Here is a 72,089-nt window from a genome sequence, read left to right as displayed (position 1 = left end):
GGATTGGTATCTTGCGCACATACCTACAGCAAACAATATATCAGGTCGGCTTGCAGTTAGGTACAGTAAACTACCTATTACACTTCTATAATATTTTGGGTCTACTGGTTTTCCTACTGGGTCAGAGTCATTGTTGATGTTGGTTGCCATTGGAGTATTTATTATTTTTGAATTTTCCATACAGAATTTTTTAATTAATTCCTTAGCATATTTAGTTTGATAAATGTAAATTCCATCTTTAGTTTGTTTTATTTGTAAGCCTAAGAAAAAATTAAGTTCACCAACCATACTCATTTCAAATTCATTTTCCATTAATCTAATAAATTCTTTTAGAAATTTAGAGTTAGTGGATCCAAAAATTATATCATCAACATAGATTTGGGCTATGAAGATGTCTTTTTCTACAGTTTTTACAAATAGAGTTGGATCTATTTGACCTTGATTGAAGCCTTTGGATATTAAGTGATTGGATAACCGTTCATACCATGCCCTAGGGGCTTGTTTAAGTCCATACAAGGCCTTTTTTAACTTAAATACATGATTAGGATTGTTTAAGTCTTCAAATCCTGGGGGTTGACTTACATAGACCTCTTCTTTGATGAAACCATTTAAAAAGACTGACTTAACATCCATTTGGTATAATTTAAACCCTTTATTTGCTGCATAAGCTAATAGCATTCGAATGGATTCGAGTCTAGCTACCGGTGCATAGGTTTCATCATAGTCTAATCCTTCAACTTGACTAAACCCTTTGGCTACTAGTCTGGCTTTGTTTCTTATGATATCACCCTGATCATCCAACTTATTTCTAAAAACCCATTTGGTGTCTATTATTGATTTATCTATGGGTTTAGGTACAAGGTCCCAAACTTGGTTTCTCTCAAATTGGGCTAATTCCTCCTGCATAGCTATGATCCAGTCCGGGTCAGGTAGTGCTTCTTCTATTGTTTTAGGTTCGATTTTAGAAATTAGGACAATCTGACTATGGATTCTATAGGAAGATCTAGTTCTGACTCCTAGGTTTGGATCACCCAAAATTTGATCAGGTGGGTGAGAAGTACTGGCCCTAGTTGGTCTTATAATTGGGTCAGGGGCTGGTTCCTCTGGTTTATTAAGATTTGGTTGAATTTCATCATCTTCTATATTTCTTGGATCAACATTCTCATTTATATTTGGTAAATTATTTTCTTCATCAAATATTATATTAGTTGTTTCTTCAACTTTTAGAGTGTTTTGATTGTAGACTCTATAGGCTCTACTATTTGAGGAGTATCCTAAAAATATTCCTGGGTTAGATTTGGGTGTGAATTTTCCTAAATAATCTTTAGTGTTTAAAATGTGAACTTTACACCCAAATATTTTTAAATAATTTAAGTTAGGAATTTTATGATAATATAGTTCATAAGGGGTTTTCTTGTGAAATTTGTTGATTAAAATTCTGTTTTGAATATGATTTGCAGTATTTATTGCTTCAGCCCAAAATTAGTGATTTAAATTATATTCATTTAACATAGTTCTAGCGGCTTCTTGTAGTGTTCTATTTTTACGTTCCACTAGACCATTTTGCTGAGGGGTTCTAGGACATGAAAATTCATGTAGGTATCCATTTATTTTACAAAATTGAGTAAATCTATGATTTTCAAATTCTCCCCCGTGATCACTTCTTATTCTTTTAATTTTAGTATCTTTTTCATTTTCTATTAATTTGTAAAAATTACTAAATATTTCATAGGTTTCATCTTTTGTTTTTAGGAATCTTACCCATGTAAACCTAGAGTAGTCATCAATTATTACTAAGCAATACTGGTCCTTGCTTAGTGACTTGGCTCCATGTGAATCAAATAGGTCAAGGTGAAGGAGCTCAAGTAACGAGTTGGTTCTTTCTAGATTTGTTGATCTGTGTGTTGACTTAGTTTGTTTTCCTTGTTGACAAGCATTACAGATTGAGTTTTCAATGAATTTTAGTTTGGGCAAACCTCTAACTAGACCATTATGACTCATTTTTGAAATGAGTCTAGTGTGAGTGTGACCCAGTCTTCTGTGCCACAAGTCAGTTTCCTCTTCCTGTGTTATAAAACACTTTATTGAGGATGTGGGTAGATTAATTGAGTACATATTGTTTTTCCTAAGTCCCTTAAGTGTGATTTCAGGATTTTCAATATTTTTGACTAAACACCTAGCTTTGTCAAAAGTGACTAAGTATCCGCTATCACACAATTGGCTTATACTTAGTAAGTTGAAATTGAAATTTTCAACTAACAAAACTTTTCTAATAATAAAATCGGAGTTGAGTTCGATATTACCTCTTCCCATTACCTTAAGTTGACCATTGTTGCCGAATGCAACTGATCCTAAATTTTTTAGTTTGAGCTTTGAAAACTTCAATTTATCTCCAGTCATATGTCTGGAACATCCATTGATCCAACTCCTACACATAAAGTGAATGAATTGGTTTCTTGTTAATGGATAGAAAGATAGTTTGACTGAAGTAGACTCCTTAGAATTTTATCTTACCCAGGCTAAGTTAACAATAATTAGTCATATTGTTATAATTGTTTTGAAAAGTGTTTTAAAGTTTAATTTAAAAGATTTTTGAAAGATGAGTTTTAAAATAATTTTGAAATTGGGTTTAAAATAATTTTGAAATTGAATTTAAAATAATTTTGAAATTGGGTTTAAAATAATTTTGAAATTGGGTTTAAAATAATTTTGAAATTGGGTTTAAAATAGAGTTTAAAATAATTTTGAGTTTAAAATAATTTTGAGTTTTAAAATAATTTTGAAATTGAGTTTTAAAATAATTTTTGAAATTGAGTTTAAAATTAATTTTGAAATTGAGTTTAAAATAATTTTGAAATAATTTTGTTGAATTAACTTGATTTAAGTCAATTTTAATTTAGTGATCTCACCCGATCTAAATTTTCAATCAGGGAACCCTATAATTGTTGTGAGATGAATTGAGGTTCAGTTTAAGGAGTTGGTTTAACTTTGTGTTAGATTCAGGTTTAGCTTTGGGTTTAACAAGTAAGCATTCTTTGGATAAACTTCTGGGCTATGGTGAGTCACAAGGAACTCATTAAAGTAACCATGCCTTCGATGTTTTCCAAATAGTCCTACCCATTGAGCTTAATACTTAACCTTGGTCTAACTAGTTAGGATCCATTTAAGGGTAGCTTCAGTCAGTTCCACTTGGCCAAATGCACCAGGTCAAAGCCATATCTTCCTAGACATGCGATGTCCAAGCTTCCCTAACGTACTATCATCCAAAAACTTCACCAGTACCGTGGGTCAAGTTAAACCTAGCCCATTTTATCTAACCTTAATTACCCTGCCGGGTAGTCTGCTCTTGGTTACCCTTATCGGGTGGATTAAGTTTGGAGGTGCCAGATAATCTGGAGCCTTCCTTTGGATTTTTGATTTAATTAAATTCGATTTTAACTTGATTTTAATTTAATTTTGATATTTTAATCTTGAATTTTGAATTTAATTTTCGAATTTATAATTTAATTTCGAATTTTGAATTTAATTTTTGAATTTAAAATTTAATTTCAAATTTTGAATTTCTGAATTTAATATTTAATTTTAAATTTTTGAATTTATTTTCGAATTTTGAATTTAATTTTTGAATTTAAAATTTAATTTCAAATTTTGAATTTCTGAATTTAATATTTAATTTTGAATTTTTGAATTTATTTTCGAATTTTGAATTTAATTTTTGAATTTAAAATTTAATTTCGAATTTTGAATTTTTGAATTTATTTTCAAATTTTGAAATTTTGAATTTATTATTTAATTTTGAATTTTGAATTTCATTTTTGAATTTAAAATTTAATTCCGAATTTTGAATTTAATTTTTGAATTTAAAATTTAATTTTGAATTTTGAATTTCTGAATTTAATATTTAATTTCGAATTTTGAAGGTTAATTTTGAATAATTTTTTTTTAATTTAAATTTTTTATATCGTTTTTCTTTTTGCTCCCCCTGGATCATGGCCTCGATATAGTCTATCGAGGTAGTGTATTTGATCCTTCGGGACCCAGTATTGACTAAGTCCAACTTGATTGATCAATTTGGACTTGGGGACGCATGCTTGGACTGAGTTACTACTTTGTTTGTATATTAAGGATAAGTAAGATTTATATTTACTTTTATATCTCAGCCCAGTTCTATTGTAAATGGCCCTTTGTGTCCCAAGAATTAAGTCCAAGTTCTTGGAGCCCAAAGAAAACCGTTCTAAGGTAGTTTTTAAATCTTTAACATGATTTTTTAGACTTGAATTTTCTTCCTCAAGTTTTTGAACTTGAGTTGGAAATTCAGTCTGACTCTGGTCAGGTAAGGGTTTAGTGTCAGCCACTTCTTTAAGGACAGTTATTTCCTTTATAAGTGACTTAACTTTCAGGTTTGACTTAGCTAATTTGCGCAATAAATAACTAACTAAAATGTTTAACCGGGAGATACTTACAGCGGGGTCTGGTCCTTCGGAAATGGATACGGATCCGTGGCTTTGCTCGGACTCCGCCTCAGACTCGCTCTCGCTTCCGGATTCGACGATTTGGTCCTGGGCCATTAATGCGAGTAGACTCGTCTGTTCGAGCTCGTCGTCGTCGTCCTCCGATGAAGATTCGTCCCATGTTGCCTTAAGGACCTTTTTCTTTCTTTGCTTTTTGACCTCCTTCAGGTTAGGGCAGTTGGATTTGATGTACCCTTTTTGGTTGCACCCGTAGCATGTAACTTCAAACTTCATCTTTGAGTTCTGTGACCCTTCCTTCATTTTCACTGCCTTCTTTAGATCTCTTTTGTTGAAGCCCTTCATCTTGTAGAGCTTCTTTACGAGGTTTATCAGCTCGGTTGTAATTTCAATGTCTTCATCGTCTGAGTCTGGTTCATCTTCCGACTCCGGTTCCGTTCTTCGTCGTGATCTCGGTTCCCGTGTTCGACTTGTACCTGCAACCAACGCAATACCTTTCTCGGTTGGCTGTGTATTAGTCTGCTCATGAAGTTCAAATTCACAAAATAGTTCATCTAATTTTAATGAAGACAAGTCCTTGGAAACTTTGTAGGCATCTAGCATTGATGCCCACAATGTGTTCCTTGGAAATGAGTTTAAAGCATACCTTATGACGTCCCGATTCTCTATCTTCTGCCCGATTCCGTGAAGAGAATTGAGGATGTCTTGGATTCTCGCATGTAGGGAATTCGCCGTCTCGCCTTCCTGCATCTTTAGATTATATAATTTATTAAGTAAAAGATCTCTTTTACTTACCTTGGCGTCGTTAGTGCCTTCGTGGAGTTCGACTAGCTTTTCCCAGAGCTCCTTTGCGGAAGAGAACGGGCCGACCCTGTTGAGTTCTTCTTTGGAAAGGCCGCACTGGAGGGTGCAGGTAGCTTTGGCGTCGGCTTCCAACTTTTTGATTAGAGGGGCGTCCCACTTCTCGCAGGGAGTTGGTTTGCCGTCGTCATCGGAAGGTAGCTGAAGTCCCGTCTTAATGATCATCCATGTTTCGAACTGGATCTTCAGATACGTCTCCATTCTTCCCTTCCAGTAGCCGAAATCATCTCCGGAGAACAATGGGGGACGAACAGTACTGAACCCCTCTTGTTGAGCCATTTGTAATATGCAACAAGAACAACAAAAATATATGTTCCAAGACTAAGTCTTGGATTAGTAGTGCGGGAATAGTAATAATAACGAGCTCGAGTGGTGTTGTACCAACTTCAAGCAAAAGCCGATTCGATAAAAGAATTAGAATAAAGCTATAAGGCTAGATTCTAATTGACTCCGAAAAATATAAAATACCACGAAAAATTTGTTTTGAAAGGTGGTTGCACCAATTCAAAACAACCCCGCTCTGATACCAATTGTTGGATCGAGACCACGCTAGAGGGGGGGTGAATAGCGTTCGTGGCTATTTCTTTCGATTCGTAAAACAAATGAGTAAAAGCGCAGCGGAATGAAGAAGTAACAAACACAGAGAGACAAGGAGATTTACTTCGTTCGGAGCCTAAGGCGACTCCTACTCGAAGGCCCGCGATCCTTGATCACTTTCCGTGGGCAACAACTATAATCACGATAAAAATATTACAGACTAATTACAATTTAGAGCAGTAAGCAGATTATACCGACAACAAAAACTAAATCTGAAGCTCCGAGTTGTCGGGGTGTCGTTGCAGCACTTTCTGGATCGAGTCGTTAGTTGCAGAGAGATTGCTTAGAAGATTGTTGTTTTTGAAGCTGCACCTTGACCCTTCTTTTATATGAAGTTCCGGGTGCCTGGATCCCTTCCGGGCGCCTGGAGTGTGACGTGGCCAACCAACCAGGATGCTCCACGTGGCGAAGTCGCGGCAAGGATAAAGTTTGGTCCCGGGCGCCTGGACCTGTTCCTGGCGCCCGGACCTCCGGGCGCCCGGATCCATCCTGGGCGCCCAGACAGCCTTTTTCCAGCAGGTTCCTCACCTGCAAACAAAGGTTAGTCTGAGCAAAATCCCCTGCAAGATAGTGTTAGAATAAGATAAAACATTGTAAAGAAGAATTGGCAGTCTTCGGATTGTCCGAGTCTGACTTCGGATTTCCAACCGGAAATCCTAGGTCGACCCGACGCCTACTGTTCCCTCTACGGGGAACCCGTCCTCACCTACTCCACTCAGGAGATTTACCTGTTTCCAGTCGATCCTCCAGATCTACTGGACTTTTGCTCAGCACTCGATGCTTCCGGACTTTCTGCTGGACATCCGCTTCCCGGCTAGTCCAGACTTTCACCTGGTTCGCGACACCAGGACTTTCCACCTAGGGTTACCACCCCCTAGGATTTTTGCCTGAAGCCATCGACCTGCCAAGACTTTCCGCATAGGGTTACCACCCCCTAGGGTTTTCCGCCTGCCTAACCGCAGCTAGGACTTTCCTGAAATACTCATTCAAACATGTTAGATCACACACTAACTTAACTTTGAATCCTTTGCCATTATCAAACTAAGGTTTGATCATCGGATGCCTCTGCACCAACAAATACTACGTACCTAAAGCAAAAATAGTTTATATAAACTCGAACAAATCAAGTCAAAGACCAAAATACAAACCTAAACAAAAAAATTTAAAATCTAAACATAGTAAAACTCAACAAAATGTAAACTATCACCAAGTAAAATATAATTACAAAAGAAATAGACATAAACCAAGAACAAAGCTAAATTAAATGGTCATTAATTCAGGGGGAGGCTCCAGAATAGCTGGCACCTCCAAAACTAACCTACCCGGCAGGGTAACCCTAACCAACCTACCCGACAGGGTAATTAGGATTAGTTAAAAAGGGTTCAAGTTTAACTTGAAAATTGGTACTGGTGAAATATTGGATGATAGTACGTTAGGGAAGCTTAGTCTATGCATGTCTAGGAAGATATGGCTTCCACCTGGTGCATTTGGCTAAGAGGAACTGACCGAAGCTACCTTTTATGAATCCTAACCAGTTAGACCAAGGTTTTGTACTAAGTTCAGTAGATAGGACTATTTGGAAAACCTCGAAGGCGTGGTTACTTTAATAATGTCCGAATAACTCACCATAGCCCAGAAGTTTATCCAGAGAACGCCTATCTGTTGAACCCAAAGCTAAACCTGAATCTAACGCAAGTTAAAAACAAACCCTAAAACTGAATCTAATTCATCTCACAAAATTATAAGATTCCCTGATTGAAAACATAGATCGGGTGAGATGACTAAGGACATTAAAATATAAAATTAAAATTTTAAATTAAAATTAAATTAAGTCAAAATTAAACTAAAATTAATTTAAAATTAAATTTAAAATTAAATTTTTTTTACTTAAAAATTTATTTTAAAAATTAAAACTTATTTTTTTAACTTAAAAATTTATTTTAAAATTTAAAATTTTTTTTACTTAAAAATTTATTTTAACAATTAAAACTTATTTTTTTAACTTAAAAATTTATCTTAAAAATTAAAACTTATTTTTTTAACTTAAAAATTTATCTTAAAAATTAAAACTTATTTTTTTAACTTAAAAATTTATCTTAAAAATTAAAACTTATTTCTTTTTAACTTTTTATTTTAAAAATTAAAACTTATTTTTTTTAACTTAAAAAATTATTTTAAAAATTAATTTTTTTTAAAAATTTATTTTAAAAATTAAAACTTATTTTTTTTAACTTAAAAATTTATCTTAAAAATTAAAACTAATTTTTTTAACTTAAAATTTATTTTAAAAATTAAAAATTATTTTTTTTTAACTTGAAAAATTATTTTAAAAATTAAAACTTATTTTTTTATCTTAAAAATTAAAACTTATTTTTTTTTAACTTGAAAAATTATTTTAAAAATTAAAACTTATTTTTTATCTTAAAAATTAAAACTTATTTTTTTTAACTTAAAAATTTATCTTAAAACTTAAAACTTATTTTTTTAACTTAAAAATTTATTTTGAAAATTAAAACTTACTTTGTTAACTTAAAAACTTATTTTAAAACTTATCTTTTTAACTTAAAAATTTATTTTAAAAATTAAAACCTATTTTTTTAACTTAAAAATTTATCTTAAAAATTAAAAGTTATTTTTTTTTAACTTAAAAATTTATCTTAAAAATTAAAAATTATTTTTTTAACTTAAAAATTTATCTTAAAAATTAAAACTTATGTTTTTTAACTTAAAAATTTATCTTAAAAATTAAAACTTATTTTTTTAACTTAAAAATTTATTTTAAAAATTAAAACTTATTTTTTTAACTAAAATTTTTTTAAAAAATTAAATTTTTTTTACTTAAAAATTTATTTTAAAAATTAAAACTTATTTTTTAACTTAAAAATTTATCTTAAAAATTAAAGCTTATTTTTTTAACTTAAAATTTTATTTTAAAAATTAAAACTTAATTTTTTTTAACATAAAAATTTATTTTAAATTAAAACTTAATTTTTTTTAACTTAAAAATTTCTTTTTTTAAAAAAAAAATCAATACCGGAGTCAAAAACCAGGGGCGGGCGCCCCTGGTGGGGCAGGGGCGCCCCCTACCCTTGCACCTCCTCTCCAAGCTCTCGTTCAAGCTTATTCCAAGATTCACTACGAAAGCATTCAAAGTTCAAATTTTCTCTCGTTCTACGGTTAATACGCTGACGCGAATCAACCGAGGGCGTCAGTTCTAAAATTATTTTCACAATGGCTCCTCGGTAAAATTCTTGTCTTCTATTTAAAGTATAAGAATATTATTGCATGTTTATTTTCTTTAATTAGTATAATTTTGTTATATAATTTAGGAAACGCTCTAAATCTGGTGTTGGACCCTCTACTCCCAGTGTTGATCATAGGTTTCCCACTGATGAGCTTAGGATTAAGTTTGAGTCAACCATCTACATGGCCATTAGGACCAAATGTATAGATAAAGCGTTCTTTTTACGCTCTTGCATTCCAGCTATAGAGGCCATAAACCACTACAAACTTCAAAACCTTGTTGAATGTACTAGCCCAGTAAACATAAGTTTGTGTGCAGAATTTTATAACAACCTAGTGAAAGTAGACGACTTTACCTATACTACTAGGGCAGCTGGGATTGATATCACGTTGTCCCCTACTGTCATCCGAGAGTTTTTGGAGTTACGAGAGTCTACCTGTCCCTTTCAGTGCTATCTTCCCAGGGAGCTACCCTTTGGAGATCCCTACTCGCATATCACTCTTAATACGATTTATTCATATTTTTTCGGGGGCGAGCGAGTACCCACAGTGACCCAGTTTAGGTCAGTTACCCTTCGAGTCCAGGACTACTCCCTTTATAGGGTCTTAGTCTTTTGCATTCTACCACTGAGCACTCGCGACATCGCGATGATACGCTCATTCCATTCCTTTCTCCTCTATGTTCTGTGTCAGGCTAGATATTGACATTAGCCTGCATATCTTTTCCACCATTAGTTACTCGGCCGGATATGTGATGAGTGGGCGAGTTCATATGCCCTACTGTCACATTCTGACAGCATATATGTCCTCTTTGGGCATTGATGTCACCAGAGGTGACATCCGCTGACCGAGTTTGGCGTTATAGGATCTAGGAATTTTTCCCTAGCTAGCATTCATATAGATGATGAGGGTATCATGACTTGGCAGAGGGGGGCACAACACCAGCCTAACCCAGATGCACAACAGGAGGAGGTCGATGAGTTTTTTCTCGCACACTTTCCTAACGAGGCCGCTCCTGCCCCAGCGCCAACTCGAGCCCCACGTCCCGCTCCTCGCACTCTAACCGATCGAGTATCCGGGCTAGAGAGAGCTATGTCGAGCCTCCAGCAGGAGTCCTCCAAGTTTCACCGAGACATATGACGAGAGATCTCCAATTTCTGACGAGAGGTGCGACAGGAGGTCTCTGATTTACGGCGAGATGTGCGGCAGGTGATCTCCGACCTACGACGAGATCTACGAGAGGATGACCGGGCTCGTCACACTGAGATATTGTCACTGCTTCGGTCGATGAGTTCCGGACCACCTCCGTCATCATCTCAGTAGTCATGGTTACTACATAGCATTGTTATGACACTATTACAACTTTTTGTAGTACATATTATGCTATTGATCTTCATTTTCAGATCTGATTGATTATACTTGAATTTAATAGACTAGGATTTTCAAAATTCTAAATTGTTTTAAATCCTAGGTCAAAATTATTTTATTGTTAAACTTTTAGAATTTCAAAACAACTTTAGCCTTAGACTAGAAAAATCCCTTTAGAAATCATATTCCCCTAGGACTAGTATTTGAGCATCTCACCAACACCTAGGTTTACTTTGCTTGTGATTAACAAACATAGAAAGGGGTGAGATGTATAGGCCAATTGTCTGGACTCAAGATGCTTATGTCAGTGCATCGATATAAGTCTGGGCGTTAAATACAAAACATACATTGATCAAGTTAAGTTATTCAGTTCAGTCAATCGCTAACTGATCACAATGAACTTAACTTGACTAACCAAGTGAAAGTTGCTATCTTCTGATAGTCAATAAGTACCTAATTGGTTAGACAGCTACCTTAGATGTCCGATTTAGGGGGAGGATTAACTCAACACTTAACACCAACATTATTTTCTCCAATTTAAACATAATATTTTTTTAATATTTGTTTCAATATTCAAATTGATTTTTTTAAACTTTTACAAATTTAATAAGTCTTGAAAAGAAAAGTTTTTCAAACTTAGTTTTTGAAATCTTAATTTTCAAATATTTTCTTAAAACTAGCTTTTATAAAAGTAAATTCTTCAATTAAATTTTTATAAACTCAGATTTTTTTTAACTCATTTTTGAAAAGTAAACACATTTTAAAACTCACTTTTGAAATTATTTTTCAAATTTAAAAAATGTTGTTTAGAAAATCTAGCTTTGAAAACTTAGCCTTAAAATTTTGATTGTCAAACCTTATGTTTAAAAATACTTCAAAATTGAAACATATTTTGAAAATTTAAAACTCGATCCTAAAATTTGAAACGTATACACTTATACTAGAAGCTTAGCTTTTTCAAATTTCTGATTAAAAAATTCTCTTTGAGTTTGCAAAGTCATTTTTGAAATTTTAATTAATTTTGTAAAAATGATCTTTAAAAATTAGCTACTTTATCAAAACTTAGTTATTTTCTAAAAACTAAAGCTAATGCTTTAAACAAATCTTCGAAAGCTCAAACTCCCCCAAGTTAACTTGACATCATTTCCTACATATTTTTTATGTATTCTATATTTTTGAATGTTCAAAATATATCCTTGTTTGATGAATGTCAAAGGGGGAGGGATAGGTGGTTAAATTAGAAAAATAAAATACAATTAAAAACTAACTTAAACCTCATGCTAGAACAAAATGCTTAATTTTTTTTCCCGCATATTTTTACTAACTTAACCAGGTTGTCATTCCATCAAAAAGGAGGAGATTGTTGGTGCGGTTAGCACTAACAGTCTAACTCAGGTTTTGATGAATGACAAATCGGGTTAAGTTAGGTTTGTCGTGATCTAACACTCTGACCGAGTGTGTAGACGAAGTCCAGACAGGTCGACGGGCTGACCGGATGTCTGTCACGAAGTCCAAGCGGGTCGACGAGCTGACCGGATGCTTGGCGAGAAGTCCAACTAGGTCGACGGCCTGACCGGATAGCTGGCGAGAAGTCCAAGCGAGTCGATGGGCTGACCGGACGCTTGGCGAGAAGTCCAACTAGGTCGACGGGCTGACGGATAGTTGGCGAAAAGTCCAGATGGGTCGAAGGGCTGACTGGACGTCTGACAGGTGAGTAAAGGTAAGTCACTGGAAGGGAGTGACTGTGAGGACGCGTTCTCAGGAAGGGAACATTAAGCGTCGATCCGGCTTAGATCCATTTTAGATCTCTAAGTTGAGATCGTGACTAGATTCCGGTCTCGGAAAGACAGAATCTAAGTCATACTTTTTATGTCAAACTTATAAACTGTGCTAACACTCTATTTTGCAGGATGTACATTATTTATTTGCCTCGGACTAACCTTGTCTTGCAGGAAAGTTGGTTTCTGGAGAAAGGTGGTCCGGGCGCCCGGAGGGGATCCGGGCGCCCGGAGGGGATCCGGGCGCTCGGGAGGTAATTTTTATCCAGATCGCGCGTCCCCACGTGGAGCTCGTTGGTTGGACTTGCCACGTCTCACCAGGGCGCTCGGAAGGGATCCGGGGTGCCCCGAGCCTCATATAAAAGGAGGGTCAGGGGGAGCTTCAAAAACAACTGAAAGAAGAGATCTTCTACTGCTTTCTCTATTGCTCTGCGCTCCTGCAACGCTAACAAAGCTCCGACATCACTCTCCTTCTTCTTTGGTTAATTCTCTTGTCGGTTTCGCTTTAATTTTCATTAGCATTTCAGCACTTAGTTTGTAATAATTTTTCGAACTGCTAGTGATTGCCCACCGAAAGCACCCTTGTGTGCGGGCCTTGGAGTAGGAGTCGATACAGGCTCCGAACCAAGTAAAACAAGTTTATGTTAGCATTGTCTTTCTACTTCCGCTACGTGTAACTCTGTTCGAATGAATTTTTTTTAATCGATATTCACCCCCCCTCCTCTATCGAACGTCTACGATCCAACAAAATGCATTGGACTGGACGGAGTCCATTACATTCTGCAAGAAATTCATCAAGGTTGTTGTGGCAACCACATCGGAGGAAGGGTGTTAGCTCGCAAGGTGCTACTAGCCAGTTATTTTTAGCCTATTTTGTAGGTAGATGCCATCCAGTTGATAGCTATCTGTGTATCTTGCCAGAAGCACCAAAATATACCCCATCGCCCGACTGAACCGCTAAAGACGTCAATAATTTTGTGCCCTTTTGACCAGTGGGGAATGAACATTGTGGATCCTTTCCCCATCGCCCCTCCTCAAAGAAGGTTCTTACTCATTGTAGTAGATTATTTCTTCAAATAGATAGAAGGTGAGGCTCTGGCCAAAATCACTAAGCGGGCCAAAATCAAATTCTTGTGGACTAACATCTTGTGTCAATTCAAGATCCCTCATAAGATGGTCTTTGACAACAATCGACAATTCTAGGGGTGCAAAATTCACAAATGGTGTCAAGGGTATGGTATTACCTAAGTCTTCACCTTTGTAGTAAATTCTTAAAGTAATAGTGAGACCAAAGCCACAAACAAAGAGATTGTCAGGGGACTCAAAGTTAAACTTGATCATGTGGGAGGGGACTGGGTCGAAAAGCTATCAAGCATCCTATGGGCTTACAACACGACTTCCCGAGAAAACACAGGACTAACTCCTTTCCACCTAGTCTATGACAGTGAAGCAGTTGTCCCCATCGAGGTTGGCAAAGAATCCACTCGATTATTGTATGACCAAGATAATGTTGATCAGTGCCTCCTCAAGTTGGACCTTATCAGTGAAACTAGGGAGAAAATTGCTGCTCAAATAACATCTTACAGACAACGAATGTGATAGAGCTACGATCGACAGGTAATTCCTTGCTTCTTCTAAGAAGGTGATTTAGTCTGGAAGAGGACAAAGTCGGTCTGAGATGTGGGCAAGCTGGCACCCCAATGGAATAAACCTTATAAAGTCAACAAGAAACTCGTATCCAGTGCCTACTATCTTCAAGATGTCAATGGTAAGGTGTTGGATCGTCCATGGAGCGCGAATTACCTCCAACCTTACTGCACTTGAAAGCATTTTTGTACCAACCTCTATCTAATGAAAATGTCCCAGACTCTCGCTACAACTGTAAGTTATAGGCATACATGGCTCACGCGCCCAATGACCATTCGGTCGGTTGTTCCAAACTCTCACCACAATTGCGAGTTATAAGCGTGCATGGCTCACACACCCAATGACCATCTGTTCGGTTGTTCTAAACTCTTGCTACAGTTGAGAGTTATAAGCATGCATAACCCACGTGTTGAACGACCAACTGATTTGTTGTTCCAGACTCTCGCTATAGTTGCAAGTTATAAGTGTGCATGATTCACGTGCCCAACGACTATCCAGCCAGCTATTCCAAACACTCGCTACAACTGCAAGTTATAAACATGCATGGCCCACGCACTCAACAACCATCCGGTCGGTTGTTCTTGACTCTCGGCACATCTGCGAGTTATAAGAGTGCATAGCTCATGCACCTAATGACCATCCTAGAAATAACGTTTTTAAGGGCACACATAAATGTCCTTATAATATACTTTTAGTGACACTAAAATTATGGTGGCATCACTAAAAATGTATTGAAATATGATGTTGGCATAGGTCCTTTGATATTCCTGAAATTTGTATAATATCATTATAAAATATCTATGCTAACTTTAAAAGTATCTTAAATATAAAAATATAAGGACAATAAAAAATATCACGAAAATAATATTTCATAGACATTTATATATGTCATATTATTATCTTAATAAGGACAAATACAAATATCACCTAAACTAATTTATATTGATAATTATAAATGTTTTAAATTTTTATAAAGGATAATAAAATATGTGAGTAATGATAATTTATAAGTATATTTTAGAATGTCATCTTAACTGATCTATACTAATATTATTAAATGTCAATTATAATATTTTATAAAGATATTAAATATTGTTACTGATACTTATTAAGAATACAAAACATTTATCATATAGTAGAAAAAATTACACATCCTCATAATTTACCCATTATCACAATGCATCTACTATACAGAATAGAAAAATTTTACATCAAAAATATCCAATTCAATCACTACATCATCACAATTTATCCATCATCACAATTTACCCACTATATAGAATAGAAAAGTTTCCCAACCAAAATATCCAATTCATTCATTACATTATCACAATTCATCCCATCATTATAAAAGTAGAAATGCAATACTAATGTACAAGTATTGAATCTAACACTAACTAAATACTAATAAAACATTGAGATTTAGAGCTAACAAAGTCTTAAAAAATAAAAACTCGACTAATTTACTATCAACCATCTTCAATCATCATATTATAAGTAAAATCCAAGTACCTGTCACCTACAAATACAATCCATAAATTTGTATAAGTAAATTAAACAATGAAAATATAAACCTAATAAAAATTGTTAAGAGAAAATATTAGACACCACGGAATTATTGACTTATATAAAGAATGATATGCATCATAATTATAATAGTACCTCTATTTATTATCTTTACAATATTCTAACACTCCCCCTCAAGCCGGAGAATATAGATCATATGCACCCAGCTTGTTACATATGTAGTCAATTCGGGAACCTCTCAGTGACTTAGTAAATATATCTACTAGTTGATCATGTGAGTTGACAAAATTAGTAGATATTTCTCTTAATATGACTTTCTCTCTAACAAAGTAACAGTCAACTTCAATATGCTTTGTCCTCTCATGAAAAACTAGGTTCGAGACAATATGTATGGCAGTCTGGTTGTCACATATAAGTGACATTTTGTGTAACCTCCCTAAACTTGAGTTCCTGAAGCAACCGTTTTAGCCATATAAGCTCTTGACTAGTTATGGTCATAGCCTGATACTCTGCCTCTGCACTGGATCTTACCACAACATTCTACTCTTTGCTTTTCCAAGAAACAAGATTACCTCCAACAAATATACAAAACCCAGAAGTGGACCTTCTATAGTGGGAGATCCTGCCCAATCTGTATTAAAGTACCCTATGACTTGAGTATGTCCTTTGTCTGCATACAAAAGACCCTTTCCTGGTGCGCCTCTAATATATCGAATAATGCGAGTCACAACATTCCAATGTTCTTTGCATGAAGAGCTGAGAAATTGACTTACTACACTTACCGCAAATGAGATATCCGAATGAATAACAGTAAGGTAGCTTAGTTTCCCTACTAATCGTCTGTACCGTTCAGGATCTGGAAGAGGCTATTAGAGTGTATGCTAAAAGCCTAGCCTTTTGTAAACATTTATTTTTGAAATAAGAATCATATTGGTCAAATGTCTACATTTATATGCTAAGTGTAGTTGTTCAATTAATTTATATTGTAGATAACATGGTGTGTGGTGTCACACACAGAAGATCATGTTATCAATTCCTTATAAATTATAAACAGTAGCTCACGACTAAGATGGAAAGGAACAAACCATTGGAATAGTCATAGTGTAATTTGGTATTAGTTTATCTTAACTATAAAATTACACTAGTACACTCAGAGTGTATTGAGCTGGACTATTTAAGGTAAGTTCTTTTTACACTGACTGTATAAAAGAACAAGATTTTTGTTATTATGGAAGTGTGTGCTCTTAATCCTGATATAAAACAAGCGCATATATCTAATATTTATTTCTTTGACTTATCATAGGGTGCAATTTAGTTCGATAAATCAATAGGCCCGATAAGTTGGGAAATAATATTATTTATAGTGTGTGTTGTTGATTATATAAGGAAACTGTGTCCTAGTAATCTAGGTTGATGATGTCCCCAAGAGGAGCTCATAAGGATTGTCATGTAAACCTTGCAGGTGGACTTAGTCCGACATGACGATAAGGTTGAGTGGTATTACTCTTGGAGCTAGATATTAAGTGAGTTGTCAGTGACTCATTTAATTAGTGGGCATTCTATATCTTAAACACAGGGAGACTAACACACTCATGATAAGAAGGAGCCCAAAATGTAATTTGAGATTGGTGCAGTAGTTTAATAATAATTTTTTAGTGGTATGAATTATTATTGATGAAATTAAGTTGGGTGTTCGGGGCGAACACGGGAAGCTTAATTTCATCGGGAGACCAAAACCAATTCCTCCTCTCGGTCCCTATCATAGCCTCTTATTTATAAAGTATTATACTCACTCATACCCACCTTCTTAGCCACCTTAAGGTGGTTGGCCAAGCCTAGCTTGGAGCCCAAGCTAGGGCCGACCAAACCAAGGTGAGTTGGTTTCATTAGGTGGCCGACCCTAGCTTGAACCCAAGCTTAGTGTGGCCGACCACAATAAATTAAAAGGTTTTTATTTTTTAAAATCTTTCTTATGTGAAAGTCATGGTTTTAAAAGAGAGTTTAAAATTTAAATCTTTCCTTATATAGTTTTCTACAAAAGATTAAGAGAAAGGTTTGATATCTTTCCTTATTTGTAGTTAAAAGGAAGATTTTAATTTTTGATAAAACTTTCCTTTTTTGTAACCATCCTCATGATTTTAAAAGAGAGTTTTAAAATTAAATATTTCCTTTTATAGTTTCTACAAAAGATTAAGAAAAGATTTGATATCTTTCCTTATTTGTAAATTGAAAGAAAGATTTTAATTTTAGAGAAAACTTTCCTTTTTGTAAATCATCCACATGTTTTAATAGAGAGATTTTAATTTATAAAAGTTTCCTTTTATGACCAACTATGAAGGGAATTTTCAAAAGAAAAATTTTTATTTTAAAATTTTTAGAAACAAATTAGGAAGTTTTAATTTTGTGTTTAAAACTTTCCTTGTTTGGAGGGATTAAGGTGGTCGGCCATATATAGTTTGAAAGGGAAATTTTATTAAACTTTCCTTTTCATTGGCAAAGAGAATAAGGAGTTTTAATAAAATTTTCCTTATTTGCCAAGACCAAGGAATATAAAAGAGAGGGTAGAGGTGTCTCACCTCATAACAATATCTCTTCTATTAGTTCCTCTCTTCCTTGGTTGGTGGTCGACCCCTCTCTTCCTCTCCCTCTCCTATTCTTCTTCCTTGGCCGGCGGCATCTTCATCTCAAGGAGCTTGGTTGGTGACTGGATCTTGCTAAAGGAAGAAGGAGAGATAGGAGACTTTGTTTCTTAGCATCCCTTGGAGCATGGTGGTGGTCGAACCTCATCTTCTCTTGGAGTTCTTGTGGTGGCCGAAACTTGCTTGGAGAAGAAGGAAGCTTGGGTGGTTCTCGTCTGTGTAGATCATCGCCAACATGACGTCTGAGATAAGAAGAGGAATACGATAGAAGATCAAGCGATTGTTGTTTACAAAGAAAGGTATAACTAGTAATTCTATTCCGCATCATAATAGTTGTCTTTGTATGGATTTTGAAATACCAAACACAAAAGACATATGATTCTAGGTTTTGAATTTGTGATTCGAGTTTGTGTTCTTTTGTTTTTTTTTTTTTTTTTGATCTTGTGATTCGATTGTTCCTTTTGGTTAAACCTAGGGTTACTATAAGGAAATTAAATATTAAATTTTGTTGAAAGGCTTTGTCTAGGAAGTGGTGGATGCTCCCATACCCAAGAAGGCCTAGTGCCTCGCCATGTTTAACCTGGAAGTCAATCTCTGAAATTAATATTTAATTGAATTTATAACATGGGTAGATTTGGATCAATAATGTTAAGTATCATTTGCGATCCAAGTCTAAACATCTAAGAACAGATAAGTTAAATTTAGAATCAATAATGTTAAGTTCCGTTTGCAATTCCTAATTTAATTTTTAAAGAACACAATAGGTTGTTAGGAATGGTTCAGGACTTGTACAAAATTTTTGTACAGGGGAACCGGTACGATATTCCGAGTATCAACCAATAGAGGCTCCCCCTGATTTGGCAGGAGCTTGACATTAGGATCCATAGGGTTGTCGACTGTCTTTGAGTTTAACATTCCTGTTTAAACTGCGCTACTTCTATCCCCAAGAAATATTTGAGTTTATCGAGGTCCTTTGTATGGAAATGTTTAAAAAGATGTTGTTTCACCTATAAAATCCCAAGATGATCACTACCTGTGATGATAATATCATCAACATAAACCACTATGTAGATGCAACTTGTAGATGAGTGGCGATAAAAGACAGAATGGTCAACCTCGCTCCGAGTCATGCCAAACTGTTGAATTACAATACTAAATCTACCGAACCATATTCTGGGTGATTGCTTAAGGCCATATAAAGATTTCCACAGGCGACATACAGGACCAGAAGACTCCCCCTAAGTGACAAAATACGGAGGTTGCTCCATGTAGACTTCCTCGAGCAAATCACCATATAAGAATGCATTTTTGATGTCCAACTGATAAAGAGGCCAATGACAAATCGTAGTAATTGATAGGAATATGCGTACAGAAGACATGTTTGCAACAGGAGAAAAAATATCCTCATAATCCAATCTGAAGATCTGAGTATAGCCTTTAGCGACGAGACGCATCTTAAGTCTGTCAACCATACCATCTGGACCAACCTTCATCGTATACACCCATCGACAACCAACAATTGACTTCCCAGGTGGTAGAGGAACGAGATCCCAAGTCTCACTACTCTGTAAAGCACAAATTTCATCGAGCATAGCCTGTTTCCATCCTGGATGGGCAAAGGTAGCACTTGCAGTCTTAGGAAGAGAAACAAACGATAAGGAAGAAAGATAAGAATAATAGGAAGGAGAAAGACAATGATAACTCAAAGAAACATAGTAAGGAGAAAGATTACGAGTGGAATGCATACCCTTTCGAAGTGCAATAGGAATATCAGAGTCAGGACATCGGACCGGAGGAAACGGCGAAGGACTTGGCTCCAAAGATATGTCCATGGCAGTGTTAGGGTCGGTCGGCGGCAAAGCAGGACAAGGACGACGCTAATAAACCTGCAAAGGAGGAGACGAGGTTGGGGATGATAGAGGCACCTCCGGAGGATAAAAGATAGTCAATGGTGCAGGTGGAGAGGGAGTAACCTCTGACTGGGAAGCAGGAGGCCCAAAAAATGAAACCAAATCAAAGAATGTGACATCAGCAGAGATGAAATACCGATGAAGAGTAGGGGAATAACACTTGTACCCTTTCTAAGACCGTGGGTACCCAAGGAAAACACACTTATGAGACCAGGGAGAGAGTTTATCAATGCTAGGATCAAGATCATGACCAAAATATACAAAACCAAAGACCCAATGTGGTAAAGGATGAAGAGGATGATGAGAGTAGAGGATATGATGAGGTATTTTACCCTAGAGAGTGGAGGAAGGCATACGATTGATGAGATAACATGTAGTAAGTACGACATCACCCCAAAACTAATGAGGAACATGAGAATGAAGAAGAAGAGTCCGAATGGTCTCAAGAAGATGACGATTCTTGTGTTTTGCAACCTCATTCTGTTGAGGAGTATGAGGGCAAGACGTGCGATACAGTACACCATGAGATGCCAAGAAGGAACGAAATTGAGTAGAAAGATACTTGCGTGCATTATCACTTTGCAAAGTTTGAAACGAAATACCAAGCTGAGTTTTGATTTCATGAAAAAAAAAGATTGAAAAATAGAAAATAATTCTAAACGTTCTTTCATCATATATAACCATGTACAATGGAAAAAATCATCTATAAAAGTAACAAAATATCGTGATCCCAATGTAGAAGAAACATGACTCGGACCCCAAACATCATAATGAACCAAAGCAAAGGGGCACGTAGCCCGACATACGAACATGCTTACCTAACTGACATGACTCACAAGACAAAGACTCTAAGTGAGAAAAACTAGGATGTAATTATTTTAACTTATCAAGACATGGATGTCCCAACTGAGCATGAATAAGAAGTGGAGATGCTACCGCCGAACCAATAAGAGAGGGTTGTTGAAGATGATAAAGTCCATGAGACTCACATCCGAAGCCAATCATCCTCCCTGTACTCCGGTCCTGTAAGGAAACAAATGTTTTAGTAAAAGAAATAACACAATCAAGAGATCGAGTAAGTTGACTTATTGAAAATAAATTAAAGGGAGCTCCGGGAATATAAAGAACATTATGAATGGAAAGAGACGAAGAAGGATGAACAATACCAATACCCTTGGACTAAGTTTGGGAACCATTGGCCATGGTGACAATTAGTAAATAACCAGAAGTATTGAGAGAAGAAAATAGATATTTATTACCAGTGATATGATTAGTGGCCCAAGAATCAAGAATCCAAGGACCAAAAGAGCGAGATATGCCAGCAAAGGGATTACCAGTGTGTACAACAACAGCAGTGGAATAAGAAGCCTGACAATCCTCAAACCATTTCATAAAGTCATTATAGGAAGGTTGTGGGGTCGGATCCAGTGGCGACTATGCAGCAAAAGCTGAAGAAGCGACAAAACTCTGAACAACCTGAGCAGCATGAGGAGGTCAACCATGTAGACTCCAACACTTATCAATTGTGTGTCCTGGTCGGTGGCAGTGATCACACCAAGGACATCCTTTGCCACCCTTACGAGGTGGAGGTCTATTGTTGTTTCGAGAGACCAAAGCCGACGAGTCACTAGGAATGGAAGGAGACAACGTCAAGACTTTGGCAGGGACATCGAGGAGAGTCGCCCAGGTACTGTCCATGATAGCTTCTGTGGGGATGCCCAGGATCTGATCACGAACATGAGAATAATTAGAGGACAGACCATATAAAGCCAAATACATAAAAAAACATCTTTCGATTTTCAAGCTCTGCAACAGGAGTGGCTGCAGGTGGAAGTAGTTCATTGAAGTCACATAGAAGGCTAGAGACCGACCCCAGATAAGTTGACATTGAATCATTAATTTGATGGGCACTGAGGATGGTCACGAGATCTTCACAAACTTGATAGAGTCATCAAGAGGTGTTTGTAAAGAATTGTTGAGCTTGTGTCCAAACATCTTTACAGGTTTTGTGAGTGCGGAAGACATCTTTAAGAGATGGATGGCTGGTGGCTCGGATAATGCAACACAACTGGGTGTCAACCTTTTTCCACATAGAACAATCGGTGACTTGGACATCCTCTTTAGTTTGAGAGAGATGTGTCTTATAACTCTGTCCAACAAGCCAAAACTCAATGTGAGAGACCCAAGAGGAGTAGTTCTTACCATCCAACTGCTCGGAGGAGAGTGGTGCAGTGATGTGGTTGGTAAAGATCGAAATATCTGGCTTTGGAGTGTTGGAGATAGCCATTGATCAGCTCGGTGAAAGAGGGCAGCAGTCCGACCCTTCGACGATGTCGCAGCACCTCGGAGACAGACACAGAGTTTCTCTCCGTTGTCGGGCTGCAGGAGAATTAAGGGTTTGCTGCGGCGCTGGAAAATTTAGGGTTTACTGTGGCACAAGGATGCTGCAACACAAGGATATTCCACGCAGAAGGAAGAGCAACAACGGCTTGTGCTAATGATCGGGAAAGAGATGCCTCTGCTGGCGCGCAAGGAATGGAGGCGGCGGCTTGTGCTCGCGGGCGATGCGAGAGGGAGAAGCAGATGACACGCGAGGGAGAAGCAGCGGCTTGTGCTTGTGGACAACATGAGAGGGAGCGGCTTTCTCGAGACCGAGGAGCAAATCGTGGTTGCGAAGGCCGACGTCGACGTCAACGGCAACCACGGAGGAAGTGGGCGACGCGAGAGGGAGAAGAGAGATCGAGAGAGATTTTCTCCCGTCCAGGCTTGACTAATGGCGGCAGGAATTGGTGGCGGCGGCGAAAAAATTAGGATTTGGCTCTGATACCATGTTAAGAGAAAACCTTGTATTAGATACCACAAAATTATTGACTTATATAAAGAAGGATATACATCATAATTACAATAATACCCCTAGTTATTATGTTTACAATATTCTAATAAAAATAATTTAAAAGATACCAAACAAGAAATAGATAAAGTATCATTCCATATGCACTAATAAAAATCTTCGCTTATTGCCATCCAAGAAGAAATGTGCCATTAATAACAACAAAAATCTCAAATTCCAAAACTAACATGCTTACAAGTTTTTTTTTTTTTTTTTTTGGTACCATATTCTCCAATGTTTGTCTATCATAAAGTAGCTTGAATTCTCTATTTGAGGGGTTACTTAAATTGTAACGTCAACTCAAAAATAAGATAGATAGGAGAGGCAAATGATTGGAAGAGTTGAGTATCAAAATAATGAAAAGTTGAGAAGTTAGCATTTGTAGTTTTGTATCATTCTTCTTTGGTTGGAAAATAAAAATTATCCCTGAATCTTTATCTAATAATAAGACACGAGTTAAAGATAAATGAAATACAAATTTTCTTAAAACATTGTCTTGTAAGTATTCTCTTTAATTATTTAAAGAAATATGAACGTCAATTTACTTGAGGCTTGAGTTTGCCATGATGACTGGAGGAAAGAATTCCTACATGGAATCCAAATAAAATCTTTCTGTGTAAGAATTATGCTCCATAGAGATTGTTTTTACTTGTCTTTTGGCATTACTGATAATGTTTTGAGTAATAGAAAGAAAAGTTGGATCAAGAAAGTAGTTGAATTGCAAAAATACACCACCTCAAAGAGTCCAAATGGTTATTTGACTTGCCTAAGGAAACAAATTTAGCATGAGTCAACAAAAAATTATATTGACAAAGATTTTTATCAACTAAGTTTCTTGAGATATTTCTCAAAATGATGGTGACACCTAAATTGAAGTAAAGAACTATGTTTAATACATAATATGTGTAAAAATGACCAACTTGGGATCATGGTAAGATCAAATATTTTGTGAAACTCTATAGTTTCACTATTTTTAAAAATAAAGATTGACTACATTAGAAAGTACCCAAATTATTCTTCAAACAATTACAATTTAAGCTATCTTAGACAGCCTTCACCATAATATAATCATTCTACCTTTGAGTGAGTAGTAACTAGTCAAAGACAAAAACAATTCTAACTTCTTCCATGGTGCATTAGATATTGGCAAGGGTGATTAAGGATAAAGATTTGGAATGTCCTTTAGCAACATGGCAAGTTTGATATCTTTAGGTAAAAAGGGCATATAAAAATATTTCTGCAACAAAGTCAATTTTATCTATCCAAAAATTTCATTAAGCCTTTCTTCACATGTTTATTGATAACAATTATTAAATCACATCAATTATTAAACCTAAGAGAAGGCAATTAAGGGGCAAGTACTGGTAGCAATGCAAATATTCCTTCAGGGCAGGTTTACTTGGGCTTGGGGCATCCGGATCTATCATAATCTGCAAAATAAGCATGCATGAACACTAACACACTGGAAACTAAATGGTATTTAATTAATCAGTGGTCATAAAAAAAATGATAATCTCAGTTAACCTCATTAATTATTTTTGGGGTGACCGGTTCGGTCCCACGGAAGTTTTCCATCGACCATCAGGGTAAATCGGGAAGCGCACGCGACGACCAATCCAGAAGCCCAGCATCCTTTGATTACGCCCCCCATTTGGAGGAAAAATTCTTGCAAATACGCCGTAGCTGGGGTTCGAACCGCGAATGTCTGGGAGACAATCTGGATGTCCTATCGCGACACCATGACCTCGGGGATAAATGATAATCCCAGTTAGCCTCATTGACTATCTCTGGGGTGATTGGCCTGGTCCCACAAAAGTTTTCCACCGACCACCAGGGTAAATCTGGAAGCGCACGCGGCGGCCAACCCAGAAGCCCAACATCCTTTGATTACGCCCTCCATTTGGAGGAAAAAATCCTACAAATATACCGTAGCTGGGATTCGAACCGTGGGTATATGAGAGACAATCTGAATATCCTACCGCGGCACCATGAACCCGGGACTAATCAGTGGTCATAAAGTACCATGACTTGATGTAGATCAAGAATAAGAAATGTCCCCATAAATTCTCCATAGAGCCAAAAGAAAATCATTACAAGAAGAAATAAAATTTATAAAAACAATTAACATTGCCAAATATTCATGTCTCCATAATCTAACTAAATGTAGACGATGAAGTGTTGGTCTACGGAAGCATCATTATGATCAAAATATAGCTCAATATAGAGAAACAAAGAAATAAGACAAATTTCCAATGAGAGCATCTAACTTTTACTATTTTTTACAAATCACACACCATACTTAATTTTTTCCCCAAATTCATGTTATGGTATCTCATAATTTATCTCACCTAAGAAAAAACAACAGCAGAAAAAAAAACAAAAGGTAACACGGAAATACCTTCCATCGTATGCTTCCTAGCTTCAGTCCCTTTTGCCTCTACCGTTCCTGCAATTGAAGAGGTTTTAAGGTTGCGGAGGAATCGCGGTGGATGCAGTACTGCGGAGGAATCATGGAGGAGAAGCGCAATGGAGGCCGGCGGAGGTTGTTCTCTCATTGGTCGAGATAGGAAGGTGTCGGCCGACAGTTGGCAGCGCAGGCGACAGGGATGCGTGGGTGATGAAGATTAGGAACGATGGCGATGAGTGCAAGTTAGGGATCGAGGAGAAAAAAGCAGCGAGCGCGGGTTAGGGATCAGGAGAAAAAATCGGCATATGGAGAAAAAAATAGAATGGGAGGTAATTAGGTTATTAGGGTGTTTATTGTGGCAAAAGACCGTTCCAGAGCCAACACGGAGGAGGTAAATCAAGGCAGCTACTAGCATTTGGAATGGTGACTAGTACATAACTACTAAACTTTAGTTCAACTTTGCCAAGATTCGAACCCCAGACCTCGTTGTGGGAACACCTCATGCGCTAGCCACTAGACCCATCCGAGGGGACGGTTATTAAGGTGTTTATAAACTTATATATAGTGACATTGATAAAGTTTGTCATGATAAATAGTCTAATATAATGTTTTAATTTTTAAAATAATTTTTTAAAATAAATGTCATTAAAAATTATTTATAATGGCATTTCAAATCAAATGTCATTAAGAAAGTGTAGTAATAGGTCATATTTCTAGTAGTATCGGTCGACTATTCCAGACTCTCACCACAGCTATGAGTTATAAGCGCGCATGACTCACACGTCCAACGACCATTTGGTCGGCTATTCCAGACTCTAGCCATAGCTGAAAGTTATAAGCGTTCATGGCTCATGCTCCCAATGATTACTCGGTTGGTTGTTTTAAACTCTCGCCACAGCTATGAGTTATAAGTGTGCATAGCTCATGAACCCAACGACCATTCGGTCAACTGTTCCTGACTCTCGCTATAACTGAGTTGTAAGTGTGCATGGTCCGCACGCCCAACGACCATTGGTCGGTTGTTCTAGACTCTTGCCACAACTGTAAGTTATAAACGTGCATATCCCACACGCCCAAGGACCATCCGGTCGGTTGTTCCAAACTCTCGCCACAGCTGTAAGTTATAAGTATGCATGGCTCATGCGTCCAACGATTATCCGATCGGATGTTCACGACTCTCGCCATAACTACAGGTTATAATTGGGCATGTCTCCCAGTACCAATTCACTTGGGTATGACTCCCAGCACCACTTCACTTGAGCATGACTCCCAGCACCACTTCACTTGTTCATGGCTCCCACCTGACCAACACCTTACCTTGCATTTCAAGCGCTTAACATGCATTTTTGGAGAAAGATAACATTAGTGGTAACATTGAGGGGCGATAGTTAGAGTCGTCAGTCAATCAGATTATCAGACGACAGTAGAACTCGAGTTTAGTCAGTCGATCATGAACCTCCTTCGACTAGGTTTTAAGGGGAGGCTTGTGATATGCAGTGGTGTGAGTGACCTCAATAGTCAAGACAATGTGACAGTCAAAGTTAAGGTGAGATGGCGGTCAAAGTCAAGGTGTACATATCTGAACAGACCACTTTCAATGGGGCTTAGCTCCCCACTCCTCACGGGCATTACTATAGGAGTCAGGCGGCCGACAAGAGAGGGGTGAATTATCTGAAATCAACGTTTAAAAAAACTATCTTACTTTTGCTTAGCAAGGATACACAATTAGATTAAGAAAATATATATAATTAACATTAAAGAAAACAACTTTAAAAAATAGATTAAAATGTCAGAATTTACTTGGTTACAATCTAAGTGGTTGTTAATTCAAGACATTGAAAAACTCACTAAAAACTTCTTCGTTGAAGTGGATAAGCCTTTTGCATACGTTAACAACTTAGAAAGACTAAGAAAGTTAATACAAAAGTTATTGATTATTTCCTAAATATAGGGGGTTTTTTAGATGAACTATCCGTTGTTTTTCGTCGCTCGAAGGCGTCTCTAAGGAGGTCTAAGGTGCCTCAAAGAAGATAAAATTTATCCATTGACGATAAAGCTTTATCTTCTTCCAACAATAGTCTAACGGCTATTGAAGGTGCCTCCAAGAGACTTAAGGGCACCTTCCATGAAGGCTCTAGGGTACCTCTAACCTTGTTAGAGGCGCTTTCCACAGAAAGGCGTGAGGGTACCTCCAACCTTGTTGGAGGCACCTTCTGTTGGATCGTGAAACGTCGATAGAGGGGGGGGTGAATATCGATTCAAAAAAATCGCGTTAATAAGAGTTACGCGCAGTGGAATAAAAACTTAGACAAATGAACACAGTATTTTTACTTCGTTCGGAGCCTGTGATGACTCCTACTCGAAGGCCCGTACTCCGTGAGTACTTTCGTTGGGCAATCACTATCAATTCGAATATTACAGAGTTAAGTACAAGAATTGACAGATAAAGAAAATACCGACAATAGAATTAAAACAAAACCAGCACTGAGTCGGAGAGCTTTTCGTGGCGTCGCAAGAGCACAGAGCAGCAGATCTTGGATTCTAAGTTCATATTGAAGCTCTACCCTTGCCCCTTCTTTTATATGAAGCTCAGGGCGCCCCGGATCCCTTCCAGGCGCCCTGGTGAGACGTGGCAGGTCCAACCAGTGAGCTCCACGTGGCGACGCGCAATCGGGATAAAACTTGCCTCCCGGGCGCCCGGACCACCTTTCTCCAGGACAGGTCCTTCTCCTACAAGACAAGGTTAGTCCGAGGCAAGTATAATAAATTTCCTGCAAAACAAAGTGTTAGCACAGCTCATGAGTTTGACATGAAAAAGTATGACTTAGATTCCGTCTTTCTGAGACCGGAATCTAGTCACGATCTCGACTTAGATATCCGAAATGGATCTAAGCCGGATCGACGCCTAATGTTCCCTTCCCGGGAACGCGTCCTCACAGTCACTCCCTTCCAGTGACTTACCTTTACTCACCTGCCAGACGTCCGGTCAGCCCTTCGACCCATCTGGACTTCTCGCCAGCTATCCGGTCAACCCATCGACCTAGCTGGTCTTCTCGCCAAGCGTCCGGTCAGCCAGTCGACCGCTTGGACTTCTCGCCAGCTATCCGGTCAGCCCGTCGACCTAGCTGGGCTTCGTGCCAGACATCCAGTTAGCCCGTCGACCTGTCTGGACTTCTCCTGCACACTCGATCAGAGTGTTAGACAACAACAGACTAACTTAACCTGATTTGTCATTCATCAAAACCTGGGTTAAATCGTTAGTGCTAACCGCACCAACACCTTCCACAAGGCAGCTCGCCCAGTTAACCTTCAGAAAATGGTTAACTCTTCCTCACTTGCTTGGATGATGCTCCAGGCATTTGGAGTTGAGTTCATCCGAACTCGACTCCAACCTTCTCTTCGAGCAGTCTTTCACTCCGCCTTCTCGTCCCTCAGAAATGTTGTGTGCTTCCTTCTCGTTTGTCAGCGTACTCTTCCGCAGCACCTCGTCCCTAGGATGCACCGAGCTCATCGACTCCCTTCCCATGTCATCCTTCTTGCTAGCTGCATCTTCCGCTCAACTTCTTTTGTTATTAAGCTCCTGCACATTTAGACACAAGGATCAAACACAATAGGACCTAACTTAATCCGGTTAACCACATCAAAATCAACTTGAGGTACTTTCAATGACTCCCAACATAAACCCGATCTGCTTCAGAGCCAATCGAACATCTAGGGCTCAGTCCCCCACTTCTCATGGGCATGACTCCCAGCATAAACCCGATTGGCTCCAAAGCCGGTCGGATCTCCTGAGTTCAGCTCCCCACTTCTCATTGGCATGACTTCCAACATAAACTCAATCAGCCCTAAAGCTAGTCGGATCTTCGGAGGTCAGATCCTCACTTCTCATGGGCATAACTCACAGCATAAACCCGATCGACCCTAAAGCCAGTTAAACCTCCAAAGCTCAGCCCCCGACTTCTTATGGGCATAACTCCCAGCATAAATCCGATCGACCTAGAGTCGGTCGGACATCCGAAGCTCAGCTCTCCACTTCTCATAGGCATGACTTCCAGTATAAACCCAATCGACCCCAAAGGCGGTCAGATCTCCCAGGCTCAACTCCCCTCTTCTCATGCATAACTCCCAACATAAACCCAATCAGTTCTAGAATTGGTCGGATCTCCGAGGCTCAATTCTCCACTTTTCATGGGCATGACTCCCAATATAAACCTGATCAACCTTGGAGATCCGCCCCCAGAGTCAGTCGGATCTTCGAGGCTCAACTCCCCACTTCTCATGAGCATGACTTTTAACATAAACCTGATGACCCACACTGATCAGACTTTAACGAGGCTTGGCTCCCCACCTCACATGGGCATGGCTCCCAACCTAGACCTGGTCGGTTCCATGCCAATCAGACTCTCTCTAGGAGAGAACATTATCAGAAAATTACAACCACTTATCAGAGAATAACAGATACTCACCAGAAAATATTCCACTACTCTACATATACACACAACGAAACCTTCCTTTGCTTAGGAGAAAGTTATTGTACATCCTCCACTATCTAACATATTTTAACACTAGTCATTATTTGACACCTCATTATTGCGGAGGTTATGAGAGATGGTATAAAAAAAAGTTCTCTTCGTTGGCTAGGTACGCTTATGCACACACATCCACACTACTATTCTACTATTCATCTTTTCTCCATTTTTTGTCGGGCTACGGTTTTAACTTCAGCATCGGAGTCTCTGCACTAGAAATCCTTCCCTGTTCTCGCTCTGATGTTCCTGTTAGTTGCAAAGGTCCGTGGTTTCTAACTCCAGACCCTTTCTTTATCATTATTTTTGCATTCTTATCGGCTACTCATTTACTTAGCTTTAGAACGGAATTATCACATGAATAAGAGAAAAGACATACATTGAGATCAACATCTACTTAGCTTTAGAACGGAATTATCACATGAATAAGAGAAAAGACATACATTGATATCTTTTGAAGAGGAAGAGAATGTAAGAGAACTCAACAACACTTGTTTTAATCTTATTAATAATTATAAAATATTAAATACAATTAGAAGTATTTATATATACAAGAGATACTTCAAGTGGTACACTTTATCATTTTTATACTAGAAATATACTCTAAATAGTAAATACCATAAATATACCGTAGATACTAAGAATATTCTCTATTCATTCATATCTAAAAATTAAAATTTATCATTGAATATCCTCCTTTAAACTTAAATTTAGTTATTTCAAATTTTGCTTTTAATCTTATAAAATCTTCAAACTTGAAATATTAAAATATAAACAATGTGACCATATAATTCCACGTAGTTAAGTTAAACTTCATTCCTACGGATATTTTCTTTAATGAAATGATATCTTTATCTATATGTTTGATCCTATAAAAATAAGATTATTTTGTTAAAAATAATAGCTGATTTATTAGTAATAAAATTTTCAATAATTTCTCATAACAAATGCATCATTTTGAATAATTTTCTTAGCAATGTAGTAAACAATTCTGTGATACAATGGTAATACGCTCAGTAGATTAACAAAGTATTCATAGTTTGAATTATACTATATAGGATATATTCCTCCAACAGAATAAAAAATTTGAAACGTTGAGTATTGGAGATGGAGTCGTTTAAGCTTTTAGATTCAAAGAGAATAGCTGACACCCAAGAATAGCTGGCATTCAAGTCAAGATGCGTCTGGTCAGACCAGTACCAACCAGGGTTAAAGTAACAGACAATGTCAAAGAGAAAAGGTCCATAGTTACATATGGATAATTCTCTTTAAACCTGGACGATCAATTCGTTGTTACCAGATTTGATACAGCCGACGAGAACACCTCCTCCGACGGATGCCGAAACACTTGCCTTGGTCTCGTCGGAGGAAGCTCCGGCAACCGCTTCTCCGACCTGAGAACCCGGATCGCCTCTTGGATTGTCGGCCGCTGGTTGCAGTCCGGGTGCGCGCACCATAATCCCACGACCATCAACCGCTCCATCTCGCAGCCGTCGAACTCGCCCGTTAGCCTCCGGTCAGCCGCATCCAGGATTTCTCCCCTTCCGTAGAGCTCCCAAACCCATTCCACCAGCTGCATCTCCACCTCCCGCGGCTTCCTCCCGCAGGCGATGTCCAACGCCACGATCCCGAAGCTATACACGTCCGTTTTGGTGCTAAACTTCCCGTCGTGGCAATACTCCGGGGCCATGTACGGCCTCGTCCCCGCCAATGTCGACGCCTGCCGTTGGTCTCCGTCGCAGTCACCGTCGAGCAGTCTCGCCAGCCCGAAATCGCCGAGCTTGGCGTTGTACTCAGAGTCGAGCATCACGTTGCTGGGTTTCACGTCGCGGTGCACCACGCTGGGCTTGCACTCGTGGTGCAAGTAGCGGAGCGCCGCCGCCAAGCCCAACGCGACTTCGCGCCTCCGGGGCCATGGCATGCACTCGCTGGAGCTGTACAGGCTCTTGTCGAGGCTCCCCTGTGGCATGAACTCGTAGACAAGGAGGTACTCCTCACGCTCGCGGCGGTGGCACCACCCGACGAGCTCCACCAGGTTGCGGTGGTGCAAGCGGCTGATGATGGTCACCTCCGAGATATACTCTGTTATCCCCTGTTCGCCCTCCCGGGCGACCTTCTTGATGGCCACGTGACGGTCATTCAGTTGACCTCGGTATACTGACCCGAACCCGCCGCCGCCTAGCTTGACCTCCGGCGAGAAGTTACTCGCCGCAGAAGCCAAAACTTCGTAGTTGAACTCCCTCGGTCCTGAAACCTCTCTGGCAAACCAAACACTGAGAGCGTCATCGATACGTGGCTTCCTCCACCACCAAATTAAGCCACACGCAATCATCACCGCCATGGCAACCACTCCGGCAGCCGTGCCGACAGTAATTCCGACTACCTCTTCTTTCTTGCTTCCTCTTCCATCTTGGGGAAGCTGCAAGGTTGAGTTGAAAGACCAGGACAAGATAGTGTGCGTCGCCGTCAAGTTACCTGTCGTCGCTGAGAACCCGATTCCGACCATCTCCGGCAGGACATCTCGCAGGTCGACGATGAGGAATATTCCGGCGGTGGAGGTCGGATCCGATGCATAACCCACCAGCACGCTCAAGTTGTGTGTAGTGGAATTGTAGCTCACCCACGCTGTTGCCTCTCTGCCGGCCCTGATGCCGGCGTCAGCGTTCCACGGCGCCGTCACATTCGACACGATCGAGTCAACATCGATCCCGATATGGACGCCCTTGGGATCCCAGTCGTTGGAGAAAGTGTCGAACTCGACGGCCACCTCGACGGCCGTGTAGTTAGTGAGCGAGCTATTGCTGAAAAGACCGAGGAAGCCGCCACGTGAATACGGCGGCTTGCTGGAGTTGAACGGCGTGAGGAAGAAGGCGAGGCCGTCGGCGTACTCGGAGCCGTTGAAGGAGTCGATGACGAAGGAGAAGCGGGTGGTGAAATCGGTGAGGTTGCCGGTGCCGGAGTCCCACAGGAACAGGGGATCGCCGTACTCCACTCTGCCGGTGGCGTACTGCATGGGGTACTGCGTCAGATTGATCTCGGAGCCGTTCAACGTCGCATCGCTCTGATTGAGCACCAAATTCTCACCCTGACCGAAACTGCTCAGATCGAAGGAGAGGGAGCTCGCCGGGGGAATCGAAATGATCACGGCTGAGAAAAATAACACAAAAGGAGAAATTAAACTCCAATCCTTCTCCATGATCATGAGAGCGATAAGCAATCTGTAGAACAAAGCCAAAGTTCTAAAGCAAAGTCAACTCCGAATCTAGCAAACTAGCTCATTTTATAAATAACTGGCCATGGCTGCGCAGTGTAATGCCTGGAAAATCCACTTGGTATTTTATAACAACTAAAGATTAAGCTTCAAAGAAAGACGAACTGTGTTCATCTTCAAACTGTGTTGAATACTTCCAAAGAAAGCCACGGAATTGCTTACTGAACTCAATGTAAGTCAACTGTACTAAAATACATATTTTAGAGAGGTGATTAACCAAACAACTTCAAAAATACACAATTTATCCCAAAAATGATCCATCACATTAGTCGTCGTCAATAATCGCCTTCTATAAGCTCTTTACCTGGACATTTCATTTGTGTATTTTCTTAGCGTGTGGAACGATGGAGAGAGGAGACTTGATGAATTAGTTGGTGACAAACTCCCCAAGGGAAAAACATTCTGAATTAATTAGAACCAAAATGCCAAATATATATTTTATTCATCAGAAAATTCTAAGAAAAACTAATGATACAAGCCTGACCATTTGCAACCTGGAAAATTAAATAAAATTATGGTGATCTGAATTAATTAAAAGCCTTCAAAGAAGCTTCGCAGATGAATATGAGTGGACTTTGTCAAAATTTCGTGAAAGAAGCAACTAAAAGTATACATTACCTTCAACAGTTAGCCATCTTTTGTTTTTAATTAAAAAGGGAGATCTTGCGAAATATAAAGTTGTCTGGCTTTTGCTGAAAAAGATTTAAAGTTTGAATCTGTAATTAGTTATTGGAGTCATTTAACGTCTTTACCCTTTTTGAATGACCTGGATGGCACGTGGTCTCAGCTCTCAATTCAACTTAATACTTTAAATTAAAAATAAATTTAGATACTCCGCGTGAATCCATGAGAATAGGTAGACTTTAAATTTTTTTTCAAAAAAAAAAAAAGAGAAAATTCTCCCTCTGAAAATCCAAGAGAATACCTAGACTTACCCTGCCAACAATAATGAATAATCCACAGTAGAAATTTGTGGTCAACCTTAATTTTTATTTTCGAGTCATTAATTTTGAATTTATATTTATAAATATTAAATTAAAACATTTGTTACCCCCAAATTAAAGCATTTTAAAAAATAAAAATGTCTTTAAATATTCTGGTGCAGCTACTCAATACTGCAGCTAAGTGAATTCCTGTCTGTTTCCATGGCGCGGCGCAAGATCAAAGCTTTATTTGTTTGCCTGTGCTTGTCGGCTTTACTTCCTCTTCCGGCGAGCTCCCTCTTCTTCAACTTCGACGATTTCAGCCAAGCGTCCAATTCATTGTTGTTGTTGCAGAGCGACGCAAGCCGGGACGGGTCCAGGATCGTCCTCACCAAAGACCCCATGCAGTACTCCACCGGCAGAGTGGAGTACGCGGAGCGACTGCGGCTGTGGGACTCTGGCACCGGCGAGCTCACCGATTTCACCACCAGCTTCTCCTTCGTCATCGACTCCTCCAACAAGTCGGAGTTCGCCGACGGCCTCGCCTTCTTCCTGTCTTCGGAGCAGACCACGCCCAGCTACTCCCGGGGCGGCTTCCTCGGCGTCTTCACCAACAGATCCGTCTCCGTCCCCGCCGCCATCAAGGTGGCCGTGGTTGCCGTGGAGTTCGACACCTTCTCCAACGACTGGGACCCGCCCGGCGTTCATCTCGGGATCGACGTCGATAGCATCGCCTCTAACCTGACCGTGTCGTGGAACGCCGATATCAGGGACGGCAAGACGGCGACAGCGTGGGTGAACTACGACTCCAAAGCACACAACTTGAGCGTGCTTGTGAGCTACGGACTGGACCCGACGACCGGCCTCCCGTCCGCCACCGCCCTGTCCTTCGTCGTGGATCTGCGAAAGCTCCTGCCGGAGAAGGTGGCGATCGGGTTCTCGGCTACCACGGGTAACTTGACGGAGACGCACAGCCTTCTTTCTTGGTCATTCAACTCGACCTTAAAAGAAGTTAAGAAGGTACCAACGGTCGCAATCGCCGCCAGCATAGCTGCCGGAGTGACGGCGTTCGTAGCGGTTGCGGGGTTCATTTGGTGGTTTATTATGAAGCGCAAGCCCCCTGTTAGCGATGTGGTAGACGACCAGGACGATGACGACGACGAAAACGACGCCATTGATGGCAAATTCGAGAGAGAAAGTGGGCCGAAGAGATATCCTTACCAAGAACTCGCCTTGGCGACTAGGAATTTCGCAGAAGAGGGCAAACTCGGGGCAGGTGGATTCGGATCGGTGTACAGAGGCAGATTGAGCGGCGAGGATGTAGCAATCAAGAGGCTTTCCAAAGAGGGCAAACAGGGAAAGAAGGAGTACATCACCGAGGTCACCATCATCAGCCGCCTTCGACACCGCAACCTGGTGCAACTCCTCGGCTGGTGCCACGGCCGCGGCGGCGAGTTCCTCCTCGTCTACGAGTTCATGCCCAACGGCAGCCTCGACTCGCACCTCCACCGCTCGGCGGAATGCCTGCAGTGGCCGGCGCGGCACAAGGCCGCGCTAGGGCTGGCGTCGGCGCTCTTCTACCTCCACCACGAGTGCGAACCGGGGGTGGTCCACCGCGACGTCAAGCCCAGCAACGTCATGCTCGACTCCGCCTTCAACGCCAAGCTCGGCGACTTCGGACTCGCCAGGCTCGTCGCCAACGACGGCCAGTTTCTGCAGACGACGTTGTTGGCGGGGACATTGCCCTACATGGCCCCCGAGTACTACCACGACGGCAAGGCCAGTAAAGAAACGGACGTGTACAGCTTCGGGATCGTGGCGCTGGAGATCGCCAGTGGGAGGCGGCCGATGACGGACGCCACGCTGCTGGTGGAGCGGGTGTGGGAGCTCTACGGAAAAGGAGCGATCTTGGAGGCGGCGGACGAGAGGCTCGCCGGAGACTTCGATCGGAAGGAAATGGAGCGCGTGATGGTGGTGGGATTGTGGTGCGCGCATCCCGATTGCAAGCTCCGGCCGACGATCCAGCAGGCGTTCAACGTCCTGACAATGGAGAAGGAACTGCCAAGTCTACCGCTGGCGAGGCCGCGGCCGATGTATCACCAGCCGTCGTTCAATTCGGCTTCCGCGTCGACCAAGTTCCTGAGTTGGGCGATGAATGGAACTGGAAGCACTACTGCTTCTGCCTCTTTAGTGAGCTCTCTGGCAACGACTACCATTGCTGCCCCAACAGAGCTCGAAGCTAATTGATATCGCAACATGAACACGCCTGAAATCTTGTTTGTTCCCATAATTGTTCGTAATTGATCAAGGACATCGAAAATACCATTGTGATGTGATTCATTAACACTTCAATTCTCATCTCCAATTTCATTCTTACATTCCTTACTAATCTAAACCTCAAAGAAGCTCCGGCAAAAGACTATACTCTCGTAGTCGATTACCCGAAATAGAACTTTTCGGAATACGACTAACCTAAGTACACAAATTGTGAGTGATACATATACATTTACAACAATATTTTTTTCCATTTTTTCTTTGAACTTGTGGTCTAATCTACTATGTACCGGTTCTTGTAAATTCGAATTTGCTATCACGAGGAGGTGTGGTCTCAAACTTCATACTTTCTCCGTCTTCATGGCATTGCTAACTAGGAGTCCGCTGAACAATCTCTCGTGCTGTTGCTGAACTTGCTCAAGCTCATGCTTGAGCGCCTGAATCTGAAATACAAAAAATGGCTTTCATATTTTGCATTGTTTGTCATAAAATCTAGTGACATTCTAACAAAGAATTTTACTCCAAATGGCTTTCTGACCAGCATTACGAAATTACCTTGAACAAGAGCTCCCTCTGTATCTTTTCATGCTCTAAGCAGCTGATCAAAGAAAAGGCAAAAGGTAGATGAACTTTAGACACAGCCAGGTTCATATTCAATAAGGAAAACAGAATAACTTTGGATTCACTCACTCTTTCTCTATTTCCTTATTCTGTTGCATCAAGGCTTTTATATCCACAACTTGTCGCTGTCCGACACAATTATGTAGCTGCAAGGACGTCCAAATATGTTTCGACATTAGAGTCATATGCCAATCAGTGATATATAGTTCAGAATGTAAAATTTAGGCAACCTTGCCAAGAAATTACAACTATACCAAGCTAAGTTCGAAAAAAAAAAAAGAGGATTAGAAAGACATTTTGGATTGGGATAGACCATCAAAAAGCAAGTCAGTGTTTGGGAAAAGCCTCAAAAGTGATTCAATGATTTAGGATTCTTGACAAGGTTGTCATAGAAAATCCAATGTGTACATCTGACCACTCAAAAAGAAGATAAAAGTTAACAAAATAATGACATGTTAATGAAATTTTCTTCCCCATCTAGTTTTCTTTTTTTTAAAAAAAAATCAATATTCCTTCTGAATTGTCTTTTAAGTTAGATTGTATAAGTCAACTGCTGGTCATGCAATAGCAAAGTTAGTAAATAGGTCAAAGCATGGGGTACACTAGAAATATTTTGAAAGTATATTTGCAAAAAGGACAGTGTAAATGGAGGAAAACCTTACAATAACTAGAGATTAGTATCGCAACCTTGTTGTTAGGCCTACAATATTTTTCTTTAGGGAGTGTAACCCAAATTAGGGTGTTATGATCTCTCCCTTGTAATATTTGCATCCATGTTAGGACCCTAAGACTAATCAACTGCATATGAAGCTCACGAAGTGGTAGCAAAATCGGGTATCGTATTTGGGACACTAGATTTAATATTTTTAGTAGTCAAGAACAAGTCTTGATAAAAATCTAAAGAGCTTATTGTTGCGGAAGTTATTAACCAATGACTTCAAATGTTCCCACTACAGTGGCAAGTTTCTTTCGGTGTAGTTTCAGCAATTAAATCAAACGAACTTTTGTAGTGAAAAGAAAGACTACCAAATATGAGTCTTACTAACCTCAACTTCTGTCCCAGTGCTACTACAACGTGCCTGCTTTTGACGAGGTTCAGTTTCAGCAAGAGACTCTTCATGTCTCCTCTCTCTTTTCATTCCAACTGTTGAACACCAAAATGTAACCAAGTGTTAGGCTAATCACTTGCAGGTAATCTTCGGTAGCATGTTTATCGATCGAAAAAAGCCGCGAAAGAAACCACTCTAGTTTAGTTACCTAGTACTGGACTTGCAATCTGCTTGGTGATAGCTTGTCCATGGTTGAATGTGTTGGAATCATTAATTAAAGACATATTTGGAGTAATTGTTGATGATTGAGAGGATTTGCTAGTGTTGTCTGTTAACATTTGAGGGTTAACAGCGATGGGCTTAATGTCGCAACCGGAGGAAGAAGAGAATGGCAATGGATGGGCAATGGCAGCTTGAGGTGTTGATGAATCAGAAACTTTCTTTGTATAACCAATCAGATGGGAATAACACCCCCTGTCACAGAAAAAACAAACAAGAAACCGAGTTAGAGCATCCTTTTGACGATAATGAAAATAGAATAGAAGGCATTCTTTTGATTTTTGCCCGACATACTAGCCGAATCTTTGATCCAAATACATCATTTGTAAATCAATTTAGAAGGGGTTGAATATGGTGATGATGTTATTTGATAAAAAATGAAGAGAATGGTGATGATGATTTAGTTGAATGCACTAAGTAAATTGGAATGGGAATTACCAATATTCATTTGTCATTTCTCTCAATCTAACTTCAAGCTTTTGATAAAGATTTGATCTTTCAAAACCTTGCTTATCATGTGTAGGTTTGATAAAGTTTGCTTCAAGTACACCTAAAAAGGGCCAAATGCATATGAGAACCAATCAAAATAGATGAACACCTCAAAATCAAACAAATTATGTAAATGATTGATAATATGAATGGAAGGCCAATGAACAACAATATGACCAAGAGTGGGCAAGGGTAAAAATTAAAAAAATACCTTTTATATTTAGTACAATAAAAAAAGTGTTGATTAAAATTGTTTCAACTTAATCAAAATTACTTCAATACTAAAACTGCTATAATATGAATGTAACAAAAAAAAGGAGATATTCTTTTGATTTTTACCCTAGAATTAAAGATGAAAAGTAATGAACTTCTTACCGACAACACCTCGACTTTTGCTTCCCGACTGAGATGCCACTCGATGAAAGGGCTACAAATAGAACAATAATTAGGATAAAATACACTACACTAAACATAAACTCATGGCTAATTGAAAGACATGAACAACTCAAACAAGGAAAACCATAGAGAGAAACAAAGTAATGATCTATCTTACCAAGATTAAACGGTTCTTATAATATATATTGAATCCATGAATATCGACAAATGGAGCTTCTTTCAAAAATCCAATTGTGGTGACAACCTCACCCTGCATTTAAAGACCACAACACTTTTACTGACAATGAAAACTATAAAAACTCGAGATTATGGTTTGACACTGAAAGATTAGGGTGAAGAACCACTTCAAAAGTGCTAAAGAAATGTCCATGTTCAACAAATACCTCTATCTTTCCACCAACTTGTGGTCGATACTTGACGCATTCGCAGTATTTGAGATCTCTGGCTATGTAATGGTGCTTGACCTCTGAACCACGCAAGATGATCTTAAAGTCACCAGGTACATGCAGATACAGAATCGAGCAGTATACCTGCAAGATTGTATATGATTAGGGAGATTGTATATTCCGATTAGTTGAGTTCATAGACAAAAATTTATTTACTCGAAGAGAGTAGCGAAGTGTCTTTGCGATATGGCTCTGTGTAACCTGCACAAGGACGTTACGCGTAGCTGCTTTCTTTGGAGCCCCACTTATTAATATATCCTGCAGCCAGAAATTACCTTTGCTGAATCAAGTCATCTATGGAGCAACAGAGTGCAGAAGGAATTACTGACCTTTTCATCAGACTCGAAATCAAGTTCAGTATCCCCTGCGTCATTGTACCACAGATTGTATATGATTATTTTAGTGCCATGAGCCCCGATATCGTTGAACTGCACAGTAGTTCAGTAGTGTATTAGTTTTGTTTGTTAGGTGAACAGAGAAACAGAGTGGTGCAGGCAACTTTACATTCTTCAGCAACTCAGATTCTGTGGGGAAAGGAGACCATTTCAGCATCACTGATAAATTGGAAAAGAATTGTCCTCGATCTTTGCGATGTATTCTAGTTAATACACCGCGGGAGGAATCCAAGGAGTAATCCACCTGATTCAGAGAGGATCTTCAGTAACTTCAAAAGAAAAGAAAATAGGAGAAGAATAAAAAATATCCCTCTACGTAAGAACTACTGAACTTACTGCTGGGACTACGATGTCGTTGTAACCTTCTTGCCTCAGGAATGTGTATGATAGGAGACCAACACTTTGAGTCAGCTCACTGGAAGAAGAGGTAATAGCTCAGAAATAGTAAGACAAATATTACGAGTTGCTTTAAAATTTGTTAACGTCAAAAGTGATAGATACCTTCCCTTCTTGTTGCGAGTGAAAACAATCACATCTGCTCCAAGTCTCATTGTGCTAGTCTTGAAGCCATTTCCATCTGAAACACACGTTAAGAAGTTTGCATGAATGACTGAATAACGTGTAGACAAACGTATGAATTAAAGTGAGATGGAAGTTGGCGTAAGTTCGACCAACTAAAAAATAAAATAAATAAGTAATGGAAGTTGCCCTCGGGAGAATGGTGTGGCTGGTTGTTTTCTCAATTTTAGGATTGAGTCTCAATTTCGGAGAATTAATGGATAAATTTTTGACGATTGACCTAAAAACGTAAGATGTGAGCACTTCCTTTGTGGTCAGTAGGAAACTTTTGTGGAGTCAAATGAATCACCCAAGAATTAGTCAGGTTGAAGGCTAAGATACCTAGTGCCAACAATAAAAAAAAATTGATGGAAGTTGTCCTAGGAGAAATGGTACAATGGTAGACGCTTTCTCAGTTTCCCAAACATATAAAAATCGAGTTTCAGCTTTGATGAATTAACTGATAATTTCTCTTAATGTGTGGTTGGCCTAAGAATACCGGACTAATGGGCCACTTGTCATAAGTTGGTGTTGGAAGTTTTCTAAACATGAATTCTTAGCCATATGAACCCTAAAAGAAAAACACGCAAGATCGCCATTGTATATATGTTGTTCATGAAATCTAGATCCTATGAGAGAAGAATATAAGGTAGGTCTTCTATAGGGATTAGGGTGACGACATTATACTCTTCTTACCAATGAAAAATAGAGAGATCTCATGATCCTCTATCCTACGAGGATCATAACTTATATATAACAATGAATCATAATCCTATTATCATTCCCTCAATAATAACAGAATAGGTTAGCAAGTTTTATTCGTACTAGTCATCTCGCACATACATTATATGTGTAATATAATGTATGAATACATGTAAATTAGTACCCTAGGTCTATAAATTGGATTTAATAAAGGTGCATTAGGCCCATGTAGTAGTGCAAAGCAAGGGCGATACTCAAGAACCCCAACAACAAGTTACTATAAGAGACTTTTTCTTATAAAAAATTAATTTAAAATTTTTCGGTAAATTAAAGAAAAATCCTCAATCACAATGTTAACTTTGCATGTAATCCCCATATCCAAAAAACTTTATTTCCACTCCCTGCATGCAAAGTATTACTTGTTTCAACTCCCTCATGCAAATATTGTTACCTAAATTGCCCCTTAGAATTTTTAGGTACAAAGTCCAAAATTGAATACAAAAAGTCCAAAAACGAGTATAATTCTTCTTAAAGTCAGCACTTTATATTAAAATCGAGTATATTTTCTATCAAAATTGTCTCTCTTATTTTTTAGGTATAAAAAGTCTAAAAACAAATATAATTCCTGTTAAATTCAGCACTTTATACTAGAATCCAACACTCTATACTAGGATCGAGTATATTTTCTATCGAAATTAACCCTCATATTTTTCGGTACAAATAGTCTAAAAATGAGTATAATTCCTATTAAATTCAGCACATTAAACTAAAATCGAGTATATTTTGAGGTGAAAAAAGAATCGTACTCAATTTAATAGAAAATATACTAGATTCTAAGTTATTATACTCAATTTAAGAGAATTTATACTGAGTTTTAGATTTTTTTTACCTAAAAATATCATAGGCAATTAGGTAAATATGTTTGACTGGGGAGTGAAAACAAAGATTTTCATGGATGGGGACTGCATGCAAAGATTTGTTTGCCAATAGGGGTTGCATGCAAAATTACCCTTAATTTTTTATATCAGATATTAAACCGATAACAGATATTACACTTGATCTTAGCCAAAAGGCCAAGAAAGGTATACTTCCTAACGTCACCTTCCCAAGATATTTATAGAAACTTCTCCGCTCTCAGTGTTATCAATCTTAAGATGTGTGACTAAAGAGAACCATGACCATGCATATTTTTTATATAAAAAACAACCAAAGAAAATTACTAATCAGGCTTAAAATTATATTCAGTATGAAAAGAAAAAAATATTAACATAATTGAATTTTAGACTTCACCAAAATTAATTATTAAAGGTCCAAATTCTTAATTAAATAGTAAGATAAATTCACATCTAATAACACAAATCCTAATTACCATTAATTAAATGATTTGAACTATTATTTTTAAATATGTGTATTACAAAAATAACATGTAAGTGCACCAAATAGTGAGAAAAAAAAAATCCAAGCAATAATAGAGAGCTCATACATTGTCCAATGTTTGAAGAAGCTTGTTTATCCGAAAAACCAAAGCTCATGCAACGCCGCAAGAATTCTGGGTCCATTCCGCCACCATCATCTAGAAATAAACCCGAAATCAGCTTATAAATTCAAGTATCTGTTTGATCGAGGAAGATGAACTTTGATCGACTTCGAATAAGACTAGAAGACATAGATTACCTTGAACTAGCAATGCTAGGCTGCCTGTATGTGGACTAATAAACTTATCCACTTTGACAAAGGTAGCTCCATTCTGTATCTGGATCACATAATGAAACAAATAAACAAGTTCCCTATATCGATTAGAGAAAGCTATAGGTGTTACCTCATCGACTGCGTTATCAAGAAGTTCTGCTATTGCTGGAAATCATACAGAAGAAATAAAGCAAGGTATTCAGCAAAGGTTTAAGAAAGTGAAATCATACTGATCAGATACAAACAGTGGGCACACACCTCCAAAGGCCCATTTGTGTGAAGTAGCATTCGAATGCAGAAACTTTGGATGGACACACAGACGGTTTCGACCGTCTCCTACATGAAAACACGGTTTTTTTTGCATCAGGGTCTGTAAAGGTTTGAAGGGAAACTAAAGTGTATTGAGTCACATACTGCGGTGTGCTAGTCCAGTGTTTGGTAGATCTTCATACTCCCCAGCACTCCAGAATTGCCTGTTCCGTGGGGCAGAATTGCCACTGGAGGAACCCACTGTGCTGCTTCCATGAGCAGTGTGACAACCTTGTGCTGTGATTGCCAGTCGAGTCGAGAAACCGTCGGAGATTTGCAAGTTTCTGTTTCCTTCAAATCCCTGACTTACGCAAGAATCTGGAGAAGGTGATTGATCAGTTGCACCTGATGAGTGTGCTGCAGCTTCAGAGCCAACAACTGACAATTGCATTTGCATTTGTTGTTTGGTAGAATCTGAATTGCTCACCTGAAATCAGACATTATCAAGTGTCTTGCAAATATGAGATTTTGTGGCAAGAGAAGACAGCAATAGAAACCATGAACAATTGATTGTAACACAGAAACATGGATCTTTGCAAGTCAATTTTAACGAGTATTAAAAGGTGGCTGTTCTAGAACAATACCCTCCATGATTTAACCCTTTCAAGAGAATGTGTGGTCGTCCTAGAGAGACAACTAAGATAATAACTTTTACCTTTTTGCTCCAATACTATGTAAATGTTTTTGCCCCATCAAAGTGGTGTAGAGGCTAAATATTTAAGGGAATAAATAAGAGGATCAGAATTAAAGTCTCAATAGGGATAAATATTCTAAAGGTAGCTTTTAAGTATATATAAATTATATTTCAAATTTATTCAATAGGCGAATCAGAGGGGAAGACTAGATACTTGAATTAATCCAACTAAGTATGGACACTTACACTATGCAAATATTTATGCTTCCACAAAGTGGTACAGGTGAAGCACTCTAAAGAACAAATAAGAAGATTAGAGTTGGAATATCAATAGGGATAAATATTCTAGAGGTCGATTTTTGAATGAGTATAAATTATGTTGCGATTTATTTGGTAGCTTTCTATAGATAATATAAGATCTATAGGGCAATTATTTAAAAGTACACGCATGATCTTGAACTCAGATTATCTGGGATTGCAAATCCCAAGTATATCTATAAAGAACTGATTTAATTGTTTAAAGAAACTCTATCTACAACTCAACTTTATGATGGTAAAAGATGAATACGCTCGTCCCAGCGCCCCCGTCAATCCGTCTCAAGGCCAACGCGGAAGAGTACAACTGAGCTTTATCTCATTATGTGAGATAGTCTTAAACAAACTCTATCCTATCTCATAATTTATAAAATTATGATCTCATGATTTATATAATATTTTCAACCTAATTTTTAGGGATATAAATATTTTTCCAGATAAATCTATTTTGGTAAGACACTTTTTTCCATATCATAAAGATCCTATCTTATGCAATAAGGATTTTTTTCTTCGATTTTATGGAATTCGAATCCTTATGATTATAATTCTATTCACACTAACCAACTCAATTCTAGGGGAGACTATTTTTTTTATAGAAATACGAGAGGAATTAAATGAATACCATATCAGGCGAAAAGGAATCCAACCTTCGTTAAGCCTCTGATTTTTATAATAAAACTGACAAAAAAAAATAAATCACCAATACATTATATTTTAATTCCTTTAATAAACCCTAAACCCTAATACGCTTATTTTTTATAAAATAAAAGACTACCAATAAAAAGATTTGGGAAAAAGATAATGAAAAAAATATCATCTCAATGTCTTCCTTTCATCTTTTCCTCCTCCTTTTTATTAGGTCGTAAGATCCAAATAATAAAAAATAAAATAAAATAAAATAACCTAATTCAGATGCAAGACTCTAAGAACCAAAACTTAGAATACAATCTTGTCTACAATCCCAATGCTCCATTTATATCAAAATAAAGACCGAAAAAAAATTTAAGAGAGGACGCCCAAATTAACTTGCTAATGTTCAAGAAAAATCAATAGAAAAGCAAAGAAGGTTTTTCTCAACATGAAAGACAACAAAAGATGAGAGAAGTTTTTCTCACTGATTCCATAAAAGCAAGCAATTGTGTCTTCTTCTTCTTAATCACCAAACCTAGGGTTCCTTAGGCTCTTCCTAACCAAACAAGGGCCTTATATACCTCTTCAAGAGCCTTGTTTGGTAATTTTATCATGAAAGGAAACTTTTTTTTAGGAAAGAAAAGTCTTAGATATCCTGATATATTCTAAAATTTTATCCAATAATTACTTTCACAATTATTGATATTTTAATTGCATTGGATATTGGTATATAACCTAAAAGGCCCTATAATTTTAAACAAAACTAAAATTAGGGTCTCATCATAAAAAAAAAAATATTGTATTAGCAAAACTTTCATTTTCCCTTTTTAAAGTTTATTTTTTAATTTTAAAATATTAAAGTACCCTAAATATTTTAAATTTTAATCATTATATACTAATTGTTAACAATATTAATTCATCTAACTGAATGATAATGTGAAATCTATATAACAGTATGAACTATTTTATTTTTAGGTGAAGTTATGAGAATTTAAAGTTTTTAAAATAGTTTTTATAAATTTAAAACTATGAGAGATTATTTTGAAAATTAAAATCTCAGATAAATTTTTTACTTTTTCAAGTTTTTATAAATAGGAGATGATATATTTATATTTCTTTTATGTGATAGGGATGATTTAATTTGATTATTTTCTAAAATTAATCAATATTTACATATTTACTTGGTCTTATTCTTCCTATCTAATTGGAAGGTGTACAATGTTTTAAAAGAAAGATTTTAAAATTTAAAATTTTTCCTTTTTTAAGTCATCCATATGGTTTTAAAAGAAAGTTTTAAATTTTAAAAATCTTTCCTTTTGTAACCATCTACAATGGTTTAAAAGAGATATTTTATTTTTGTTAAAACTTTCCTTTTATGTAACCATGATTTAAAAGAGAGGTTTTAATTTTAAAAATCTTTCCTTTTTGTAGCCATCTACAATATTTAAAAGAGAGATTTTTAATTTTAAAACTTTCCTTTTATAGTCATCCACAATAGGAAATTTAAAAGAGATTTTAATTGTTGTTAAAATCTTTCATTTTTAGTCATTACCAAGATTATAAAAGAGGATAGATGGTGCCTTAGAGGAAATAATTATCTACACAATTTCTATTTCTCTTCTATTCTCTTTGTGGTCGGCCCCCTCATATTCTTATTCTCCCCTTGCTTTCTCACCTAGCCGGCGGCATCAAGAGGCTTCAACCATCTCGTGGCCGGCGGGTTGCAAGGAAGAAAGAATAACAAGAAGTGGTGTTCCTAATTTGATCCCTTGATGGTCGAAAGTCGATTAATTTGGTATATAAATTAATCGAATTAATCAAAAATTGATTATATCGATTAACACAGAATTAACCAAATTTATTTAAAATAATAATAAAAAATATACAAAATAATAACAAATTAACCGAATACTCACCCATAATTAGAACTATATTCCAAAAAATTTGATAACTATATTTTATTTAATGAATGCTTTGGAACAATTATATTTGTTTTTAATTAGTTGTTATTCTTTAAAAATTTTAGAATTTTAAAAATATTTGTTATAATTTTTTTACTAGTTCACATGATAATTTAAAAGTGAAAATAACAATATAAAAAAATTAACATTTTGAAAACAATAAAATAAATCAAGTTGACTTTTCAAATATTTTATATTAATTTGCTAGCCAAGCTAATTCAATTATATATATATAATAGATTTAAGTAATTGTGGATCTTGGAAGATGATGATTAATAAATTTAATGAGTTTAACTTTCAATCGAACGGGCATCCCGTTTCACTGAGCAATAGATATATTAGGATATCTTTCGATATCTTTTTGGGAGTTAGTACCATCGACAGATGACATGATCAGACAGAAGATCGTACGGTGGAAGCTTCCACTATCATTTCAGAGATATGCTCGACACATTAAGGTACTGTGTCAGGGACACTTTACTGATATGTCTTTTCAGGAAGAGCTTGGGATTGCGTGCCCGCTTTAAGAAGTGTACACACACGCTACAAGAGCCCTATATAAAGGAGAGTCCAGGCATTGATAGAGGTATGATTTTCTCGCGATCTCTACAGCTGCGCTACAGTTTTCGTTGCTTCTTCTCGCCTCGCCGGAGACTGACTTGAACGTCGGAGGGTCATCGCCGGGACTCCTTCCCTGGCTCGGCATTGACGCTGCTTGTATTGCAGGCGAGAGCGAAGTCCATCGGAGGTCAGTGAGAGCGCCACGTCCCCAGCAACCGTCTCCTCGACTTTCGGGCAGGATCATATTTGGCACCGTCTGTAGGAATCATCACCTGAATCCAAGCCGAGGGAATGGAAGATGCTCGACGGCTAACCACCGTGACGCTTACACAAGAGGAGTTAGAGATGCTCGTGCAAGCACGGGCAGCAAAAATGATGGAGCAGCAACAACAACAGGTGATAGCCGATCAGCCTGCACCGCAACCACCGACCTCGGCGGCCGATCGGCGAACGGGACAAGAAGACTGAGCGGAGCAACTCTCCATATGGGGGTAGAACAGAAGGCCGACCGGTACCCAAGGGGAAGTGCTGCCCACGCCAATCCCCTTCCATCGGGCTCTATTCCAAACCCCCTCGGAGATAGCCCAAGCCTATCAAGAGCGTGGATCATCTTCTGACGAGGTGCTCATTTGAGATGCGAGGAAAGGAAAACACCCCGAAACGTCGCTTCTCTCGAACAGATCAACATGCAGTTCTCAGAGGAGATCTTACAAGACCCTCTGCCTCGGCATTACGCCCCGTTGGCGACCGGGACGTACAACGGGACAACCGACCCAGATGATCATCTATATCGGTTCGACAATGAGGCTACGTTGCACCAGTACACGGACGGAGTAAAGTGCAGAGTCTTTCTCACGACTCTCTCCGGATCGGTGCAGCGCTGGTTCAAAAGGCTATCGAACAGTTCGATACGAAGTTTTAAAGACTTCTGAGCTACCTTCCAGCACCACTTCACCAGCAGTTGACGCTACTAGAAGACAAGGGTCAACCTCTTTGCCCTAAAACAGGGGGTCCAAGGAAGGGCTCCGAGCGTACATTTAACACTTCGACTAGGTGGCCATGGATATCCCCTCGGTCTCATCCGAGACCATGATAAATGCCTTCACCCAAGGACTCGCTAAAGGGGACTTCTTCTGGTCACTCATCAGGAAGCTGCCCCGGGACTTCAACCACATGCTGAAAAAGGCCAATGAGTACATCAATGTGGAAGAAGCCTACGCAGAGGTGAAGGGGCATGGCTACACCAAGAGGCTAGGGCGCACGCCGTACAGCATGTGGCATCCGGTCGGCCCAAGGCGTCGAAGGGTAAGGTATGGACGCCTATGTTTTGTTCGTTCCACCAGTCGACAACGCACAACACACGGGACTGTCGGGGGCTGACGCCAATCGTCAGTCGACCGGCCACCAGGGGGTATCGTCGTGGCTCTCCATCTCCTGATCGATGGGACCGCCGCCGCTCGACCGAGCGGTGAGAAGAGAGAAGGGAGCCCGAGCGCCACCACCATCAGCGGAGGGAGGAAACTTATCCCTCCAGAATCTCGTCCGAGCGGAATAGGTCATCCGCTCGAGAAGAGGAGAACATACACAACGCTTCCCGAGGAGAGATAGGCATGATTGCTGGAGGCCCGACCGGCGGAGACTCCAACTTGGCTAGGAAATTGTACACCCGGCGGTTGGAGATCCATGCCGTCGGATGCAGCAAGGAGAAGGTCGAATGGCCTCAGATCAGATCAGTTTCGGCTCTAACGATCTAGAGGGGGTCGAATTTCCTCACAATGATGCTTTGATCATCCGAGCGATGATCGTCAATTACACCATTCACCGAACCTTCGTCGATACAAGGAGTTTGATGAACATCATTTTAAGAAGGAGTTCGATCAGCTGCAAATCGATCGCAGTGAACTGCTGCCCATGGCGACCTCGCTCTACGGGTTCATGGGCAATAAAGAGCTGCCAACCTGGGAGAAGATCTGTTGAGGAGGACCCAGACAACCAACTTCATAGTGGTGGACGCACCATTAGCGTACATCATTTTCGGCCGACTGGCTCTCAACGAATTCTGTGCGACAGTATCGACTTACTGCCAGAAGATAAAGTTCCCAGTGGATGACCAGGTGGGCGAGGTCAAAGGCAATCAATTGGCCACTCGACGATGTTACGTGGAGATGGTCAAGGCTAAGACCAAAGCAGCGCGGAAGGCTCCATGGCTAGAGGTAAATGCTGTTACCGAGAAACCTCCTACCTTGATATATGAAGAAAAGGAAGAGGTACAGATCCACCCAAGCCGGTCGGAAGCCACGACTTTCATAGCTGCCAACCTGGAGAAGCAGAAGGTGGAATTGATCATCTGGCTCAAGAAAAATCATGACGTGTTCACATGGCCGACACATGAACTTCCCAGCATCTCCCCGAGCATGGCCCAGCACGAGTTGTATGTCCGACCGGACGCGGTCAAGCAAAGGAAAAGGGATTTCAGCATCGAGTAGAACATGATCATCCGGGCGGAGATAGAAAAACTGTTTGAAGTCGGCCACATCAGAGAAGTTCAGTTCCCGAGCTGGCTCACCAACGTCATCCTCGTCTCCAAGCCGGGCAACAAATGGTGAGTCTGCATCGACTTCTGTAATCTGAACAAGGCGTAGCCGAAGGACTTCTACCCGCTGCCTCGAATCGACCAGATAGTAGACTCCATTGCGGGATGCGAGCTAATCTACATGCTGGATGCCTACCAGGGTTATCATCCAGCTCACAACACCACCATTAATGCAAAATACGAACCCTGACTGCGATCGATAATCATCCTGATCGGTCTGGAAGCTGGCATCACTGTAACCCTTTACAGCTAGCTCATCATTGCCTCCATATATCAAGAAATTTTCTTTAGTCCTTCTTAAGTACTTAAGAATATTCTTGACCACTAGCCAGTGACTTTCACCTGGATCTGACTGCTATCTGCTCGTCATGCTCAAAGCATATGAGACATCAGGTCGAGTACATAGCATGACGTACATGATAGATCCTATGGCTGAGGCATAAGGGATCTGATCCATGCGGTCTCTCTCCTCTCTAGAAGAGGGACCTTGAGTCTTCGAAAGACTCACGCCATGTGGCATCGGCAGAAATCCCTTCTTGGAGTTCTGCATGGCAAACCGAAGGAGTACCTTGTCAATATATGTACTCTGACTTAGGCCAAGCAATCTCTTAGATCTATCTCTATAGATCTGTATCCCTAGAATGCGGGATGCCTCACCTAAGTCCTTCATTGAGAAGCAACTCCCTAGCTAGGTCTTGACAGACTGAAGCAAAGGGATGCCCTTCCCAATGAGTAGTATGTCATCCACAAACAATATGAGGAAGACAACTATATCCCCTACAACCTTCTTGTAGACACAAGGCTCATCTTCATTCTTGATGAAACCAAACTATTTGATTGCATCATCGAATCGAAGATTCCAGCTCCGAGAAGCTTGCTTTAGTCCATAAATGGACCTATGCAGCTTGCATACTCTGCTAGTATGTTGTGGATCTACAAAACCCTCAGGTTGTGTCATGTACACATCCTCGAGCAGGTTTCCATTCAGAAACGCTATTTTGACATCCATCTGTCATATCTCATAGTCATGGTATGCTGCAATAGCAAGCATGATCCGAATGGACTTAAACATCGCTACTGAAAAAAATGTTTCATCATAGTCAATACCATGAATCTGCTTGAAACCTTTAGCTACCAAGCGACCATTATAGATAAGTCCATCTATATCAGTCTTTCTCTTAAAGACCCACTTACACCCAATGGGTTTTACCCCTTCAGGTGGATCAACCAAAGTCCATACTTGGTTGGTGTACATGGATTCCATCTCGGATCTCATGGCCTCTAGTCATTTCTCGGAATCTGGTCTCATCACAGCTTCCTGATAGGTGGTAGGCTCATCCTCTATGAACTCAATGTCATCATGGTCAGACAAGAGAAATGAGTATCTCTCAGGCTGACGACGTACCCTATCAGACCTGCGAAGAGGTATGTCTACTTGAACTGGTTGTTGTTCCTCAACTCCTTGTGGAACAACATCATCCACAACACTTTGTGGTTCCAGTTCAACTTCCATCAAGGCTTCAGTGCTATTGTTCGCATCTTGAACTTCTTCAAGATCGAACGTACTCCCACTAGTCTTTCTAGAAACAAAGTCCCTTTCTAGAAAGACTCCAGTCTTTGCCACAACTACCTTGTGCTGACTGGGAATGTAGAAGTAATATCCCTTAGTTTCCTTGGGATATCCAATGAAATAGCACTTGTCGGATTTGAGTCCTAATTTGTCTGAGACTTGACGTCTAACGTAAGCCTCACAACCCCAAATCATCATAAAAGACACCTGGGCATCTCTCCCAGTCCATATCCTATATGGTGTCTTTATCACGGCCTTGGATGGAACTCGGTTGAGTATAAAAGCTGTCGTGTCTAAAGCATAGCCCCAAAGGAATGTCGGAAGATCTGTGTGACTCATCATAGATCGTACCATATCTAATAGGGTACAATTTCCCCTTTCGGATACACCATTCCACTGTGGTGTTCCAGGAGGAGTGAGTTGGGATAGAATCCCACACTCAGCTAGATAGTCACGAAACTCATGGCTAAGGTATTCTCCACCTCGATCTGATCGAAGTATCTTAATACTCTTGCCAAGCTGGTTCTGTACTTCATTCTTGAATTCTTTGAACTTTTCAAAGGATTTTGACTTATGTGTTATCAAGTACACATAACCATATCTATTGAAGTCATCAGTAAATGTAATGAAGTACCTATAACCGCCTCTAGCAGCGACATTGAAAGGGTCACATACATCACTATGTATAAGACCTAACAAGTCAGTCGCTCTCTCACTGTACCCACTAAAGGGAGTCTTGGTCATCTTGCCTAGTAGGCATGACTCATACGTCTCATAAGATTCAAAATCAAATGAGTCCAGCAAACCATCCTTATGGAGCTGGGATAAGCGCTTGTCATTTATATGACCTAAGCAACAGTGTCAGTGATAGGTTTGATTTAAGTCATTTGACTTAAACCTCTTGGTATTTATGTTATAGATAGGGCTTTCAAGGTCTAGAATGTAGAGTCCGTTCATCAGAGGTGCACTACAATAGAACATATCTTTTAAATAAATAGAACAACATTTGTCCTTTATTATAAAAGAGAACCCTTTCTTGTCCAAACAAGAAACTGATATAATATTCTTAGTTAAGGTAGGCACATAACAACATTCATCTAATTCTAGTACAAGCCCAGAGGGTAGAGATAGATAGTAAGTTTCTACAGCAACAGCAGCAACCCGTGCTCCATTGCCTACTCGTAGGTCTATCTCGCCCTTAGTCAATGCTCTGCTATTTCTCAGCGCTTGTACATTAGTACAAATGTGATAAGCACATCCGGTATCTAATACCCACGATGAAGAAATAGAGAGGTTGACTTCTATAACATTTATACCTGAAGTAGAAATCTTATTTCTCTTCTTCTTAAGATCTTCCAGGTATCCTATGCAATTCCTCTTCCAGTGCCCTGCTTGTCCTTGATACAGTTGACGAAGATGTTCAACCATATCATAAGCAGTCATTAACTCATGTTGTTTCTGAAGCTCAGAGTTCATGGTTGCGAGCATAAGACAGGACACATCTAATGCATCATCTTGACGCTTCTTGTAAGCATCTCGGTCAGCTCGCGTGGCAGTGGCAGGAGGAGCCTCCGGAATGGGCTGCTCCAGAACGTACAGTTTATGTTCTTGGGTGAACCAGTCCAGGAAAGTTGCTCCGTTAAGCTTATCCTTCTCAAGGACAGAACGCAGAGAGAAGGTGTTCGTATTCGACGTCATGGTTATCTACAACAGAAAAATACAGAAAAATAAATATCATATTCTTTTAAATCATTTAATTAGGCCTTTAACTAAATGATGCTCCCACTGAATTCTATAATTCATGTAGGACAAGATCCACATCATACTAACCCTTGAGTTAGCTTTGGCTAATACACCCAAGACTTAGTATGATCGGTAGGTAACGATTTATCAATTACATCTCTATGCAACTCTTGTTTATAGGATCATTATTTGCAGTTATATTAAAACTTGAGTTAGCTTTGGCTAATACGCCCAAGAATTAATATAAATGTGATTTATGTTCTATCTTTTCAATCGTTGGAAGAATGCCTATAGTTGTACTCGATCCAACCGAGTTAACTAGGAATACTCAATCTAATTGAGTTTGTACTCACCCATTCGTTGATAAGCGGGACCAAGATTGTCTCTCCGTACCCTACCAAGATAATATGTGTTGCTCTGCTTTGGCAGATTCAACAACACATGTGATCGAGGTAGTGATAGGTATCACGGCACGGTAGGCATTTGAGTTGACGTGATTTAGATCTAATATAATCGACGATGTGTATCATATACTCGATTTAGATCTAATCTAATCGTAGAGGAGGTGCATCATGTGCGCAACTTAGATCTAATCTAATCGTCGAGATGTATCATATACGCGATTGATCGAATCGAATCGTTAAGGCACTAATTAACTACTTTACTAGCATGCATCAAATACACATACACAAGCAATTAATTATACTATTTGTGATTAGTCATGACCCTACTACGATCTTCTCAAGCCAATGAGAAGATCGGATGGTCAACCTAGGGTCCACAGCTTCTCAAGCTCCTCCCTTTGACCACCTTGTGTTGCTCGCGCCCTCCTCATAACTCCGTCTCGAGTGGACCTTCCACGGCTCCAATTTTGTACATTACAATTTTGAAACTTGAGTTACATTCGAGTCTAAACTAATTTACAACAAGAATAAATAGAGAAAGGCACGATGCGCAGGTCGCGTATCAAAAATACAGCACACACAATCACATGACGGCACGCAGACCGTATTATGAATTACAACACAAAATATACCAATCCAATTGGGTCTTTTTGGGCCATGACTATCACAAATTATACATAATTCTAAATTATGTATTTTCTATAATTTTCTGTAATTTTAATACTAATTTTTATAATTTTTACGAGTAAAATTTCTCGGCGGTCCCGTTTAGCGGTTTTCGGGCGCAATCGCGGAACGAATCTCCTTGCGGGGCCAGGGGCAGCGCCCCTACCCGCGATCTAACCATAGCGAGTGTCCCTAAGCGATCCAACAATGCCGTAGCCCGCTGTCCCAAAAAGTTTTGGGCGAAACCTTGCTGTTTCGGAAAAAACTTCTTGGTAGTCGAAGCCTACAAGTGTCGAAACACTTATGCTTTGCTTCTACGAGAAAAATACCCATAAAAACTCTAAAAATCATAAAATTACAGAATATCACAGAACCTATAAAAATTAAATTAAACTCGTACAAGTCTTCGCACGTGGCTCTGATACCACTGTTGGGTTTTTCGGGCCACGAAAACCGCTTTTTCACGTCGCGGAAACCCCGAAACCCCCACCACCGGATCCGTGCGAAGATAAAACTTTTGAAAAACTTATGAGTACGAGTTTCTAAACCTCGATCTACAGTAGATCTACAAAGGAGAAGGAATATACCCTTGATGCGAAGCCCTTCACAATCCCGCTCGTCCTCGGTTCGCCGGATCTCGAAAGTGTCAAAGTAGACACTTCTCTATGTGTATCCACACAAGCAAGAAATGGAGAAAAATCTCTAAGGATGTGCTAGAAACCTTAGAGATCAGTAATGGAGGAGAGGGAGAGCAAGAAGAAAGCTAGAGAGGAAGAAGATGGGAGTTACCACAAAAAAATGAAACTCTCCACATGAAATCAAAGTGGCCGACCACTTTAGTGGAGGTTGTAACCTCCATGGGATACCAAGAGTCACAACTCTTGGTAACTCCCATGAGGTGGCATCTCACTTAAGTAACCATGATGATGTGGAGCATCATCATTGGCCCACTCAATGTCAACTCACCAATGAGGTGGCATAAAGTCAAGTCAAACTTGACTCTTCATCTTCCTCTCAAGTCAAGTCAAACTTGACCACTTCTCTTCCATGGTTGATCAAATCTAACCATTGGTTCAAGTCAATTTTAATTTAATGAATCTCTATTCATTGAATTAAATTGATTCAATGAGTCTAAGTCCAAATTAGACTCACTTAACACATGAACCAAATCGAGTCCAACTCAATTAGCATAATTTGGATTACTCTTAATCCAATTTGGTTCATCACATGAACCTAATCCTTTAGGTTCATCAAATGAACCTAATTTCTATCTAATTGCCCTTTGTGTGTGACCCTATAGGTTCTTATAACGTTGACAATGCTCCTAAACCCATTTAGAAGCATAAGTAATAAGCGGTATCTAGCAACACATCATTACTACCCAAGTTATAAGAATGTTGAGATCCAACATCACCTTGTGACTACTAATTGTGACTCCTCACAATATATGACAAGTGTCCTTCTATCCTAGACATCTAGATTGATCAATGTGAGGCATAGACCGTGTCATCCTCTGACCAATCTAAATCTTAAACTCCAAGTAGACTCACTAAATCAAATGAGCTCAATATCTCATATTGACTCATTTGGGCATGGCCATGCACTTCGTGGTCTCACTCTATCAAGAATATCGATGTCTCTCCCGTCATATAGGAGGGATAGATCCCATCTACATCACTCACATCCCTCTGCATAATTCGTTACATACCCAGTAATCGCCTTTATAGTCCACCCAGTTACGGGTGACGTTTGACGAAACCAAAGTACATAACTCCTTATGTAGGGATCCATGATGACTTCAGGTCCAAGGACTAGTAGTCATACTAATAGCCATATGAGAAAGTATATGACACTCATATAATGATCCATGATACTTTCTCATGGCGGGTCATTCAGTATACATTCTCCAATGCATACGCATGTGTCAACTTGATATCTCTATATCCATGACTTGTGAAATCAAGTCATCGAGTTGACTTACATGCTAGTCTTATTACATTAACATTGTCCCTGAATGTTAATACTCGACTAGGAATGATTAAGAGTAGTGTTCCCTATATCATCTCACTATCGGTTCAACTAACTGATTGATATAGGTGAGAACCTTCTACTCAAGGACGCTATTATACTTAGTTTATTTGGCACCAATACAAGTAAGTATAATAACCAAAACAAATGCCTTTATTTATATATAAGAATATGATACAATAAGTCCATAATGCAATCATCAAATGATTGGCTCTAGGGCTCTAACTAACACGGAGGGCATCTAGGCGGCCGCTCATTAGCGAGGAAAATTTTGCTGGCCAGATATTTTTGGTCGACCCTCCAGGAGGATGTCGCTCGGACGGTGGTCGCGTGCTTATCCTGCTAGAAGTACCACAATCTCTCGCACTAGCCTACAGAGGAAATGAAGGTTTCCACTGTATCTTGTCCGTTTGACCAATGGGGCATGGACATCGTAGGACATTCCCCATAGTGACTGGTCAACGGAAGTTCCTGCTCGTTGCAGTGGACTACTTCTCCAAATGGGTCAAAGTCGAGCCCCTAGCCAAAATAACTGAGCAGATGATCATCAAGTTCGTATGACAGAACATCATCTGCCAGTTTGGCATCTCTTGCTAGATCGTCTCAGACAATGGAAGACAATTCACCGGTTAGAGGCTCAGGGAGTGGTGCGAGGGATATGGTATCCAGCAGGCCTTCACTTCTGTGGCCTATCCGCAGAGCAACGGGCAAGCTGAAGTTACTAATCGGGAGATCTTTCAAATCCTTCGTGCTCGGCTCGATCACATCGGAGGTAGCTGGGTTGATGAGCTCCCAAGTGTGTTATGGGCAATCTGCACGACCTAAAGGAGGGCACAAACATGACCCCCTTCCACCTGGTATACGGCGGAGAGGCAATCGTCCCTGTAGAGGTCAGAGTGGAGTCCGATCGGGTAAAATACTACGGTGAAGACAACACCGAGCGAAGGCTTGTGGAACTTGATTTGGTAGATGAAGCAGGGGACAATGCAACCATTCGGCTAACATCATACCAGCAGAGAATGAGGCAGAATTACAACTGGAGGGTGGTCCCAAAGTCGTTCCAGGTTAGCGATCTTATGTGGAAAAAAGTGAAGTCGGTCGGTGACGTCACCAAACTTGAAGCACCATGGGCGGGACCCTTCAAGGTCGTCGAAAAGCTCCGCTCAGGAGCCTACTATCTTGAGGATGAGAATGGAAGGCGACTCGAACGGCCATAGAGCGCAAATCATCTCCAACCCTACAGGGCAGGATGAGAGGTGTGTGAATGAATTGGAGCAAGCAATGTATTTGTATGTCTCCTTTGAATGCAGGATAATAAAAAACAAGGTTTCTACACTTTAAGCTGAACAACACACCAAATCGTCGAGCGGCGACGTTAAACACAAGTCCCCAACAAATCATCGAGCAACAACGTTAAACGTGAGTCTCTACCAAATCGTCGAGCGGAGATGTTAAATGCGAGTTTCCACCAAATCGTCGAGCGACAACGTTAAACCCTCGTCTCCACCAACGGTTAAGCGGCTACCTTAAACCCTCATCTCCACCAAAGGTTGAGCAGCGACCTTAAACCCTCATCTCCACCAACGGTTGAGCGGTGACCTTAAGCCCTTGTCTCCACCAAACCGTCGAGCGGCGACGTTAAACGTGTGTCTTCGTCAACCATTGAGCGGTGACATTAAACTCGAGTCCCCAACAAATCATCGAGCAACGACATTAAACGCAGGTCTTTCGCAAATCATCGAGCGGCGACGTTAAACTCTAGTCTTCGTCAAAACATTGAGTAGTGACGTTAAACACGAGTCTGCTTCGAATCGCCGAGCGATGGCAACAACAGATCTAAGTTTACGAAGTAGTCGAACGGCTAACTGCGAATAAGTGTTGCCCGAAAGCCCTCAAAATGGCAAATAAAGGGTCCGTTCGAGAGAACGTACCAAAATACTTCAGGCCCAGCGACTTGAAAAAGAAAAGGTGAATCAAGCGGACGCACATCAAAATCACGGCCGAACGGAGGAATTATGAGGTTATAATACAGCTAAAAGAAGATCAGAATGCGAAAACAATGAGAAAAAGTCTCGCCAAACAGCTGAGCATGCATTAATACTATTAAAATCTTACAGAAGGGATTACAAAAGATTGAGCTCTCAGCCTCACTCTAAGTAGTCTAACTCGTTGTCGGGCAGAGCGGCTATAAGTTTATCCCGACTTATGAATTTGCTCGACACAACTGTTGACAAGTGGCCCCCCTCGTGAAGCTGGTCGATCGCCCCTTCGATCGCCAAGTCAAACAGACGAAGGGCCCAATCGGTGAATCTATCGTAGAACGCATCCGAACAGAGGTAGGCCTGCTTCATGGTTTCAAATCTACTCCCTTCGGCGTCCTAGTAGATCCGCAACGCCGTGCGGGAGCCCTCCAGCTCGTCCTTTGCTCCGACTAGTGTGGCATCCCGGGAGGCCACCTAGTCGCAGAGGGACTTCTCCTCGGTCGAGCAACTGTTCCATTCGACCATCAAAAAATCATTGGCCTCCTTAAGCTTCTGGGCGAACTTCCGGGCCTCTTGGTTCTTCAACTCAAGATCGTTGATGGCTCGCTGCTTCCGGGTGGTGGCCGACTCTATCTTTTTTATCAAAGGTGGTGACTTGTTTTTTATACTAAGCCAACATCACCTCCTAGTCAGCAAACTTTTTTCGCTTGACCTCTAGAAGCTTGTTACTTTTCTCCAGATCGGCCTTCAGCTTCTCGACCTCGGAGAGGGATGGCCCATGGGAGGAAGAGGAGCGTCTCGAGACCTTGAGTTTCTTGAACTCGTCCTCTAAAAATGTGAGGTAGTGGCACATGGTCAGGCTCTCCATCCAATATTGCAAGTAAAAGAGAAAGATGTTATAGTCGAACGGAGGTAAGCGGGAATTTACTTTAACAAACTTACCCCGGTGGCCATTTGGGTGTGACTATTGGCTAGGGCACCCGGAGGTAACATCGCCGCACGGGCCCGGGCATCCTCCCAAACTTCGGTGAGCGACCCCCGAATGAGGATTTGGTGCTCGGGGACCGAGGGCTGAGCGCTCAGCTCATTGTAATCCTCCGTCGACAGATGTAGGATCACCGTAACAAATCGTCGGTCGCTCAGGGCCGAGTGGGATGAAGTCGCCCGATCGATGCCCATGAGATCCTAGACCGTTGGACTGCTACCGGCTTTGGTGGTGGCATGAAGGCCACAGGCGTTGCGGCCATGGCTCCTTGCGGAAGCTCGACCAAGGAGGGTGTCTGATTGGACGACGATGTCTCCACAGTTGTTGGGAGCGGAGTCAGAGTCGAAGTCTCGACCCTCTAGACCGGTTGCACATGCGAGGTCACAGAGCGCGAAGATGGCTCCGCTTAGTGCCTCTTGTGCCTGGTCAAAGGCACGTCGGAGGAGGTCGACCTCGAAGGTTCTTCGACAAGGATGATGGGTCGCCGCTCCGTCTGGAGTTGTGAGCTCGGAGCATCTCCTTCGATCGGCGGATGGCTGGCCGCTCCTTCGCCCACTTCCACGGGCGCCTCCCCGCTCAGCCTAAGTGGGTCTTCGTGAGGGTTGACTGGTTGTAGACCTCAACTCGTCAGTTCTTTGGTGGCCACTGCCTTGATCATGGCATCCGAAAGCTTCACTTTGTCGGTCATCTGTGCTCGCATCATGACTCCAGCTACAGGAGAAAAAGAAAAATCAGTTAGTATCAAAGGGAAAGGATAAAGTGGTTGCATACCTAGGTTGGTCGACAGCCGGGTGCAGATCGAGCTGAGTCTGAAGATATAGAGAACACCCTTAAGTAGTAGCTTATGGATGTGGTACTTCTGATCAGTCAACATAAAAGCCGCGTGGAGATAATCCGATTGGCTCTTATATCGCTTCAGGTCGGGCTGAGGTGCCACTTCAAGTTGCCAACAGGTTGCGAATTCTGGCCGCTTAGGGAGACGCATGAAAAAGAAATATTCTTTCTAGTGTTTATTAGAGGTTGGCATTTTGTCAAAGAAAACTAGGTCGACTCGAGACTGGAAAAGAAAGGTCCCCGACTTAGATTGCTTGGGGTAATAGAAGTAATGGAAGGCCCGAGGAGTGAGAGGGATGCCATGCAACCGGAACACGACAGTGACATCACACAGTAGACGGAAAGAGTTCGGTACGAGTTGGGGGAGGGAGATGCGGAAGTATTTACAAACGACGATAATGAAAAGATGGATGGGGAATCACAGACCGACAACAAAGTGGTCTCTAAACAAATAGATGGTGTCGGTCGAGGGATTATTGAGTTCATCGGACGGAGAACGTAGAACAATCTCGTGCCTGGGGGGAGTTCATAGGCATTTTTCAGAGCCTCCACGTCGCCCTCATCGAACCGGGACTCCATGGTGGTATACCAGAGTCCGGGAACAGTGGCCGACGACTGCGAAGAACTTGCCATGACAAAAATAAAAGGAAAAACAATGAGAAATGATAGTCGGGGGAAGGAAAGGCAGTCGAAAGAAACCCAAAGGGTTGCGGGAAGGCCACCAGAACAAAGTAAAAACAGAAGAAAAGGAAAATGCTTACTGGAAAAGGGAGAGATCGTCGAGAAAGAAACGCAGGTGGTCGTCGGAGAAAAGTACGTAGAGGAGCAATGGTCGCCGGAAACACGGAGGAAGACGCAAGTGCGGGCGAGAAGCCGACGCTGCAGATTTATAAACGTTGCACTCGGCCGACCAGAGTCATCCGATCTAGGTCATGAAAACCTATGCGAATATCCAACCGTTGAATTCAAATCGCCAAATGTCACCATCAGTGCCTGTCGCGTCAAGCATGCAACGGTTGCGAGCATGATACGTGGGGTGCTACCATAGGTCGGCAATTAAGGATGGTATGAGAACCTGCTCTGCCTTAATGAAAAGGGATTTGCATGCTTCTCGAGAAATTGAGGTGACGTCAGGCCAACTCGTGTTAGCCTAGGATAGATGGAGGAAAAAGTCAAGTGTAAACCTTCGTTTAACCGATCGAATCAAGGGAGCATGTTTATGACCGAGCGACCACCTTCAAACAGTCGATCGGCAAGAATCTGGCCTATCCTGTGGTCCGCACAGTAAGGAAGGTCGATCGGGATGGAATCTATTCACACAATGGTCTAGTTAGTCGGACTATGGCCTCCTTCGATTAAATTTGAAGGGGAGGTATGTGATGCGGTGATAAGGAGGGGCCCACCTTGGGAAAGGTCTTCACCGCAACGGAGGCCAAAGTTAAGGCGGTCAACCCCTCACTATCACTGGCTGGGCGGGCGAGTGGTTCGCCCGATCGAGATATGAAAGGCCCGATCCGACATCATCACTAGCTTGACCACCAGCTGAGTTAAGATGCTCAAGACAGGAATGAACACCAAGTGTCTGCAGAAGCAGGTTGAGCGGCTACCCCGTTCGGCCTTACATCATACTCAGATCAACAGAGTGTTGGTGTAACTGGGCCGGCAAGAGGGGAGGAGTGAATTGTCTACAAAATAAAATAAACCCCTCCTTGAAACTTTCAACTCAAGAATAATAACAACAATAATAATAAGAAAATAGAATAAAGAAAAGCAGGAAAACTCAGTGAGTTGACTTGGTTACAACCAAGAAGGTTGTTAATCCAAGGCGGTTGAAAAAGCGCACTACGAATCTCCTTCACTGTAGGCGGAGAAGCCTTTTTACATACTAAGAAAGCACACAAGCTGCTAGGAATTGATTACAGAGTTGATTGCTTAATTCCTAAGTCCAGGGGCCTTTATATAGCTCCTGGAAACTTTATCTTAAGTCTTGAGGGCGCCTCCAAAGGGGTTGAGGGCGCCTCCATCCAAGGCTTCGGATAAAACTTTATCCAAAGTCGAAACGATTAAGTAGACTGGGTCGAAGACACCTTCAATGACATTGAGAGCGCCTTCAATGTTGAGGGCACCCTCAATGCTGTTAAGGGGGCCTTCAATGTTGAGGGTGCCCTCAATGCTGTTGAGGGCGCCTTCAACCTGCATGGTATAAATAGCTTCCAACTTCTCTTTTTCTTCTTCTTCCAAAGCTCCAATCGCTTGGGTGATTTTGGCCAACCGAAATAGGGCTCACCCGAACCCAATTTATGGCCTTCTCCTCAAGCAGACTTCCGTCCCAGCTTCTCATCCCTCGAACGTCGCTCACATTCTTCTAGTCCACCGGAGTACTCTTCCGCAGCTCTTTCCTACACACTTAGACACATGGATCAAAAATCAAACAGGACCTAACCTAACTTGGTTGATCACATCAAAACAACCACGGGGGTCCAACAATCTTCCCCTTTTTGATGTGTATCAACTCAAGTTCAAGTTAGGGAAAAAACAGACAAGTAGTAATTTAAAGAAATTACTAAACTAACATTTTAAACATAAAGATTGTAATAATAGAATTTGCAATTAAAAAAATATTAACTTGTTCCTATCTAAAAAAAAATTAAGTTCTAATTTAAAAAATATTAACTCCCCCTAAACTTGTTCCCTATCTCTCCCCCTTTGATCACAACAAAAAATGGGGTAGGAAAAAATAAATTCTAAGTTAACAAAGAACTATAATATTTAAACGGGGTAGGAATTTTGAAAGAATTTTTGAGAAATTTCCAAAAATATTTAAATAAAAACTTGTTAAAACATTATTTAATTTCTATTTTCATGCTTTATCAGTAAGTTAATTAAACATTTTATTTCAGTATTTTGGCTTCCAGACAGTGGCGAGGCACTATGTCTTCTTGGTTATTGGAGCAACAACAACTTTTTTAGACAAAGTCTCATAAAGAAATTATCTGTTTAATTTTTCTTGCTGAAAGCGCTAACTTTAAAAATTTAATCTAGAAGAGATTTTGGAACCCAATAGAGGTTCCTTCCTATCGGGTTCATTAAAAACTTAGGGGTATATATCCTTTAGGTATTTTTCTAAGTTGACCATGGTGATGTTTGATATATCAATTTAATTTACCATAAATTCTAACTTTTAATTTTTAAAATTTATTTAAGCATGCATAACTATTTTTCAATTTTTCAATTTTATTTTTTAATTCTCAATTTTTCATTTTCTGTGTTCATATTATCTAATAGTATTTTTAAATCAGCAATTTCTTTTTCTGATTTGACTAAATCTTTAGTAAGTACTTTGATAAAGTGAAAAATACTATTTAGGGGTTAGCGCACGTACCTGACTTACCTCTATTTCTGATGCTCCTCCTTCATCACAACTTTCTTCTTCTGATGATCCTCCCCCTTCATCTATGCTCATTTCTGAGCTGGTCTCATCTTCTTCTACTTGATGGTTGGCCATCAGTGCTAATCCCGAGAAGGTTTCAACTTCAGATTTGGAGGATGATGATTCATCCCATGTAGCCTTCAGACTCTTGCGTTTAGTGGTCGTCGGTGTTTGGGACTTCTCCTTGTCTCTTTTCTTCAACTTTGGGCAGTCATCCTTAATGTGCCCTTCCTCGTTGCAGTTGTAGCATCTGGCCGTCTTTTTATTGCGTTGATGCTTTCTTGACTGCGGTCTAAATTTATTAGTCTTAATAAATTTGTTTAATTTTCTTACTAATAGCACCGCTTTAGTTTTGTCGATTGATGCTTCGGAGTCGGGATCATCCATCTCGGCTTGTAGGCAACATTGAGGTTTGACTTCTCTATTTGTTTCGGTTCTGCAATTCGAGACTCGTGAAGTTCGAAAGTAGAAAGCAAGTTTTCTAGCATACTTACCTCAAAGTCCTTAGAGATGTAGTAAGCATCTACTAAGGATGTCCACTCTGGAGTTCTTGAGAAGGCGTTGAGCGCATACCAAATAGAATCTCGGTTCGTTACAGATTCTCCGAGATTGGTCAGTTGAGTTATCAGCTCCTTGATTCTCGCTTGGAGTTGCGCCACCTTTTCGCCATTGTTCATCCGGAGATTTGTCAGCTGAGTCTAGAGGATGTCATGCCTTGCTAATTTTTCTTCTAAGGTGCCTTCGTGGAGCTCCAAGAATTTTTCCCAGAGGTCGTTGACAGAGTCGTAGCTTCCGATCTGACTTACCTCTTGGGGCGGCAGGACGCTGAGCAGATGGAATTCTGCCTTTCCGTTAGCCACGAAATCGGCTTGCTCCTTCTTCGTCCACTGGAATTCTTCCTTATCTTTTGGGACTGAAAAATCATATTTCATAGTTAATAAAATATCGAAATCCGTTTTGAAGAATACCTCCATTCGGCGCTTCCATGTCGCGAAGTCTCCGTCGAATTTCGGGGAATGAATACTTGTTCCGACCATCGTCTTGATCTTTGTTGCTTCAGACGGCGGTTAGTCCTTCTGAGCCAGTCTGGCTCTAATACCACTTGTTGGTGCAACTGGGCCGACAAGAGGGGAGGGGTGAACTGCCTGCAAAATAAAACAAAACCCTCCTCGAAACTTTCAACTCAAGAATAATAGCAACAATAATAATAAAAAAAATAAAATAAAGAAAAGCAGGAAGACACAGTGAGTTGACTTGGTTACAACCAAGAAGGTTGTTAATTCAAAGCGGTTGAAAAAGTGCACTACGAATTTCCTTCAGTGTAGGCGAAGAAGCCTCTTTACTCACTAAGAAAGCACACAAGTTGCTAGGAATTGATTACAGAGATGATTGCTTAATTCCTAGGTCCAGGGGCCTTTATATAGCTCTTGAAAACTCTATCTCGAGTCTTGAGGGCGCCTCCAAAGGAGTTAAGGGCACCTCTATCCAAGGCTTCGGATAAAACTTTATCCAAAGTCGAAACGGTCAAGTAGACTAGGTCGAAGGCACCTTCAATGGCATTGAGGGCGCCTTCAATGATGAGGGTGCCCTCATTGCTGTTGAGGGTGCCTTCAACCTGCATGGTATAAATAGCTTCCAGCTTCTCTTTTCCTTCTTCTTCCGAAGCTCCAATCGCTTGGGTGATTTTGGCTAACCGAAATAGGGCTGATCCGAACCCAATTTTCGACCTTCTCCTCAAGCAGGCTTCCGTCCCGGCTTCTCATCCCTCGAACGTCGTGAACATTCTTCTCATCCACCGGAGTACTCTTCCGCAACTCTTTCATCCTTCGGACGCACCGAGCCCGTCAGCTCCCTTCCTGTGTCGTCCTTCTCGCTAGTTGCGTATTCTACTCAACTTCTTGCACTCCTAAGCTCCTGCACACTTAGACACAGGGATCAAAAACCAAACAGAACCTAACCTAACTTGGTTTATCACATCAAAACAACCATGGGGTCCAACACAGAGTAGAGTCATAGCCGAACAGACCGCACATGAACAACTCTAATACAGCTGAGCGGTTATCCCGCTCAGTCAAGGTACACGTGCAACAACCAGACAGTGGAAGTATCGGTCGAATGGCTTTCTTGTTCGGCCAAGTAGTGGATTCATCAGAAATACAATGGAGACTCCAGTCGAGTGACCATCCCGCTCGACCCAGCAACATCTCGCTCGGCCCAGCAACGGACGACACTGGGACAAGGAACTCTCAGCCGAGCAGGCATCCCGTTCGGCTGAGCAACATACACTTCACGATATCCTTCGACATCCTTTTGGGAGTTAGTGCTTGATAACCATGATTTTATTATATTATTTTGATTCATATATGCATGGTTTGATGTTGATTTCATAGGTTTAAATCATGGTTACATCACATTTTTGCGCATTGTCTTATTCTTGGACTTAATTGCAAATTATTTTATTTTTATGTTATTTGATGCTAATATTTGATTCTTATTTTGTAGGCATCAAAGGATCGTGGATGTGGATCTATTTGAACTGAAATTGGGCTCGAATTGGAGTTTAAACGAGAAGATCAAGCTTTGGAGCATTAGGGGTCGTTCATCAAGAATAGGACAAATCTGACCCATCCAGTGAAGATCTGGCCCATCCAACCTAATGAGGAGGAGATCTCAGCCATAGATGAAGATCCAGAGGTTTTGATACAGATCTGAGTTCATATAGCCATTGATCCAGGCCGAATTAATCTGGACTGCTCATCGAAGATTGGGCAGATCGGAACCATCCAGTGAAGATCTGGTCGATCCGACCTAAGGGAGAATAGATCCAGACTCTAGATGAAGATCAGTACCTCCGGATCGGATTTTGGATGACTTTTCACTGTTGATCAAGAGCAAAATCAATCACAACCGTCCGTTCTGATCTGGAACAGATTCAAAACAGAAGCTACAGTAGCTTCCAGGCTTCGTCGATTCCTCCTCCGTGCACAGCGTCCCGGCGGGCGTCTAGCAGTGGATTTTGGCCTCGATTTCTTCTCCAACCAACCTCTCAAACTTCAACCTTGGTGCAGAGCCTCTCGGCGGCGTCATCCCGATCATCTGGACCCATCGGCGGGTGTTCTCTCTGGCGGAATTCTCATCTCAGCATCTCTCTGCTCACCTCAGATTTGGAGGTGTTCCTCCAAATCTGAGCTCTGATTCCCATCAGAAACGTTCGGCGGTGATCCTCCGGCGTTGCTGAGCTTCATCCGACCACAATCCGCAATCCACAACCTCCATTCAGATTCCGAGACCAGATTTCCAGATTTTTGACATTTATGGGTTCCGGGATGTTCTTAGCTCGCCGGGGGTGGTCTATCGGTGTAGCTGAGCATACTTGAACTGAGACGCAGACGAGATTCCCCACTGAGGTCTAAAGTTGGGTGGTCTCGACTTTGGCACTCTTGTGTGACGGCAAGAGTGTGTAGCTTGGTAGATTGGTTGTGAGTTGGATCGGTTAGGGTTTATTTCATTTTGTTATTGTTTTTACAGCTTAGAACATATTCCTTTATGTTTGTTATGGTTTAGCAAGTAATCTAGCATTTCATTTCATAGTTGAAGCTTAATTTGTGTTTATTTGATATTTAGTTAATTGTTTAGTGTTTAAGTTTTAAGCTAGGGCTTAATTTCTGTTTAGATCAGATTTAATTGCTTCTTGTTATTTCATACTTAATTTAATTAAATGCTTTAGATTAGGTTTAATTTCAGTCTTGTTCTTTCATTCTTAGTTTGATGTGTGTTGATGGATTTATCACAACGTAGTGTGACAATGCCTAATGATTTGTTCATTGCCACATAGTTAGGTTTCACTCTTGCATTATATTTATTTCTTATTCGCTGTGCTTTACTTTTGTTAGATTTAGATTCAAGCATCAACCCCTATTTTCATATTAAAAACCTCAAAAATAGAAATAAAATACGATCCTAAGATTACATCCTATCGTTTGTTCCTCGAGAGATCGATCTTGGGCTCGTTACTACAACGTTATTGTGAAATTAAGGGGTTCAGTGGATATACATTTGTTAATTTGATTTACGAGTGTGACAGGCTTTGTTATCAGTGCTACCGATGGACAGCATGGTCAGACAGAAGATCGTATGGCGAAGCTTCCACTGTCATTTCAGAGATATGCTCGGCCCATTAAGGTACTATGTCAGGGACACTTTACTGACATGTCTCTTCAAGGAAAGATTAGGATTGCGTGCCCGCTTTAAGAAGCATGCGCACACGCTACAGGAGCCCTATATAAGGGGGGTTTAGGCATTGGTGGAGGTATGCTTTTTTGGCAATCTTTATAGTTGCGCTACAGTTTTCGTTGCTTCTTCTTGCCTCGCCAGAGACTGACTTGAGCGTCGGAGGGCGAGGGCCATCGCCGGGGACCCCTTCCCTGGCTTGACACAGATGCTGCTGGTGTTGCAGGCGGGAGTGAAGTCCATCGGACGTCAGCGAGAGTGCCATGTCCCCAACAACTGTCTCCTCGACTTTTGGACAGAATCAGTATTGATAGATATTCTAACTTTTATACAAAGGATTTTTTTTTTGTGACTAGAAATGTAGTTTATGTGAATTATGTCTTTAGTCAGATTTGAAATCACTGATGTAAGTGATAAATACGAATTGAATTGTTACTGATATTTGATTTTTTTGTTTAAAAAAAATATTTTTGTTGAGCGACATCATATTTTAACTTCTGGAAGGTCTTAAAATTTAATCAGGAAGAATTGATAAAAATTCTCATGCATGGGCCTAATATGAATCATATCAGACCTAACGTAAGCCTGATATGGAATCATATCAGACCTAACGTAAGCCTGATATGGAATCATATCAGACCCAACGTAAGCCTGATATGGAATCATATCATGCCCAACATAGGTCTGATATGATTCATATCAGGCCTAATGTATGGGAATTTTTACTGATTATTTCATATTATAGTTTAACACCTTCTAAAAGTTAAAATAAATAATAGATAGCATATTTGAACTTCTTGCAATATCAGACATGCACATGAACTGAAGTGGATGCAACCGGAGTTCTTAAGGTTCATCGGTGGGATTCAATCAAAATCCACTGATAGACCTAGAGAGCTCCGATTGTACCCATTTCAGTTCCTATGGATTTCTAAGGTTGCAAGGAGTTCAAAGATATTATCCATTATTTATTTCGGCTACCCGAAGGTATTAAAATATAATAAGGAAGAATAGATAAAAACTTCTACGTTGAGCATGATATGAGGCCAAACGTAGGCATGATATGAAATAAAGTATACAAGGCATAGAGTATAGGTTTAGGGTTCAATTTAATTAATCTAATTAATTCAATTTAACTTATCTAAGCCAACTAATTAATTTAATTCAACTAATATAATAATTAGATTAAATAAATAGAATTAATTAGATTATTAGATTAGTTAGTTTAATTAAGTTAATTAGATTAGTTAGGTTAATTTGTTTAATTAGATAGGTTAAAATTCTAAGTTTAATTTGGTTCATTAGAATAATTGAATTAGATTAATTAAAATAGTTAGATTGATTAGGCTAATTAGATTAGTTATGTTAAGTTGGTTAATTAGATTAATTATATTGAATTAATTAGATTAATTAGGTTAGTTAAGGTAATTACAAGGATTAGATTAGTTAGTTTAATTCGATTAAATAAATTGAATTAATTAGATTAGTTACATTAAATTAATGAGTTAAATTAGATTAGTTAGGTTAATTAAATTGAATTAATTAGAATACTTAGATTAGTTAGGGTAGTTTGGTTAATTATATTAATTACATCAGTTAGATTAATTAAATTAAAATAACCCCTTAACATTAGAATTCCATTAATCTCCTTAACACATAATCTAAACCACCATGTGTGGGCCTGATATGAATCATGTCAGACCCAACGTAGAGGTTTTTTTTTTATCGATTATTTTTTATTATATTTTAACACCTTTTAAAAGTCAAAATAAATAACAAATAGTATATTTGAACTCCTTACAATATCAAAAATCCACAGTAACTGAAATGGATGTAATCGAAACTCTTTAGATTCATCAGTGAATTTTGGTTGAAATCCACTAATAGACCTAGAAAGTTCCAATTGTATCTATTTCAGTTTTTGTGAATTTATGATATTATAAGAAGTTCAAATATACTATCCAGTATTTATTTTGACTTTTAGAAGATGCTAAAATATAATAAGAAATAATCAATAAAACTTCTCATACGTTGGACTTGATAAAAGAAAACTCGTTGATTAAAACATGTAGATCGAATTGTTACTTTTCAATAAGATCTTCAGGAGATGAATATTTCTCCCTAATGAATACACTAGATTGAGTCCTCTTACAAAACTCAAAACAAAATTCCTTGGTAGCAACAAGAAATGTAGCTTCATTTAGTGATTCTTCTTCATAAATAAAACCACCATTTTTCTTATTTGGTTCAGGAATTGCATTGTGACACAATGCAAGGATCCTGAAGAACAGAAGAATGGTATCAGCCATGGGTTCCTTTGCACAATTTTCATGCACAAGTCTATCATATTCAAAACTAAACCGTTTAATCACAAGTTTTCTTGGATTATCACTTTTGAAATTTACCAGGTCCACATTGGGCCTGATATGGAATTATATCAGACCCAACATGGGTCTGATATGGTCATATCAGGCCTAATGTATGGGGATTTGTTGTTAATTCTTTCTTATTATATTTTAACATTTTCTAGAAGTCAAAATAAACAATGGATAACATATTTAAACTCCTTGCAATATCATAAATCTATAAGAATTAAAATGGGTGCAATCGGAGCTTTCTAGGTCCATTAGTGTGTTTGATCAAAACATACTAATGGACCTAAAGAGCTTCGATTGCACCCATTTCAGTTCTTGTGGATTTCTGATATTGCAAGGAGTTTAAATAACTTAAAGAGCTCTGATTGCACCTATTTCAGTTCCTGTAGATTTCTGATGTTGCAATGAGTTCAAATATACTATCTATTATTTATTTTGACTTCTAGAAAATGTTAAAATATAATAAGAAAGAATCAACAAAAAAAACTTCCATGTTGGGCCTAATATGAATCATATCATAGCCACACATGAGGATTTTTGCCGATTCATCATTATTATAATTTTACACCTACGTAGAGGTCGAAATAAATAATGGATTAGTTTCTGTCAATTTTTGGGGCTATAAAGAGCTCAAATATACAATTTATTAATTATTTTAACTTCTTCAAATTTATTTAAATATTATCAAAAAATCAATTAAACTCTAAACGTCGTGGGCATGATATGATTTGTATATCATGTTAGAGTGTATACTAAAAGCCTAGCTTTTGGTATAAACATTTATCTAGAAATAAGAATCACATTGGTCAAATGTCTACATTTATGATAAATGTAGTTGTTCAATTAATTTATATTGTAGATAACATGGTGTGTGGTGTCACACACAGAAGATCATGTTATCAGTACCTTATAAATTATAAACAGTAGCTCACGACCATAATGGAAAGGAACAAACCATTGGAAGGTCGTAGTGTAATTAGGTATTAGTTTATCTTAACTATATAATTACACTAGTACACTTAGAGTGTATTGAGTAGGACCATTAGAGGTCGTTTCTTTTATACTGACTTTATAAAGAAACAAAGACCTCAGTTATTATGGAAGTGTGTGCTCTTAATCCTAATATAATAACAAGCACATATATTTGATATTTATTTCTTTAATTTATCAATGGGTGAGATTTAGTTCGATGAATCAATAAGCCCGATAAGTTGGGAAATGATATCACTTATAGTGTGTGTTGTTGATTATAGAAGGAAACTGTGTCCTAGTGATCTAGGTTGAGAATGTCCCCAAGAGGAGCTCATAAGGATTGTCATGTTAAACCTGCAGTGGACTTAGTCCGACATGACGATGAAGTTGAGTGGTACTACTCTTGGAGCTAGATATTAATTAAGTGAGTTGTCAGTAACTTACTTAATTAGTGGACATTTGTTATCTTAAACACAGGGAGACTAACACACTCATAATAAGAAGGAGCCCAAAAATGTAATTTGGGATTGGTGCGGTAGTTCAATAATAGTTCTTTAGTGGAATGAATTATTATTGATGAAATTAAGTTGTGTGTTCGGGGCGAACACGGGATGCTTAATTTCATCGGGAGACCAAAACCAATTCCTCCTCTCGGTCCCTATCGTAGCCTCTAGTATATAGAGATTTATACCCACCGCATACCCACCTTCTTACCCATCCAATGGGGCCGGCCAAGCTAGCTTGGAACCCAAGCTAGGGCCGGCCAAGTCCAAGTGGATGAGCCATGTAGGTGGCCGGTTAAAGCTTGGGTCCCAAGCTTAGGTGGCCGGCCACTAGAATATTAAAAAGGATTTTTATTAAAATTATTTCTTATGTGGATATTATGATTTTAAAAGAGAGTTTAAAAAATTAA

The 72,089-nt window shown here is 39.6% G+C and overlaps 4 protein-coding genes and 1 pseudogene across 5 annotated transcripts; 2 read left to right on the top strand and 3 right to left on the bottom strand.

Annotated features, from left to right (window-relative positions):
* Window positions 1-31,144: 31,144 nt before the first annotated feature.
* On the bottom strand, window positions 31,145-33,058 carry LOC121972641 (L-type lectin-domain containing receptor kinase IX.1-like). Its single transcript, XM_042524291.1, has one exon. The coding sequence runs from the start codon at window positions 33,056-33,058 to the stop codon at window positions 31,145-31,147; it is 1,914 nt and encodes a 637-aa protein (XP_042380225.1).
* A 1,179-nt stretch (window positions 33,059-34,237) lies between these two features.
* On the top strand, window positions 34,238-36,433 carry LOC121970634 (L-type lectin-domain containing receptor kinase IX.1-like). Its single transcript, XM_042521460.1, has one exon. The coding sequence runs from the start codon at window positions 34,279-34,281 to the stop codon at window positions 36,301-36,303; it is 2,025 nt and encodes a 674-aa protein (XP_042377394.1). The 5' UTR covers window positions 34,238-34,278; the 3' UTR covers window positions 36,304-36,433.
* A 9-nt stretch (window positions 36,434-36,442) lies between these two features.
* On the bottom strand, window positions 36,443-45,383 carry LOC121970633 (protein MICRORCHIDIA 6-like). 2 transcript variants are annotated; one of them, XM_042521459.1, is made up of 20 exons: window positions 45,328-45,383; window positions 43,369-43,690; window positions 43,213-43,290; window positions 43,085-43,119; window positions 42,940-43,018; window positions 42,749-42,838; window positions 40,507-40,582; window positions 40,342-40,420; window positions 40,115-40,249; window positions 39,940-40,038; window positions 39,767-39,868; window positions 39,548-39,694; window positions 39,322-39,414; window positions 39,144-39,195; window positions 38,718-38,829; window positions 38,209-38,474; window positions 37,998-38,095; window positions 37,021-37,097; window positions 36,886-36,928; window positions 36,443-36,773 (listed from the first exon to the last, which is right to left on the bottom strand). In XM_042521459.1, exons 1-20 carry the CDS (start codon window positions 45,334-45,336, stop codon window positions 36,672-36,674), a joined length of 2,094 nt encoding a protein of 697 aa, XP_042377393.1. In that variant the 5' UTR covers window positions 45,337-45,383; the 3' UTR covers window positions 36,443-36,671. The 2 variants fall into 2 exon arrangements, with proteins under 2 accessions (XP_042377393.1, XP_042377392.1); XM_042521458.1 differs by having other exon boundaries at window positions 42,940-43,119.
* Window positions 42,173-42,351, bottom strand: LOC121974015 (annotated as a pseudogene).
* An 11,788-nt stretch (window positions 45,384-57,171) lies between the features above and the next one.
* LOC121972640 lies at window positions 57,172-57,585 on the top strand. Its single transcript, XM_042524290.1, has one exon. It carries the CDS (start codon window positions 57,172-57,174, stop codon window positions 57,583-57,585), a length of 414 nt encoding a protein of 137 aa, XP_042380224.1.
* The last annotated feature ends 14,504 nt before the right edge of the window (window positions 57,586-72,089 follow it).

Source organism: Zingiber officinale, chromosome 4A (genome assembly GCF_018446385.1).
Source record: "Zingiber officinale cultivar Zhangliang chromosome 4A, Zo_v1.1, whole genome shotgun sequence".
Taxonomy (NCBI): Eukaryota; Viridiplantae; Streptophyta; class Magnoliopsida; order Zingiberales; family Zingiberaceae; genus Zingiber; species Zingiber officinale.
The sequence above is the reverse complement of the archived record's forward strand: the minus strand, read 5'-3'. Positions and strand labels throughout refer to the sequence as shown.

Bases quoted from the DNA above. Each gene is read 5' to 3' on its own strand.
- LOC121972641 (XM_042524291.1), bottom strand. From the start codon at position 33,058: ATGGAGAAGGATTGGAGTTTAATTTCTCCTTTTGTGTTATTTTTCTCA.
- LOC121970634 (XM_042521460.1), top strand. From the start codon at position 34,279: ATGGCGCGGCGCAAGATCAAAGCTTTATTTGTTTGCCTGTGCTTGTCG.
- LOC121970633 (XM_042521458.1), bottom strand. The intron at 40,250-40,341 runs GTAAGTTCAGTA...TCTCTGAATCAG, and splicing joins ACGACATCGTAGTCCCAGCA to GTGGATTACTCCTTGGATTC. The intron at 39,869-39,939 runs GTCAGTAATTCC...TTCTGGCTGCAG, and splicing joins ATTTCGAGTCTGATGAAAAG to GATATATTAATAAGTGGGGC.
- LOC121972640 (XM_042524290.1), top strand. From the start codon at position 57,172: ATGGGCAATCTGCACGACCTAAAGGAGGGCACAAACATGACCCCCTTC.